The sequence below is a fragment of the Moschus berezovskii genome, chromosome 4 (genome assembly GCF_049115385.1).
Source record: "Moschus berezovskii isolate FMDL1 chromosome 4, NW_MosBer_1.0, whole genome shotgun sequence".
NCBI classification, from domain to species: Eukaryota; Metazoa; Chordata; class Mammalia; order Artiodactyla; family Moschidae; genus Moschus; species Moschus berezovskii.
In genome coordinates, this window is record NC_142463.1 from 106910255 (window position 1) to 106982343 (window position 72089).

General features: G+C 44.4%; 2 protein-coding genes and 1 pseudogene across 2 annotated transcripts; all 3 read left to right on the forward strand.

Annotated features, from left to right (window-relative positions):
- The first annotated feature begins 33107 nt into the window (after positions 1–33107).
- On the forward strand, positions 33108–34188 carry LOC129541277 (protein transport protein Sec23B pseudogene; annotated as a pseudogene).
- Positions 34189–35906: 1718 nt separating this feature from the next.
- LOC148778185 (uncharacterized) lies at positions 35907–36974 on the forward strand. Its single transcript, XM_088835768.1, has 2 exons — positions 35907–35958; positions 36331–36974. Exon 2 carries the CDS (start codon positions 36352–36354, stop codon positions 36679–36681), a length of 330 nt encoding a protein of 109 aa, XP_088691894.1. The 5' UTR covers positions 35907–35958; positions 36331–36351; the 3' UTR covers positions 36682–36974.
- Positions 36975–39638: 2664 nt separating this feature from the next.
- On the forward strand, positions 39639–41460 carry CRCT1 (cysteine rich C-terminal 1). The gene is made up of 2 exons (XM_055403648.2): positions 39639–39753; positions 40819–41460. The coding sequence occupies exon 2, from the start codon at positions 40832–40834 to the stop codon at positions 41141–41143; it is 312 nt and encodes a 103-aa protein (XP_055259623.1). The 5' UTR covers positions 39639–39753; positions 40819–40831; the 3' UTR covers positions 41144–41460.
- Positions 41461–72089: the final 30629 nt, after the last annotated feature.

Sequence of the window (72089 nt, forward strand, 5' to 3'; positions counted from 1 at the left end):
AGCAGGAGGATTCCTAGCCACTGGGTTGAGAATCTGGTTTCTCAGAACACTATGATCCTATTCTTTTTTGGAAACATATAAATAAATAACTTTCCTCTTGCTGGAATTCAGCCTATGATCCAGTTTCCTTGGTTTTTAAGAAAATGCCTCTTTATTTTTTTAAATTTATCTTTAATTTATTTATTTTATATTGGGGTCCAGCCTCGATAAGGCCCAGGGTATCCTCGGGATGAACGGCGTCGGCGTTAGAGAGAGAGAGAGAGAGACAGGGGCTGATGATTCCTTGGTTTACGCTGGAAACCAATAAAACCCCAGCACGGGGCTTGCTCTGTTTACGTAGGGCGCAAGCGCCCTCTCGAATCACTGGAGGCACCCCACCAGGGCACCCCCTCGAGTGGGTCTTAGAAGCCCAGGCAGATAAGTAAACTCAGAGGGCCCAGCGCTCCAAGGACCTCAACCAGAAAAAGGAGAATAGAGAAAAGAATGGAAAAAGAGAAAGAACGACACGGGGAGACCAAGCTTCAGTGAGCAAGGCCCAAAACTTTATTTTCCAGTGCTGCTTTTATACCCTAAGTTGTGCACATAAAAAACAGAGAAAGAGAGGTATAGAGTCACGCCAAAATCACGTGGGGTCAGCAGTCTTGACCCTTATCAGGATCAGGGCTCATTTTTGTATGTCTCGTGATATACAAAAGTTTTGGGTGGTTTACATCATCTTCTGGCCAGGTGGCCTGCTAACAGTTTATGGCCCTCTCTCCTAACAAAGGTTAGTTAGCTAGAAAAAGGCTTATATTCTTTTAAGTTGATTTTCCTAAAGTCAGGTGCTATACACATGACAAGGTTACATTCCTATAAAGTACAGGTGTAGTGAGCTACAAGAAAGGAATTTATTAACTTAAGATCTGATGTGGTTAAATCAAAGGCTACTACTTATATTCTCTATATGTGATTAATATATTTCCAAGGATAAAACAGATACAGGAAACTTTGCAGCAAGCATTGATTCAACAATGAAATCTCTTTTAGTACTATTCTAATGATTTTAACTTCTTCAACAGATTTCTGTATTTTAGAATATCAGACTTTCTGTCCTTGCATGGCTGGGAGGCTATAAACAGTCACACTCATAGTTGTAAGAGCCCGGACAAACTTGTCATGCAAGTTAGAAAGCTATCAGAGGGGCTTGGATTGGAACACTCCTATTAAGCCGAGGAGAACTTTTAAACTACAGCTCTGAATTAATGTTTTCAGAGAAAGGTGGTTGGGGGGAAGCCCCTGTAAGTATTAGAGGACTTGGTAAGAGGCGTAAGATAGTAAAGCAGTCAGACTCCAGTTTTCTTTGGGGTAGATGCTCAGGTAAGTCCAGGGGGTTCCTCAAGCCCTGATTAGCCTTTGCCCGTCAGGCCTCTTCCCCAGTTGACCTTTGCCACGGGTAGGATTTCCCTCGCTGGCTCCCGGCAATTTTAATTGGAGGCTAATTACTTTACATTATTGTATTGGTTTTGACATACATTGACATGAATCTGCTCCGGGTGTACATGTGTTCCCCATCTTGAAACCCCTCCCACCTCCCTCCCCATCCCATCCCTCTGGGTCATCCCAGTGCACCAGCCCTGAGCATCCTGTATCATGCGTCGAACCTGGACTGGCGATTTGTTTCACATATGATAATATACATGTTTCAATGCCATTCTCCCAAATCATCCCACCCTCGCCCTCTCCCACAGAGTCCAAAAGACTGTTCTATACATCTGTGTTTCTTTTGCTGTCTCGTATACAGGGTTATCATTATCATCTTTCTGAATTCCATATATATGCAAAATGCCTGTTTAAACTCATGGGCCAGCTGCAGGCTTTGAGCTGGGGCAGCTTTCATGACGGTTGCTTTGCAAATCCTTATCTTCTGTTTTCTTCTGTGTCTCTGTCTCTGTTTCTCTCCAGTCATCTAATGAACATGGGGGTAGAGGCTAAAGTAGTTTAGGAACTACTGCCTGGACTAATTTACTTGCTGGATATATACTAAAGGATTATTTAAAAACAATGCAGCAAAAGAGACACAGATATATAGAAGAGCCTTTTGGACTCTGTGGGAGAGGGCCAGGGTGGGATGATTTGGGAGAATGGCATTGAAACATGTATATTATCATATGTGAAACGAATCGCCAGTCCAGGTTCGATGCATGATACAGGATGCTCAGGGCTGATGCACTGGGATGACCCAGAGGGATGGGATGGGGAGGGAGGTGGGAGGAGGGTTCAAGATGGGAACACATGTACACCCGGAGCGGATTCATGTCAATGTATGTCAAAACCAATACAATAATGTAAAGTAATTAGCCTCCAATTAAAATTTTAGAAAAGAATAAAAAAATAAGAAAACAATGCTGACTTAATGTGGGCTTTCCTGCTGGCTCAGTGGTAATGAATCAGCCTGCAATGCAGAAGATGCAGGAACGTGAATTTGATCCCTGTGTCAGGAAGATTCCCTGCAGGAGGAAATGGCAACCCATTCCAATATTCTTGCCAGGAAAATCCCATGGAAAGAAGAACCTGGTGGACTACAGTCCATGGGGTTGCAGAGTCAGATGCAACTGAGCAAGCACTCACACTGCCTTAAGGTTGACAATCCATGTTTTCATGTCACTGTGTGTGCTCTTTGCATGCTCAGTCACGCAGTTGTGTTCTGACTCTTGGCGACCCCATGGACTGTAGCCCATGAGGCTCCTCTGTCCATGGAATTTTTCAGGCCAGAATACTGGAGCAGGTTGCCATCTATTCCATCAGATCTCCCCAACTTAGGGATCGAAAATGCATTGGCAAGTGGATTCTTTCATGTCATCACTTTTCTACAGTCCTCACAATAACCAAGGGAGCTGCATCATACACGTTTTATAGATGGTGATGGGGAAGCTCAGGGGGCTAAAGACTGAAAACAAACAGATTCCCCGACTCTGCTTCCACCCCACTGCTCTTTTTCAGTCCACACTACTCACTTCTCCCTGACACACCCTTGAACCCAGATCTCTCTTACCCAGGAAGTAGAATCCAAGTCTGGTCTTTCTGTTAGAATGTCTTATTCCAAAGGGGACCCCTGAGGAGAGGTCAGAGTGAAGCTCTGTTTTGCTTTTCCTCTGCATCCTGTTTCACCTGTAAGGGCTGCACTCATGCTGTATTTTTCCTCTCCAGTTGCACATCAGACCTGCTAGGGCCAGCCCTGGGCAGGGAACTAAAGGCAGCCTCTGGTCTGACTCTGGGCTGACTCTTTGCAACCCAATGGACTGTAGCCTGCCAGACTCTTCTGTCCACAGGGATTTTCCAGGCAAGAATACTGGAGTGGGTTTCCATGCCTTTCTCCAGGGAATCTTCCCAACCCAGGGACTGAACCTAGGTCTCCTGCATTGCAGGCAAATTCTTTACTGTCTGAGCCACCAGGGAAGTCCCTCTTGGGCCCAGCCCGCATGAACTCAGCCCATGATCTTCTGTTGATGAGCTGAACATGGGGATGCTTTGAAATTGGACCAGACACTAAAGAGCACCCACAGGTCTCTCCTTCTCCTCATTGTTATCTGTCCCTCCTGTGGCCATGCAGTCTCCTTTACAGGATTCTCAGCTGCTCCCCACATTCTACCCAAAGCTGACGCATCTGTTCTTTTCTTGAACACATTTCTCACAGCTTCTCTTCATCTGGCCTCTTCATATGAGAACAAAGAGCCTGGGGAAGAAGTAAAAATCTGGGACCTGCTTCTAATATTAGTGTTACTGAGGATCTTGGAGGGTTGATGACCTTGTCTCCCTCTGGGTCTCAGGAAGGGCAAAGAGTAAAGGGAAGAGGAGATGAAAGCGATGGAAGGAAGTCCCTTCTGCACAGGGAAGGGGCATTAAAAGCTCCTCTCATCCAGCAGCGAGTCCTGAGGTCTTGAGGCAAAGGGGTAACCAAGTAGTTAGTTTGGAGATGGGTAACCAAATAGTTAGGTGTCTGCCTTGATCCTCTCACCAATGGGGCAGCAGTCTGGAGGTGAGATCAGTAATGAGGTTGAGAAGAAAGCAGGCAGCAGGCAATCTTTTAACTTAAGTCATACTTAGTGCTGTGGAAGGAGCCGAGACTCCTTCCAAACTTTCCATGGAAGTAAAAGGGATCCTGGGGTTCTCATCTGTCTGGTGGAGAAGGGAGGAAAGTGCTGGTGGAAAGTTCCCTGGAGTGTAGGAACTTGGGAAGTGGGAGGCAGACCCTAGCCAGGATGAAGGGAGGTCTGCACCTCCACAGTTGAAATCGGCTGGGCTACTGGTGACAGGATGTCTGAGAGCCTCAGCTGGGGTTCAGGGAAGTCCTCAGCTCCCATGGTAGCTAGAGTGAACTGGGAGGACACTGGGTCTGTCCAGGCCATGGCGACGGAATAAAAGAGTTCACTGACCACAGATTTCATCCCTGAGCCCCAGCCCGAGAACCCTGTCATTTCAGTCCTCCAACAGTTCAGTTCGGTTCAGTCGCTCAGTTGTGTCTGACTCTTTGCGACCCTGTGGATCACAGCACGCCAGGCTTCCCTGTCCGTCACCAACTCCCGGAGCCTACTCAAACTCATATCCATAGAGTCAGTGATGCCATCCAACCTTCTCATCCTCTGTCGTTGCCCCCTTCTCCTGCCTTCAATCCTTCCCAGCATCACGGTCTTTTTTTTTTTTCTTTTACCTTGAAGGAATATTTTTTTTTAATTGGAGGCTAATTATTTTACAATATTATATTGGTTGGTTTTGCCATACATTGACATGAATCCACACCGGGTGTACATGAGTTCCCCTTCCTGAAACCCCCTCCCACCTCCTTCCTCCCCTTATCCTCCCTCTGGGTCATCCCCATGCACCAGCCCCGAGCATCCTGTATCATGCGTCGAACCTGGACTGGTGATTTGTTTCACATATGATAATACACATGTTTCAGATGAGTCAGTTCGCAACAGGTGGCCAAAGGATTGCAGTTTCAGCTTCAGCATCAGTCCTCCAACAGTAGGGGGCAGCAAAACTCCAAAATCCAACTAGAATTCCAGCTTCCTGGATCTGTGGCTTCCAGGCCATATAAGCATCTCCGCTAATGAAACCCGATGCCAGCATTGGCAGGACAAGGGGAGAGGTGTAAAAAATGTTAATAAGGAAGTAAAGGTTACTTTGACTGGATACTTTCCTAAAATGAGATTTTTCTTAAAAGAGATAGAAATATAGACGGCTAATCAGTAATTTGAAGTGTGTTTTCCCTTTTATCCTCACCCTAAGTGGGCCAATTGCTCAAGAAACATTATATTTGTTGTTTAAATTAAAGAAGCTCCTAATTCTCTACACAGTTTCGTTTAGCGTACAAATCTTGCCACCTTTCCACATTTCATACAGAACTGGTCTCCTTGCATCCCGCTCTCCTTGCATCCCGCTCTCCTGTACACAGCCCACCACGTGGACAGCCATCTCCATCTGTGGCTGCCTCCTGCTATCTTTGCTGTCTCCTATGTCCCACCCACTTTAGGTCTCAGAGGCAGGCATGGAAGGAAGTGTGGTTGTGTCTCATCACTTGGCCCTACATGACTCCCTCTCACCTGCCCCTTGATCCACTGACCCATCCGACAGGATCTAGCTCAGCCCCACCCCTCCCAGAAGGCTTCCTGACTCCTGCCCCAAGTCACTCCATCTCATGCCCCAGCCAGTCCCCACTGCACTCTCTTCCTAAGCTGCTAGAACATAATCTGCCACATTCACACTGGCATTGTCCTCTTCTTCTCATGTGATTTACTAGGACTAATGCAATAGTTATTCTTTGATGCAGTAGTGCGTATAACCAAAACGGAATGTTAATGCCATTCTTTATCTGAGTCAGCAGCAGGAAGACTTTGGAGCTAAACCTTCCAAAGCCTCACTAAGACCCCAGCAGTTCCTTGAAATCTGAGATATAAGTTCATAAACCATAAAACTCACCCTTTTAAAGTGTGCAAATCAATGATGTTTAGTATGTTCATAAGGCTTTGCAACTATCACAACTATCTGATTCCAGAACATTTTTATCACTCTAGAAAGAAAGTTATTGGCAATTACTCATCCCTCTTATTTCTGTTCCTGCCCTCTGACTCCTCACCCCTGTCGCCTGGCAACCACTCATACACTTTCTGTCTGGATTTGCCTATTTAGAAATTTGTATAAATTGCATCATACAATATGTAGTCTTTCCTGTCTGGATTCTCTTACCTAATGTAATGTTTTCAAGGTTCACTGAAGTTATAACACATGCCAATACTTATTTCTCTTTATGGCTGAAAAATACTTCATTTTGTGAATGTACCACATTTTGTTTATTCATGAATAGCCACTTTTTGGCTATGAATATTCATTTATAGGAAAAGTCTTTATACATAACACACATGCCCAGAAATAGTGTGGATGACCTTTTCAGAAAAATAACTCACTAACTTCTCCCTGGGTGGAGAAGGTCACCATGTAAGAAGAGCAATAATCATGTATGTATCAGCAGTAACTTATGATGGTGGGGAAAAGGCTCTTGGAACTTATTGCAAGGTTGAACTCAGTATTTCATAGATAGAAAATGAGTTATTTATCAATTTATCAGATCAGATACTTTAAAATTGCTATATTCAATCTCTTTTGGGGCTTCCTTGGTGGTCTGGTGGTTAAGACTCTGAACTTCCACTGCAGGGGGTGTGGGTTCCATCCCTGGTTGGGGAACTAAGATCCCACAGTTGAGCCAAAAAAAAAAAAAAAACACAACTTCTTGTCCCTTAATAATATCTCTGGCAAATCTTATAGCTTTTTGATTACTTTCAGGGATTAAAGACTTCTGTTTGGCATAGTTTAAAGGTTTTCTCCTTGCCTTGTGAGCTCAAACCTAACCCATGGCCCAGGAGCCTACAGTATGTAGGGCGAAACTGATGGCCTGAACTTCCGCTTTCCCACATATTCTCTCCTTCTCCCTCTGTCACTGTTCTTCTTTTGGGCATCTTTTCTTCTTCTGTGTGTTGAGATACCAGTATATGGATTAGGCTGATGCTGTTGTAACCTAGCCTTTATAACCAGGAATGTTCCCCAGGCTCCAGGGGAACATGGTAAGCTCTTCAAAACATTCCCTCACTGGTCCAGTTCTAGGATCTGAATTTCTGCAGCACATCAAACATCCACAGGATTGGATATATCCATTTCACTTTCCCTCAGGTGTTACTGATCTCTGAGTGGTGTCTTTGTCCTTTGGCTTGAGAGATGGGGAAAACTAACCCTTCACACTCATGGTGGAAGAAAAGGGCAGTAAGCCACAGCTATTTCCCCAGAGATATCAATTCCTTACTTTAAGCAACTTTCCCACTTCAGGGAATGCTTCTGAAATGTCTCATCCAGTCTTTAGAGGCTGGTGGGAGGGGTCAGTGGTGCTCTCAGGACGTCTCTCCTCATTCACAGTGAGCCTGGAGGAAAACCGGCAAATTCCCTGGTGCTTCAGTAGAATGCTGAGGTGCTTTACAGAGGAGGTGTGCTGGGGATTATAGCTTCCTGGTGCCCAAGAGGCAAAAGCTTTTGAAGCTCATTCTCTAGAAATTGCCTCCTCTTGCTGGTCCCAGAGCCTCAGCATAATCTCCATCCGTTTTCTAAAGTTTGCTGAACCCTGCTCAGGGTAGGCGTGGGTCTTAGTTTGTTTCTGCTTCATCTGCATCCTTGTCTCCCTTTCCATGTATATCTGTGATGGTACAGGAGTCACTTTTGGTACTCAGGGGAGGTCAGTCCTTTGTTGTTATGGGCTGAGTTGTGACCCGACAAAGTCAAATGTTGAGGTCCTAACCCCTGAGACCTCAGAATGTGACTATTTGGAGATGGAGCCTTTAAAGAGGTGATTAAGGGAAAACCACGCCATTGAAGTGGGCCCTAATATAGGAATGGTGTCCTTATAAGAAGAGATCAGGACCCAAATCCACACAGGGGGAAGACCACGTGAAGACATAGGAGAAGGTGGCTATCTCCAAGTAAAGGAGAGAGGTTGCAAAAGAAACTAACCCCGTGGACAACATGATCTTGGACTTCTAGCCTCCAGAATTGTGAGACAATAAATGTCTGGGGTTAAACCACCTAGTCAGTGGTACTTTGTTATAGCAGTCCTAGCAAGTGGATATATCTGTTTTCCAAGGTTTCTAGACTTCCCTTCGACTCAGCTTTTCCTCTCTCTACCATTCTTGCTTGTTCTACAGCTATGTCACATACTTGCCCAAGTCTCTGGAATCAACCTGCATGCCCCCCAAACAGGGTTTTAACACTTCACTCTAGTGACATCCAGATTGACATTCCAACTTGCTTTTCTAACACATTGGACAGTAGGGGAAGACAGAATCAAAGGCATGAGTCCAGAACTGGTGGTATATTTTGGCGATGTTGCTAGATTCTGGTGACAGGACCTAAAGAACAGAAACTGCCCAAACATTACTACAAACGTCCTTCTTCAAGGCCTAATGTCATGCTACCAATCCCAAACAATTGGAATTAACTATACTTTCCTCTACAAAGCATGCAAATATGGTCTGTCTTCTATTTATTAAACCTGGTTATAATATCAAACTCCTATATGATGCTTACACTTTGTATAAGACACTATTTAAAGTGCTTTAAAAATTAGTTTGGCTCATAATTAATAATTAACATGACCCAAAAGAATACATGTGCCCCAATGTTCACTGAAGCTATTTATTTACAATAGCTAAGACATGGACGGAGAAGGCAATGGCAAGCCACTCCAGTACTCTTGCCTAGAACATCCCATGGATGGAGGAGCCTGGTGGGCTGCAGTCTGTGGGGTCGCTAAGGGTCGGACACGACTGAGTGACTCCACTTTCACTTTTCACTTTCACACATTGGAGAAGGAAATGGCAACCCACTCCAGTGTTCTTGCCTGGAGAATCCCAGGGACGGGGGAGCCTGGTGGGCTTCCGTCTATGGGGTCACACAGAGTCGGACACGACTGAAGTGACTTAGCAGCAGCAGTAGCAGCAACAAGACATGAAAGCAACCTATATGTCCATCGACAGAGGAATGGATAAAGAAGATGTGTTGCATGTATACAATGGAATATTTCTCAGTCATTAAAAAGAGTGAGATAATGCCATTTGCAGCAACATGAATGGGCCTCGAGGTTGTTATACTGAGTGAAGTGTGTCAGACAGAGAAAGAGAAGTGTTATATGACATCCCTTGCATGTGGAGTCCAAAAGGAAATGACACAAATAGACTTATTTATAAAACAGAAACAAACTTACAGATTTGGAGAACAAACTTAGGGCTGTCAAGGGGGGAGAATGGGAAGAATGGATAGGGAGTTTCCAACTGACATGTACACACTGCTGTATTTAAGGTGGATGACCTGCTGCAAGGAGGTCCACCCAGTCCATTCTGGAGGAGATCAGTCCTGGGTGTTCATTGGAGGGACTGATGCTAAAGCTGAAACTGCAATACTCTGGCCACCTCATGCGACTAGTTGCCTCACTGGAAAAGACTCTGATGCTGGGAAAGGTTGGGGGCGGGAGGAGAAGGGGACGACGGAGAATGAGATGGCTGGATGGCATCACCAACTCTGTGGACATGAGTTTGAGTGAACTCCGGGAGTTGGTGATGGACAGGGAGGCCTGGCGTGCTGTGATTCATGGGGTCGCGGAGAGTCGGACACGACTGAGCGACTGAACTGAACTGAACCTGCACAGATCATGAACTCCTTATTGCGAAATTCAGACTTAAATTGAAGAAAGTAGGGAAAACCACTAGACCATTCAGATATGACCTCAATCAAATCCCTTATGATTATACAGTGGAAGTGAGAAATAGATTTAAGGGACTAGATCTGATTGATAGAGTGCCTGATGAACTCTGGACGGAGGTTCGTGACATTGTACAGGAGACAGGGACCAAGACCATCCCCATGGAAAAGAAATGCAAAAGAGCGAAATGGCTGTCTGAGGAGGCCTTACAAATAGCTGTGAAAAGAAGAGAGGCGAAAAGGAAAGATATAAGCATCTGAATGCAGAGTTCCAAAGAATAGCAAGGAGAGATAAGAAAGCCTTCCTCAGTGATCAATGCAAAGAAATAGAGAAAAACAACATAATAGGAAAAACAAGAGACCTCTTCAAGAAAATTAGAGATTCCAAGGGAACATTTCATGCAAAGATGGGCTCGATAAAGGACAGAAATGGTATGGACCTAACAGAAGCAGAAGATATTAAGAAGAGGTGGCAGGAATACACAGAAGAACTGTACAAAAAAGATCTTCACGACCAAGATAGTCACGATAACGTGATCACTGACCTAGAGCCAGACATCTTGGAATGTGAAGTCAAGTGGGCCTTAGAAAGCATCACTACTAACAAAGCTAGTGGAGGTGATGGAATTCCACTTGAGCTATTTCAAGTCTTAAAAGATGATGCTGTGAAAGTGCTGCACTCAATATGCCAGCAGATTTGGAAAACTCAGCAGTGGCCACAGGACTGGAAGAGGTCAGTCTTCATTCCAATCCCGAAGAAAGGCAATGCCAAAGAATGCTCAAACTACCGCACAATTGCACTCATCTCACACGCTAGTAAAGTCATGCTCAAAATTCTCCAAGCCAGGCTTCAGCAGTATGTAAACCGTGAACTCCCAGATGTTCAAGCAGGTTTTAGAAAAGGCAGAGGCACCAAAGATCAAATTGCCAACATCCGCTGGATCATGGAGAAAGCAAGAGAGTTTCAGAAAAACATCTATTTCTGCTTCATTGACTATGCCAAAGCCTTTGACTGTGTGGATCACAATAAATTGTGGAACATTCTGAAAGAGATGGGAGTCCCAGACCACCTGACCTGCCTCTTGAGAAACCTGTATGCAGGTCAGGAAGCAACAGTTAGAACTGGACATGGAACAACAGACTGGTTCCAAATAGGAAAAGGAGTACATCAAGGTTGTATATTGTCACCTTGCTTATTTAACTTATATGCAGAGTACATCATGAGGGACGCTGGGCTGGAAGAAGCACAAGCTAGAATCAAGATTGCCGGGAGAAATATCAATAACCTCAGATATGCAGATGATACTACCCTTATGGCAGAAAGTGAAGAGGAACTCAAAAGCCTCTTGATGAAAGTGAAAGAGGAGAGTGAAAAGGTTGGTTTGAAGCTCAACATTCAGAAAACAAAGATCATGGCATCTGGTCCCATCACTTCATGGGAAATAGATGGAAAAACAGTGGAAACAGTGTCAGACTTTGTTTTTTTGGGCTCCAAAATCACTGCAGATGCTGATTGCAGCCATGAAATTAAAAGACGCTTGCTCCTTGGAAGGAAAGTTATGACCAACCTTGATAGTATATTAAAAAGCAGAGACATTACTTTGCCAACCAAGGTCCGTCTAGTCAAGGCAATGGTTTTTCCCGTGGTCATGTATGGTTGTGAGAGTTGGACTGTGAAGAAAGCTGATCGCCGAAGAATCGATGCTTTTGAACTGTGGTGCTGGAGAAGACTCTTGAGAGTCCCTTATACTGCAAGGAGATCCAACCAGTCCATTCTAAAGGAGATCAATCCTGGATGTTCTTTGGAGGGACTGATGCTAAAGCTGAAACTGCAATACTCTGGCCACCTCATGCGGCAAGTTGACTCACTGGAAAAGACTCTGATGCTGGGAAAGGTTGGGGGCGGGAGGAGAAGGGGACGACGGAGAATGAGATGGCTGGATGGCATCACCGACTCTGTGGACATGAGTTTGAGTGTACTCCGGGAGTTGGTGATGGACAGGGAGGCCTGGCGTGCTGTGATTCATGGGGTCGCGGAGAGTCGGACACGACTGAGCGACTGAACTGAACTGAACTGAACTGAACCAGCAAGGACCTATTGGGAACTCTGATCGATGTTACCTGGCAGCCTGGGTGTGAGGGGAGTTTGGGGGAGAATGGATACCTGCATGTGTATAGCTGAGTCAGTTTGCTGTGCACCGGAAACTATCACAGCATTGCTCACCAGCTACAGTTCAATATAAAATTTAAAAAATAAGTGCTTTTGTAACTAGTATATTATATGTAATATATTTTAACATTCATCATATTGTATAAATTATATATAATTTATCTAATAGATACTATAAATTATGCAATATGCATTTATATTGTTAACATATGCAATATATAATTAATATTTATATCACAAATACATAGTATATGATAATATGCTGCTACTGCTACTGCTGCTAAGTCACTTCAGTCGTGTCCGACTCTGTGTGACCCCATAGACAGCAGCCCACCAGGCTCCCCCGTCCCTGGGATTCTCCAGGCAAGAACACTGGAGTGGGTTGCCATTTCCTTCTCCAATGTGTGAAAGTGAAGTCACTCAGTCGTGTCCGACCCTTAGCGACCCCACGGACTGCAGCCTACCAGGCTCCTCCGTCCATGGGATTTTCTAGGCAAGAATACTGGAGTGGCTTGCCATTGCCTTCTCCGATATGATAATATAGGTATATAATATAAATATTATATTACAAATAAATTATATATTCCATTACTATAAATATTTTAAATAATATATTAATAAGGTATTTAATAGATTTATAGGAACCATTTTATAACATCCAAGTCCCAGAGAAATAAAGTATTTTCTTTACTGGAATATAATCATTTAATATATTTAGCACAACGTGTTGTGTTAGTTTCTGCTGAACAATGAAGTGAATGAGCTATATGTCTCCATACAGAATCTATAGAAGCTATAATGTGTACATATACGGAATCTTTCTAGATTCCATACATAGAAGCTATAATGTGTACATATACGGAATCTTTCTAGATTCCATACATAGAAGCTATAATGTGTACATATACGGAATCTTTCTAGTTTCCATATATATGCATTAATATATGTCATTTGTTTTTCTCTTCCTAACTCACTTCAGAGTGACAGACTCTAAGTCCATCCACATCACTGCAAATGAGCCAGCTTCGTTTGAAGTATCTTGTCCAAGGTGGAGCTGCATTCAAATCCAGCACACTGGCTCCCAAGTCTATGCTTTTAAGCACCTGCTGTGACAGCTTGCTCATGAGTTTCTTGGCTTCTACCATCAGGTTTTACTTCCCTATATGGAAGAGATCACATCTACCCATCTTCATGTCCAGCCACCTGTTTAGTCTTTCTTTCCTCACTCAGCCTGTGTTTGGTGCTTGGAAGACATTCCGTTCCGTTCCGTTCCGTCGCTCAGTCGTGTCCGACTCTTTGCGACCCCGTGGACTGTAGCCTACCAGGCTTCTCCGTCCATGGGATTCTCCTGGCAAGAATACTGGAGTGGGTTACCATTTCCTTCTCCAGGGGATCTTCCCGACCCAGGGATCAAACCCGGGTCTCCCACATTGGAGGCAGACGCTTTAAAATCTGAGCCACCAGGGAAGCCCTTGGAAGACATTAGAAGCTCAATAAATGTTTGCTGAATTATTGACCTCTCTTCTCATTTCATAGACAAGGAAACTAAGACCCAGGAGTAAAGCCCTCAAATCCAAGGCCAGAACCCAATCATCTTGACCCCTGCTTTCTCAAGGGCTGGGTGGGTCAAGTTCTGAAGTATATCTCAGTCCCATAGAAGTAGTAGGAGTAGGTATTAACAGAAATAGCCTGAGCGTTCCCTTTAGATTCCACCTTCAGTATGTCTTGTCTAGATGACATCACTGACTTTCTCTAAATTAACTCCATGAAATACTCTGATGACTGTAACAAGGAAGGGGTTGCACAGGGGAAAGAAACTCATTGGTTGAGCACCTTCCATGTGTTAGGCACCATACAGTGAGCATTCAGATTTGTCACCTCATTTATTCTCAGACCAGCTCCCAAAGTTAGGGAGTATTTCTCCCATCATTATTGACTTGGAAACCAAGGCCCAGAGGGGTGAGATAACTTCCCCAAGACCACAGACAGACATGAGATTCAGATAGGAGTATGATTTCAAAGGTTGGGTTTTCCTGCCCGCCCCCCTCCCCACCAGGGAGCATCTCAGCAATAGGATGACACCTTCAGAGGACTTCCCTGGTGGCTCAGCAGCTGAAGAACTGGCCTACAATGCAGAATACCTGGGTTCGATCCCTGCGTTGAGAATATCCCTTGGTGAAGGAAACAGCTACCCACTCCAGTATACTGGTCTGGAGAATTCCATGGATTCTATAATCCATGGGGTCACAAAGAGTCAGACACGACTGAGCGGCTTTCACTTCAGAGAGCACAATGGGAGCTGTGGAGGAAGCTGGGCTTGTGTTTGCACTGTGGCTGTCAGGGAAGGAACCCAGGGCAAAAATCCTAGAGAGCCCCTGATAGGCACCGCAATTCCTTCCCAGCCCTCTGGAGGTTGGGAAGGCAGGTTTACACCCTTCATCTCTAGTTTTCCCCCACCGCCTGCCTTGTGTGGGAGCGGAACTGCTGTCTCTTGAGGAAACTTTCCAGCTGAGAAAGCTCCCTGAGGTCTACACCAGCTATAGTTTTCTTGGAGAGGCTGAAGTTCAGAAAACCTGGGTTCTAGGCCTGGCCTTGCCACTTACTAGCTGCGTGAGCCACGGTCAGCTACTTTCCGCTCTGGCTCTGGGCCTCTGTTTCCACATCTGGGGAGAAATCTTTAGCTACCACCACATAGCACTGCCTGGGGCTCCTCCTAGGGCTTAGACATGAAGCCCCATGACTGCAGCGGCTTTCATTTATCTTGGAATCAGTACCTGCTTCAATACACAAGCCTTCCCCAGGAAGGGGCCATACTGACTGTGAGTTAAGGTTCAGATGGTTTTCAGATGGCAGACACTGAACAGACAGGAGACAGCCAGAAGGCGTCGGCTGAGGGAGAGGAGCGGGATGTGAGCAAACCGCCAGGGCAAGGTTGACAGCACCAGCCCGCCTTCACAGTGTAGGGGGCCCAGCAGACTGAGTGGCAGGCCACCGGCACTCACCAGTTTGTTGCCTTGGCCACCCCGTTATCCTCTCCGGACCTCAGGTTTCACATCTGTCCACTCACTGTATTCCATAACCGGACAGGAGTCTGTTCGGGGGTTGGCAGACTTTCCTTCCCACCAGGGCCAGGTTTTCAGAACTACTCAAGTTCATCAGATGGGCGATGCTGGGGCTCCCTGCCAGGCTGCCATTTCTTGCCCTTCTCTTCTCTCCTGGGCCCACCTGTCCCTTCCCTCAGCAGCTCGGCGGTCTGCTCTTTCCTTTCCTACTAACCAGAAGCCAAGGAGCCGAGCTGGAGTTGGAAATGCTAAGGAAGCGGGGGGTTGCTCTTCTGTCTACTATGGAGCAGTTGAGAGAAACCTGGCTGAACTCTGCTTCTGTGCCCCGAGCCATGCTACCCTCTACATGGCCTTCTGAGCATCCCTTTCTGCCACATAATAAGATCTCAACTGATATTTGTTTTCCGTTTTACCTTTCTCACCTTCTGATCCCTCCAGCTTTGAGTGAGGAAGGGAAAACATACAGAAGGGGCCAGCACCGATTTACATAGAACTTCACAGTGTCAAGAAAACTTCCATATGCACTGTTTATGCACTGTTTAACTGACTCCTATAACATTGCTGAGAGAATAACCACCGTGGCTGGGTGACAGTCTCTGCAAACTTGTACGTGTGTGCTCAGTCGCTTTAGTCCTGTCCGACTTTGTGCTTCTTTTACAGCACTAATGTAATGTCCTGCTTTAATGTCTGTTTTCCCCACTGAACCTTAAACTTCATGAGGGGCCATGAATTTGCTCCCTGCTGTGTTCCCAAAGCCTAGCGCACAGTACTGCTCAAAAAAAAAAAAAAATTGTTGTGCTTTGAATAGATGAAGAGCCATTTCATGGTTTCCATTTTACAGATGAGGAAACTGAGGCTCCAAGAAGCCAAGTGACTTTCCCAAGGTCAACTAGCTGCTGCTGCTAAGTCACTTCAGTCATGTCCAACTCTGTGCAACCCCATAGATGGCAGCCTACCAGGCTCCCCCGTCCCTGGGATTCTCCAGGCAAGAACGCTGGAGTGGGTTGCCATTTCCTTCTCCAACGCATGAAAGTGAAAAGTGAAAGTGAAGGCGCTCAGTCGTGTCCTACTCTTCGCGACCCCATGGACTGAAGCCTACCAGGCTCCTCTGCCCATGGGATTTTCCAGGCAAGAGTACTGGAGTGGGGTGCCATTGCCTTCTCCAAGGTCAACTAGCTAGTCAATTGCAAATATGGGATTCTTTCTGGCTCCTAGCTTAGGAGGTTGAAGGAATGGGCAAGGGTCATTCATCTCCCGTCAGGCATGGCAGAGTAGCACTGTGACTCCCAAGACAGAACTTTGAGTGTTACCTCTCCTGCCTCTCCTCACCCCACTTATTTCTGCTGAGATGTCTTGGGAAGATCTGTGCACATATCGTACTGTCTCATATGTACATTCATGTCCACCCAACCCTCCCCTGACCCAAAATGGGAGCCGCCTAAGCACAGTGCCTGGGCCTTCTCATCTGTATCTTTAGTATCCAGCACAACAGCTGGGACATTATATGTACTCCACTTGTTTTCAAGGACAGAGTGATTGACTTATAGATGAACCTTCCTGTGGCAGCTCCAAGTGTCTTTTGCATGTGACATGCTTGGTACGAGGTCAGAGTGAAGCTCCTCTAAGCCAGGTGTGGCCCAGAGTGGAAGCTGTGCAAGGGTGGTGTCGACAGTGTTGGGTGTTGGGTGCCGTTCCGAGGACTGGGAGCCCCTGAGGACAGAGCCTGTGCACAACCTGCAGGTCTGGACTGTGGGGTCCTCCTGGGCAGGAGGGGCTTGCAATGGTCTTCTCATCCAGCCTCTTGCTGTCTTACACAGGACACGCTGCTCCAAAGGCAAAGCGACTGCCTGATCCCAGGCTCCACCCCCAGCCCAACCTGGTTCCCAAGGGCTTGCAGAACCAGCTGGGGAATTAGAGAGCTTATTTCCCAGTCATCAAAGGACTCCCACATGGGTCAGAGCCAGGTCACAAAGATAGCCATCAAGCTCATTCCTTCTTCCTCACACTCTCTGGGCCAGGGAGGTGTCTGCCCTTAGGACTGTCTTCCGGACAGGCACCAGCAATTCCCTGGCAGAGTATTGACACTCAGCTGTCACCTGGGGTCCTTCCTTCCCTTCCTCTGGGCTCACTGATATCATATAAGCCTGCAGGGTTATGTGAGGGACAGAGCTACTCAAAGGTTGGCCTTATCAGCATCATCATTATTTGATTATGTTTACATTATTCTTCTTAGCTTCTATTTCTGTAGTACTTTATGGCTCACTAAGTACTTTGCTACATGTGATCTCATTGGACTGAATTGCATATAAGTGACCTTGATTTCAGAGATGAGAGAATTCAGATTCAGAAGAGGACTGTGACAAATCCAAAGTTAATATGGCAGAATGGAGACTCAAGAGCAGATGTCCTTGTTTTATATTCAATTTTATTCCACTGTCCTCACTCAGCTCAACTGATTCTTTTTCCACTTTAGGGTTAATAATGGAGCACCACTGGTCCTCAAGTCTTCCACTTCCAATAGAATACACTCCCATCACCCCTGTCTCCTGGATCCCAGAGAGAAACACGGCACCTCCGTGGCTGAGGCCCATGGTGCCTCCGAGATGAGTTCCTTCCAGGGTGCTGGGGTGGGGGAGCTTGTGGGAAAGATACACTGAAAACCCCAGGAAGTGACAGAGCTTGGATGACCTAAGGTGAAGGATTATAAGCCCTCATCATGTGCCACAAGGGCGCTTCATTAACTGTCAAGTTTTCTGTCTCAGGAGACTTTCTGCTCCGGGAAATGAAAACTTGTGTCCCAAAGCCTCGGGATTAGTGGGAGATGGCCGCTGTTGTGGGAAGCCGGCTTCAGCCTCTCACACAGGGCATCCAGGTGCTGACAGAGGCTCACACTGTTCTCAGCCAGCTCAGTGGTGGCTGATGCCAACAGTGGCACGTGGCTCCCCTCCCACCCTTCCTTCTCTCCTTCCTCCCTTTCTTCCTACTTCCGTTCCTCCCTCCCTGCCTCCTTCTCTTCCTTCCTTCCTTCTTCTTCCCACAAACATTTAATGAGCCTCTACTATGTAGCACTTAGTGAACTTAGCACTTAGCACTTAGAAGAACCCATCTGCCAATGCAGGAGACATAAGAGACTCAGGTTCAATCCCTGTATGGAAGATCCCCTGGAATAGGAAAGGCAACCCACTCCAGTATTCTTGCCTCTTCAATCCCATGGACAGAGGAACCTGGCAGGCTTCAGTCCATATGATTGCAAAACAGTCAGACATGACTGAAGTAACTGAGCCTTAGCACTATCTTCAGAGCATCTTCTGGGTCCTGGGGATTCGGCAGTGAACTGGGAACCTTAAGAAATCAGCTACCTGGTAGATGAAGAGTTTGGTGTGGGGTCTGAGCTCTCTCTGCAACAGAGAAGCTCTGAGCACTTGGGATATTGTGATACCTGCCAGGAACTGAGCGGAGTTCAGAGAGCTGGCCCAGAACAATTTCCACAGGAGGGCAGTCACTGAACCCACCACATCAGAGTCCCAGCTCTGGTTCAGGCCACAGTCCAGTGGGAGGTCAGTCACGGGCACCAGGAGTGACTTTCTCAAAGTCTGTGGGGTTTCTGCCCCTCAGCTGGGCAGCTGGCAGCGGCGTGGCCACTCTGTCAGGCACTGCCAGACTGTGTTCTCATGTTACAGCTCCCCTGGTCCTCCTTCAGTCCAGCTGTGGCCAGCGAATCAAGCGTTTCCATCTCTTTCCAGAGATGGGAAGGATGTAGGGCTGGAATGCCGGTCCTGACTTCTGGAGCCAGTTTCAGCCTCTGAATGAGGAAGAATGAGCCAGATCTTGGACAGATTCCTAGGTGACCCAGATTGTCTAAGAATCATGCCAGCAGGACCTGACATCCCCTTATTTATCTAGAAGGGATCCATGATTTCCAGGGTGTAAAGTCTCCTCATTTGCCCGGCATCCCGAGGAGACCAAGGCAAACGTGCTGCAGATGAGTGACTTCAGTCACAGTTTCCAGTGAATCAGGCTGAGTCAAGGTCAGAACATGCTCTGCAGGGACTACGACGGCCCCATGGGCCTCCTCCCTCCCTGACAGAGATGATGCGTTCATTCCTTCCTTCCTTCTTCACACAGCAAGTATTTTCTGAATGCTGTGTGCTCTGCACTAAATCCCTGAGGACACAGTGGCGGACGGCGTGAGGCATCTGCCCCCGAGGAACTCTTTCAGGAAGTCTGAGCATCTGTTAGGTGCCAGCCTCTGTGATATCCCCCAGGCTCACAGGGTGAACACTCAGATCCTAACATGAAGGGTCTCAGAATCCAAAAGGGAAGGCCAGTTGTGAGCACAGGGCACAGAAGATGCCCTGTAAGAGAGGCCCTTCATTACGGGGAGCTGGTGATGGGGTCCCACTGGGGCAGGTGTTTCACAGGATGGTCCTTGGGACCATGTAGGAGTGGGGGGGGGCAAAGTGCTTTCTAACTGAGGGTGCATGTAGGCATGTTCAGGGGTAGTGATAACATAATGTAGCTATAGTGTCCCTACAGTACCGGGGAGACCTGCACCAAGCTCTTCATGCACCAGATAGTTGATCTCTTTAGGTTCCCAGCTCACTGTTGAATCCTCAGGACCCAGAAGATGCTCTGAACATAGTAGAGATTCATTAAAACTTTATGGGAGGCAAAGGGAGCCTGGGGAGGTAGAAGTTGCCAAAGTATGAAGAACTCAGGCACCATTTGGAGGGACTTGGATTGTTTTCCCTTTGGGGGAAATATGTTTAGTCTCTTAGTTATGTCTGACTCTTTGCCACCCCTGGACTGTAGCCCGCCAGGCTCCTCTGTCCATGTGATTTCCCAGGCAAGAATACTGGAGTGGGTAGCCATTCTCTTCTCCAGGGGATGTTTCCAACCTGAACCCTGGTCTCCTGCATTGCAGGAGGAGTCTTCACCATTTGAACCAGCATGGGAGCCGTACAGATTGAAAACTTCAAATAGGCTCAGATTTACATAGTAGACAGATGGCAAGGGTCTGAGGAAAGAAAGAGGTAGAACCAGGAGAAGGAAACCTGGGTGTGTTGCTGGATGTGGGATTAGGATGAAAGAGAGGCTGGGATGGCTCTCAGTCTTGGGTCTTGGGGCCATTTACTAAGGGAACTGAGGGGGCTGGTGGGGAGGGGTCGCGATGGTGGGTTCTATGCATTGGTTGCTGTCAGTGGTGGAACATCACTTTTGCCCTTGAGGGCTAGAATAAAGAACAGGGAGCAAGAGGAGGGAGCGAGGCCCTCACCTGGCAGTGATGGGGGGCCCTGGATGGGGATACTTAAGGACTGAGAGGGTCTGTGGATATTGAGGCAGAGGTGAGGAGACCAGAAGATGAGTCAGTTCAGTTCAGTCACTCAGTCATGTCCGACTCTTTGCCACTGACTGCAGCACCCCAGGCCTCCCTGTCCATCACCAACTCTTGGAGCTTGCTCAAATTCATGTCCATCGAGTTGGTGATGCCATCCAACCATCTCATCTTCTGTCATCCCCTTCACCTCCTGTTTTCAATCTTTCCCAGCATCAGGGTCTTTTCCAATGAGTCAGTTCTTTGCATTAGGTGGCCAAAGTATTGGAGCTTCAGTTTCAGCATCAGTCCTTCCAATGAATATTCAGGACTGATTTCCTTTAGGATGGACTGGTTGGATCTCCTTGCAATCCAAGGGACTCTCAAGAGTCTTCTCCAGCACCACAGTTCAAAAGCATTAAATCTTTGGTGCTTAGCCTTCTTTATGGTCCAACTCTCACATCCATACATGACTGCTGAGAAAAAAAAAACCATAGCTTTTACTAGACCAGCCTTTGTAGGTTAAGTAGTATCTCTGCTTTTAAATGTGCTGTCTAAGTTGGTCATAGCTTTTCTTCTAGGGGATGAGTAGAGAGGAGTAAAAAGACATTCTAGAGACTGAATTCTCTGGATGAAACAACCTTCAGTCCTAGGATAGAGCCAGACATTTCCACAGATCACTCATTGCATTTGAGTGGAAAAGACTGGCATAAGGGTAGCAGGAAATTTTGGTCATTTCATCATTGAGCTAGAGACTTCAAGCCTCTGGTAAATTGCTCAGACTCCTATTGCATGACTCAGGCATGTTCCACGTGCCTGCCAGAGCCAGAGCAGGGATGGAGAAGATGTGAAAAAGTGTTGACCTTGTAAGATCTGGGGGAGTCTGGGGAGAGTTGGCTGTGGTGCCCGTGATGGAGGAGGAGAGAGGATGAGGGGCAGCTCCAACCTACAGTTGCGAACTCTAGTTTCTCAGATGTGTGGATGTCTTTTCTTTTTGTTACAAGTAAGATACACTTCTTGCTTTATGATTTCTTTATTTGTCAACAGAGTCACCGCTACTTAAAGTTGAATGACACGGAGTGATGAAGAGAGGACTATATATATATATATATGTATGTATGTATATATGAAAAGTGGTCACTTTTCATTTCAATAAACCCTGGTTCCTTCTGAGTGCAAAGCATGGTGCAAGGCAGCCCCTCCTCAGTCACCAGCTGGGCTCAAGAGTTGGGAACCATGAGGCTCCTGGGCCTCTGGCACTGAGATTTGTCTGGGCCACAATGTCCCCTTCCTTCCAGTTGGCTCTGTTCAGTACTCCAGCCAGGACACCCATGTTCTCCCAACTTTGGGAATTCAATAAAAAAGATAACGTAGAGTTCTGACTTCCACGGAGTTTATGATCTTGGGGGTAAATGACATCCACATATGCGGCTGTGCAGGGTGTGATGAAGCATCTGAGAGAGTGAGGCTGGCAAGGAGGGCGCCTGGAGACCAGATGAGAAGGGAGGTTGCAGCTGAGCTGCAGATGGAGGGGGAGAGGGTACAGTGTTCTGAGTCCCAGGAGCAAGGAATGTGCATAACTCTCTCCCTGTGCCTCCAGCACCAAGGATGGTGCCTGGTGCTGAGCAGAAACTCGGAACATCTGCAACACTGAACAGACGCATCAGACACCTTTTTTGGTGAAGCCTTCTCTGATACTTTCAGTGAGTTTAGTATCTCTGCACTAAGTGAGATATTTTATTATCCAAGGAACGTGACAATAAAATCCACATTTTTCCTCATTTCAGGAAAATTAGAAAATAGTGGTAAGCAAAAGGAAAAAGAAATGCTCAGGATTCCCCACACAGAAGCATGTGCTATTGGCATTCTAATATAGATCCATCCAGACATTTTTTTCTGTTTATTTACATGTATTATTTATGAATACACAAACATATTTGGAAAGACTTACATAAACATGGCCTTTATCGTTTATGTTGTTGTAACTGGAAATAGATGGGGAAACAGTGGAAACAGTGTCAGACTTCTATTTTTTGGGCTCCAAAATCACTGTGGATGCTGATTGCAGCCATGAAATTAAAAGATGCTTACTCCTTGGAAGGAAAGTTATGACCAACCTAGATAGCTTATTAAAAAGGAGAGACATTACTTTGACAAGAAAGGTCCATCTAGTCAAAGCTACGGTTTTTCCAGTGGTCATGTATGGATGTGAGAGTTGGACTGTGAAGAAAGCTGATCGCCGAAGAATTGATGCTTTTGAACTGTGGTGCTGGAGAAGACTCTTGAGAGTCCCTTGGACTGCAAGGAGATCCAACCAGTCCATCCTAAAGGAGATCAGTCCTCGGTGTTCATTGGAAGGACTGATGCTAAAGCTGAAACTGCAATACTTTGGCCACCTCATGCGACAAATTGGCTCACTGGAAAAGAGTCTGATGCTGGGAGGGATTGGGGGCGGGAGCAGAAGGGGACGGCAGAGAATGAGATGGCTGGATGGCATCACCGACTCGATGGACATGAGTTTGAGTGAACTCCGGGAGTTGGTGATGGACAGGGAGGCCTGGTGTGCTGTGATTCATGGGGTCACAAAGACTCGGACACGACTGAGCAACTGAACTGAACTGAACTTGCTGTAAACTTTAGAAAAAACTCTCAAATCTACTTTGCTGAAATTTTAGTCCATAGTCACCATGCATGCTTGCTAAGTCACTTCAGTCGTGTCTGACTTTTTGCAACCTTATGGGCCATAGCCTCCCAGGCTCCTCTGTCCATGGTATTCTCCAGGCAAGAATACTGGAGTGGGGTGCCATGCCCTTCTCCAGGAGATCTTCCTGACCGAGCGATCAAACCCCACATCTCTTGCATCTCCAACACTGGCAGGCGGGTTCTTTACCACTAATGCCACCTTGGAAGCCCCCATAGTCACCAGTCTGCTCCTATTAGAGCTCACCAGGACCACTCTCAGTGGGCAGGGATGGTGGCCTCCTCATCTCTTTTTCTCCTATGCCTAGCACTGGCCTGGTTCCCTATAGGGCCTCACTGTAAGTGGGGAACTAAAACAATTCCCTGTTGAAGACATTCCACTGATCATGGCCAACATCAGGGCAGACTAAGCTGCCGAGAGGGACAACCCGGCCTCCAGGGAGTTGCAGGTCACACATCCCTACTGGACACACATTTTGCCTCTGTGTGACTGTTGTCTGCTGCTCTGCAGCCAGCCTCTCCCCACTGCCTGGTCTCAGCTCCCAGCCTCTCCAGCTGGGAAAACAAGGTTCCTCTGTGCATGTGGCTCCCAGGAGCCTCCTGGGCTATTTTTACTCCTCGGGGTCTCCACCCTGGAAATTTACTTCCTCTCCCAGAGAGGAATCCTCCTTTCTCTGGTTATTTGCTCTGGAGGCTCCCACGGCATGCCCGCCTCCAGGCTCCAGCTATGGGAATGCTCCCCACAGAGGAGGAGATAACACCACTGCTGGCCCAGGGCCCCAGGAGCCGTGCGCTTCGGGACAGGAACCCACAAGCAGGTGGAGCTAAGCTGGCTCAGAACCAAGCGGGAGGTGAAGCTCTTTCAGGAAGTGCTGTGTGCACCTGAGGGACCCAGGCAGCTCTGTGAGTCAGGCGCTGGTGTCCCTGCTGCACTCACGTCATTGACATGCATTTCTTGGAGGTGGTGGTGCCCAGGCGGGCAAGATGATAGCTCTGTGCTTTGAGGCCAGAACTGCTGGAGCACTCTTCTGTCCAACAATCCAGTCACTTGGGGCAAGAAGAAAGCCCTATTTAAAGGCCATGTTTACACTGTCTTTCGGAAGAGGAGTATTTATGGTTTGCTTTTTTTAAATTGTAATACAGTTAGCATTAACATTATGTATATTTAAGATGTACAAAGTGTTGATCTGAAACATGTATATATTGCAATATGATGACCACTGTAGCTTTGACTAACACCGCTACCACATCACATAGTTTACTGCCACTATTTATTTTTTTGTGGTGAGAACATTTAAGATCTAGTCTCTTAGCAACCTCAAAGTATATTATAGTATAGTTGACAATATCACTATGCTGTGCATTACCTCCAGAACTTACTCATCTTCTAGCTGCAAGTTTGTACTCTTTAACATCTCCCAGATCCCCACTTCCACCCCCGCCCCCAAGTTCCTAGTAACCACTGTTCTACTCTGTGTTTCTATGACTTAAGCTTTTTCAGATTCCACATGTTTAAGTGACATTTTTACGGTATTTGTCTTTGTGTTTCTGACATCTCAATATAATCCCCTCAGGTTTATTCATGTTGTCACAAATAGAAGGATTTCCTTCTTCTTTGTGGCTGAATAATAAATATTTCACTGCACATATGCACCACGTTTTCTTGATCCATTCATCTGCTGATGGGCACTTGGGTTGCTTCCATATCTTGGCTATTGTGAGTAACGCTGTAAGAAACATGGGAGTGCAGATAACTTTTCTTAGTGGATTTGTTTATTCATTTATTTTTGGATGTGCTAGGTTTTTGTTGCTGTGTGTGGGCTTTCTCCAGTTGTGGCGAGTGGTAGCCACTTTCTTCGTTGTCATGTGTGGATTCAATAGTTGCAGCTCCCTTGCTCTAGAGCATGGGCTTTGTTGATGTGGTGCACAGGCTTAGTTGCCCTGTGGCACGTAGGATCCTTCTAAACCAGGGATAAAAGCCATGTCCCCTGCATTGGCAGGTGGATTTTTAATCACTGTACCCCCAGGGAAGTCTCAGATATCTTTTTGATATCCTGCTTTCCTTTCCTTTGGCTATAAGCCCAGAAGTGAGATTGCTGGATCATATGGGTGTTTTATTTTTAATTTTTTGAGGAACCTCTATACTGTTTTCCATAATGACAGAACCAATTTACATTCACACCAATAGTGCACAAGTTCTTTTTTTTTTTCCACATCCTTGCCAACACTTGCTAGTTCTTGTTTTTCTTTTTTTATTATAGCCTCTCTAACATGTGTGAAGTAATATCTCGCTATGGTTTTGATGATTATTTCCCTGATGATTACTGATGTTGAATATCTTTTCAATATCATGAACTTGTTGGCTATTTAGAGGCTTTCTTTGGAAAAATGTTTATTCCTTATTCTTTGGAAATATGTCTGTCAGATTTTGTTCTGTCACTGCGTTGGATGAGTTTTTAAAATATATTTTGAATATTAACCCCTTATCCAATAAAAGGTTTGCAAGTATTTTCTTCCATTTCATAGGTTGCCTTTCAATTTTGTTGGTTATTTCTTGTGCTGTGCGGAAGCAGCTTTTTAGTCTGATGTAGTCCCACTAGTTCTGTTGCTTGTGCTTTTGGTATCATATTCAAAAAGCTACTGCCAAAACCAATGTCAAAGAGCTTCTTCTCTATGTTTTCTTTTAGGAGTTTTATGGTATCAGGTCCTGCGTCTAAGTCTTTAATACATTTTGAGATAACTTTTGTGAGTGATATAAGACAGAAGCCCAATTTCACTTTTCTGCATGCTATTGACTAGTTTTCAAACACCATTTTTATGATCTAATCCCCTAAGGATTCTTGGCCTGTCCACCGCTTCTCTGACATGACACACAGAGAGTGAGCCAAAGAGCACTGTGATCTGAGGAGGAAGCATGAGATCTAAAGCTCGACCTTCTCTGATCTGTGTGACCTTAGTCAAGTTGTTTGGGCTCCCTGAGCACTGATTTGTTTCTTTGAATAACAGGAGTAATAACCATCTGTTTTGCCCAATGGGGTCATTCAGTTCAGTTCAGCCGCTCAGTCGTGTCCGACTCTCTGCGACCCCATGAATCACAGCACGCCAGGCCTCCCTGTCCAACACCAACTCCCGGAGTTCACTCAAACTCATGTCCATCGAGTCAGTGATGCCATCCAGCCATCTCATTCTCTGTCGTCCCCTTCTCCTCCCGCCCCCAATCCCTCCCAGCATCAGAGTCTTTTCCAGTGAGTCAACTCTTTGCATGAATTGGCCAAAGTACTGGAGTTTCAGCTTTAACATCAGTCCTTCCAATGAACACCCAGGACTGATCTCCTTTAGAATGGACTGATTGGATCTCCTTGCAGTCCAAGGGACTCTCAAGAGTCTTCTCCAACACCACAGAAGACTCAAATAAAATCACGAATGAAGAAACACCTTATAAATAGTAAAATACTCTCTGTAGGGAAAAGTATAAGTACTTTTTTTTTTTTTTCTTGAGGAGAGGTACAAGTCGTGACTTGACAATTCAGACAGACCCAAAGTAGTGGCAACCTGTCCACCTTACTCTATGGAATTTGTCAAGCCCTGATCTAAGAATCAGATAGCCTGAAGTTATAAGGCTAGAATAGGGGCCTGGAAATGCCCTGGCAACAATCCTGACATCTCTGTGCTTCCACTGGTCACTGATTACTATTAATAAAGGCAATAGCAATAATGACTAGAGTAAGACTGGCTAAATATTACTGAGCGCTTCCTGCAAGCCAGATCCGGGGTTAAGGGCTTTGTAGACATTATCTCAAGCGATCCTCATACAACTCTATGAAATGGACACTGTTATTGCCCCATTTTATGGATGAGGAAATGGGTTCAGAGAGGCCACATAGCTAGTAAGTGGCAGAACTGGGACATAAGCCCAGGCTGCATCTTTGTTTACCTTTGAGCCTTTTCTCTGTCGTCTTTTATCATCTCTTGTCATCTCTTAACCAAAGACATCCTGTCAGTATCAGACATGTTAGCCTTCAGTTCCAAATATCAATGAAAACAATTTAAATAAATTTGATCTCATTTTAGGTAATTAAACCATGTTCTGAAACTTTTTAAATATAGGTGTGTGTATTAGTTTCCCATTGATACTGTAATAAATTACCATAAACTTAGTGGCTTAAGACAAGTTTAATAGGTCAGAAGTACAACAGGGGTCTTACTGGGCTAACACCAAGGCAGCTGTGTTCCTGGAGGTGCTAGGGAGAACCCACTTCCTTGCTGTTCCCAGCTTCCAGAGACTGATCACAGTCCTTAGCTCAGGGCTATTTTCAAAGTGCCTCGCTGCAACCTCTGCTTCTCTTGTCACATATCTTCTTCTAAGATCGACCCTCTTGCCTCCATAAAAAAGATTCATTGGGCCCACTTGGATAACCCAAGACAATTTTACCATGTCCATACCCTTAAGCCAATCATATCTGCAGAGTCCTCTTTGCTATATATTTAAGGTAACTTATTGCAGACTGGTTCCAAATAGGAAAAGGTGTACGTCAAGGTTGTATATTGTCACCTTGCTTATTTAACTTATATGCAGAGTACATCATGAGGAACGCTGGGCTGGAAGAAGCACAAGCTGGAATCAAGATTGCCGGGAGAAATATCAATAACCTCAGATATGCAGATGACACTACCCTTATGGCAGAAAGTGAAGAGGAACTCAAAAGCCTCTTGATGAAAGTGAAAGAGGAGAGTGAAAAGGTTGGCTTGAAGCTCAACATTCAGAAAACAAAGATCATGGCATCTGGTCCCATCACTTCATGGGAAATAGATGGAAAAACAGTGGAAACAGTGTCAGACTTTGTTTTTTTGGGCTCCAAAATCACTGCAGATGCTGATTGCAGCCATGAAATTAAAAGACGCTTGCTCCTTGGATGGAAAGTTATGACCAACCTTGATAGTATATTAAAAAGCAGAGACATTACTTTGCCAACCAAGGTCCGTCTAGTCAAGGCAATGGTTTTTCCCGTGGTCATGTATGGATGTGAGAGTTGGACTGTGAAGAAGGCTGACCGCCGAAGAATCGATGCTTTTGAACTGTGGTGTTGGAGAAGACTCTTGAGAGTCCCTTATACTGCAAGGAGATCCAACCAGTCCATTCTAGAGGAGATCAATCCTGGATGTTCATTGGAGGGACTGATGCTAAAGCTGAAACTGCATTACTTTGGCCACCTCATGCGACGAGTTGACTCACTGGAAAAGACTCTGATGCTGGGAAAGGTTGGGGGCGGGAGGAGAAGGGGACGACGGAGAATGAGATGGCTGGATGGCATCACCGACTCTGTAGACATGAGTTTGAGTGAACTCTGGGAGTTGGTGATGGACAGGGAGGCCTGGCGTGCTGTGATTCATGGGGTCGCGGAGAGTCGGACACGACTGAGCGACTGAACTGAACTGAACTGAACTGATTGGCAGATTCTGGGGATGGGGCTGTGGCCATATTTGTGGGGAGAAGCAACTGTCTACAACAGCATGTATCAGGGCTGTCGTGAGTAGTGAAGATAAGACAAATAAATAAGAAAATTATGGACAAGAGCAGCACTCAGTGAAGAATGCCTCCTGAGATACTTCCCTGGTTAGTGTCTAGCAGAGGGAGGACTGATCTACAAAAGAGAGCAGGGGAAAGACAGTCGGGCAGCAGATGCTTTCAACATGACCCTAACCTATCTAGGGCTGTAGTTCAGATGACCTGATGGGACCATCTAGTTTTGCTCACCATCAAAACCTGAGGTCATTTTGTAATCCCGCTCCCATCAAGCATCTACAGGTTATGACTCAATGTCTTTGAGAATTTTCCTGCTGGAAGAGAATGCACCACCTGGCCAACATTTGATACTCACGGACCTCTTGTAAACTACCATCATCGGTCTCTTGTGAGTCAGATGCAGTGACTCAGCACTGTCAGGACTGATAAGCTCAAAGGCATGGATGAGGAGAGGTAACCAGGAAGTGCCACCCTTGGGAGGGCTCTTGGGGCCCGTCAGCTGGCCCAACCCTGGTGATGCCAGACACTGCCTTCTAGAGATAGGTACCTGATTCCTGGTTACTTAGAGCAACTAGCAGTGAGGATTATGTCCAACTTTTCTAAACATGAGATTTAGACAATGATTCACCATGTTTACTACTATTTTCACCCCAGGTTCAATAGCCACTTTTAACAAGGAAATTGTATAAAATAAAGCTTGCTAGAAAAAAATCTCAAGAAGAAATAAAATATTCAAGCAGCAAGGTGCTATGATGGAGAGAGGGCTGGTGACACGATTTGAATTCCAAACTTTAAGTCCCTGTGTGATCTGGGACAAGCGTCTTTCCATCTCTGAGCCTCGGTTTCTTCATCTGCATAGTAAGGACCATGGTCTGAATCAGCGATTCTCAACTGGATGGGACATTAGAGCCACTCAGGGAACTTTCGGAGGCTGTCAATGTCCAGGCCTTACTGGAGCTGGGAATCACTCTTTCTGAATGAGCCAAGGTCTTTTCCACATCTTCTATCACTCTGTGAAAAGTTTGGAATTTTTCAATGAAAATCTGGGTCCTGGGATTTCCCTGGCAGTCCATTGGTTAAGACTGTACTACCAATAAATGGGACAGGGGTTCAGTCCCTGGTTGGGGAACTAAGATCCCACATGCCATGTGGTGCATCAAAATTTTTTTAAAAATCGGGGTTCAGATTTATTGGAGGCACCCATCCTCCTTGCTGGATAGAAAATTCAACTGAACAAGGAAATTAAAATTGAGTGCATACTATCTACAAGGCACTAAACTAGATCCATTGTGATGTCTGCAATCAAAGATTTTACTGGGTGTCAGCTAGGTGGCCATGTACTCAAATAATTATAGGTAAAGGGGAGTAGACATTGTTTCTTTTAAAATTCATCATACCCATGTATTAAATGAATAATTCCTTTTAGCTCTATTGGACTTCTTTTTCCAGGAATTCAGAGTCTGAGTTTTATATATCTCTGCAAGGTGGTGGAAGGGTGGAGGTGTTGGTGAGCTGGATCCCCTGTTTCACAGAGCTCTGGCAGGCAAAGCAAGCTCCTTGGCTCCCACCTGGTGGTCTTTATTGAATATTTAGAAGTGACACAGCATCAGGTTCCACTTTTAATATTGACTGTTTACAATGTGTTAGATACTAGTCCAAGAGTTTTATGGATACTAACTCATGTAATCTGCAAGGGATCCTCTGCAGATAAACACTATTACCTTCCCCATATCTCAGATGGGACAGTGAGGCAGAGAGGTCATGTCACTTGCCCAAGGTGACTTGCTGGTCATTGGAGGGCTGGGACTGGACATTGGTCCTAGGACTCATGTTCCCAACCAACCACTTATAAATGTATTCTGTGCCCTCCATGGAATGTTCCCTGTCTTCCCATAATAATGCCCTCAAAGAATGAATAACATGAGAAATACTTATGTTAAAACGCTAGATAAAAAGTATGATAAACTCTTATAAAAGTATTTTATCATTGACTGGGTAAAGTCAAAACAAAACACAAATCCTAAAAAAACTATACACAGGGAAAAAGATTGTAATAAAATAATAAAAAGAGACTGGAAGGAAAATAGCAAAATATTAAGAATAATCAGAGGATGGGATTACAAGTGAATTAAAAATTCTTCCTGTTTGTATTTTTTCATAATGACTAAGCTTTCCCATAATCTCATTCCTCAGTGACAAGTAAAATGTTACTGTTTGAAATATAAACAGTACTATATAGAAAATAGATAACTAACAAGAACCTACTGTTTAGCCAGGGAATTCTACTCAGTTATTGGCAACTGCCTATATGGGATAAGAATCTAAAAAAAGAGTGGATATATGTCTATGTGTAACTGATTGACTTTGCTATACACCTGAAACTAACACAACGTTGTAAATCAACTCTACTCCAATAAAAATTAAAGAAGAAGGCAAAAGCTCTCAAACAAACACAGTAGAGCTAAGTTCTGATACTGTAAAAAACGTGTTGGTTTTAAAAATTGGCAGATCAGTAATTTGAAATTTAGAAGAACTTTTCTCATGGGTATAAGAGTATTCATAATGATAAAATTATTTTAAAACTAGCATCTTGAACTAACAGTCCCAGGTATTGCTCTAAGAATGTTATGTTCCCTCATTGAATGGGTTAAGAATTGTTTCAGCCCCTTTTTATCAGTTCAGTTCAGTCACTCAGTCGTGTCCAACTCTTTGCGACCCCATGGACTACAGCATACCAGGCTTCCCAGTCCATCATCAACTCCCGGAGCTTGCTCAAACTCATGTCCATCAAGTCAGTGATACCATCCAACCATCTCATCCTCTGTCATCCCCTCCTCCTCCCGCCTTCAATCTTTCCCCAGCATCAGGGTCTTTTCCAATGAGTCAGTTCTTTGCATCAAGTGGCCAAAGTATTGGAGTTTCAGTTTCAGCATCAGTCCTTCCAATGAATAGTCAGGACTGATTTCCTTTAGGATGGACTGGTTTGATCTCCTTGCTGTCCAAGGGACTCTCAAGAGTCTTCTCTTAGTTTGCATAGTTCAAACCTGTGTTATTCAGGGCTAACTGTATTTACCCCTTTGCTTTTGAAAGACCAAGTCTTTAACATTTTCAGCTCTCAGTCCTGCTAGCCACACTAAGCAAGAGTCTTCTTCAGCACTATAGTTCAAAAGCATCAATTCTTTGGCACTCAGCTTTCTTTCTGGAGTGGGTAGCCTTTCACTTCTTCAGGGGATCTTCCCAACCCAGCGATGGAACCCAGGTCTCCCACAATGCAGGTGGATTTTTTACCAGCTGAGCCATAAGGGAAGCCCAAGAATACTGGAATGGGTAGCCTATCCCTTCTCCAGGGGATCTTCCTGACCCAGGAATTGAACCAGGGTCTCCTGCATTGTAGGTGGAATCTTTACCAACTGAGCTATCAAGGAAGACCATTATCTTTATTGGGCTTCCCTTGTGGCTCAGCTGGTAAAGAATTCACCTGCAATGTGGGAGACCTGGGTTCGCGCCCTGGGTTGGGAAGATCCCCTGGAGAAGGGAAAGGCTATCCACTCTAGTATTCTGGCCTGGAGAATTCCATGGACTGTACAGTCCATGGGGCGCAAATGAGTGACTTTCACTTTTACTTCACCATAGTTTGGCCACAGGCCAAACAACATGGAGGGAACACAGCCCCACCCATGAACAGAAAATTGGATTAAAGATTTACTGAGCATGGCATCACCCATCAGAACAAGACCAGTTTCCCCCAAAGTCAGTCACTCCCATCAGGAAGCCTCTTAACCTCATTCATCAGAGAGCAGATAGAATGAAAACCACAATCACAGAAAACTAACCAAACTGATCACATGGACCACAGCCTTGTCTCACTCAATGAAACTATGAGCCGTGCTCTATGTAGGACCACCCAAAACAGATGGGTCACGGTGGAGAGCTATGACAAAATGTGCTCCCCTGGAGAACAGAAAGGCAAACCACTTCAGTATTCTTGCCTTGAGAACACCATGAACAGTATGAAAAGGCAAAAAGATATGACACTGAAAGATGAACTCCCCAGGTCAGTAGGTGCCCACTATGCTACTGGAGATCAGTGGAGAAATAACTACATAAAGAATGAAGACATGGAGCCAAAACGAACACAATGCTTAGTTGTGGATGTGACTGGTGACGAAAGTAAAGTCCTATGCTGTAAAGTACGATATTGCATAGGAACCTGGAATGTTAGGTCCATGAATCAAGATAAATTAGAAGTGGTCAAACAGGAGATGGCAAGAGTGAACATCAACATTTTAGGAATCAGTGAACTAAAATGGGCAAATTTAATTCAGATGACCATTATATTTACTACTGTGGGCAAAAATCCCTTAGAAGAAATGGAGTAGCCCTCATACTGAACAAGAGTCTAAAATGCAGTACTTGGATGAAATCTCAAAAATGACAGAATGATCTCTGTTCATTTTCAAGGTAAACCATTCAATATCACAGTAATCCTAGTCTATGTCCCAATCACTAATGCCAAAGCTGAACAATTCTATGAAGACTTAAAAGACCTTCTAGAACTAACACCCAATGGCATTTGGTGCTACTTGGGAAGTAAGGACCTCAGGGGAGCTGAAGTTTGCGGGAGCCATGGGACCCCGTGTGTCTCTGAATGTGAAAGGACCGTGTGTGTCAGAAAACGAGCTTGGTGTCGGTGGCGCGAGTCAGTAGAAAATCTGTGGCCTGGATCCCACAATGACTCTTGGCATCTACTTTGAAGTAGTCAACCAGCACAACGCCCCATCCCGCAAGGAGGCCGAGGCGCCATCCAGTTCGTCACGCACTACCAGCAGTCCAGCACCCAGCGGCGCATCTGTGTGACCACCGTTGCCCGCAATCGGGCAGATGTGCAGAGCCAGCTGAAGCACATCAAAGCAGCGTTTGACCCGGAGGCAGCTGCGATGCTGATGGCGCGGCTGGGGGTGTTCCCAGCCGAGTCGGAGGAGGGGCCGGACATGCTCCGGTGGCTGGACCGACAGCTCATCCGGCTGTGTCAGAAGTTTGGACAGTATAACAAAGAAGGCCCCATTTCATTTAGGTTATCAGATTTCTTCTCTCTATACCCTCAGTTCATGTTCCATCTTAGAAGGTCTCCATTCCTCCAAGTCTTCAACAACAGCCCTGACAAGTCGTGTATCATCGGCACCACTTTGCCAGGCAGGATCTCAGCCCTTCCTGTATTTTCCTACTCCTTCCACGGGCCCCCAGAACCTGTGCTCCTGGACAGTGGCAACATTCTTGCTGACAGAATTCTGCTCATGGATACTTTCTTCCAAACTGTCATTTATCTTAGTGAGACTATAGCCCAGTGGCGGAAAGCAGGCTACCAGGACACGCCTGAGTAGGAAAACGTCAAGCACTTCCTGCAGGCCTCCCTGAACAACGCACACAGCAGATCCTGCAGGCGCGGTTCCGGGTGCTGCGGTACATCCACAGGGAGCACAGGGGCAGCCAGGCTCGATTTCTTTTGTCCAAAGTGAATCCATCTCAGACACACAATAACCTGTATGCCTGGGCACAGGAAACGGGAGCACCCATCCTCACTGATGATGTTAGCCCGCAGGTGTTCATGGACCATCTGAAGAAGCTGGCTGTCTCCAGCACTTGTTGAGCTAAGGATATGGGCAGGAAATGGAAGAAAACACTGTCACTTTGTGTTCACAATTGTTTATAAAGGCTTAACATTCCTTTTACTTTGTCAGTGGATTTTAATAAATAATCAAAGGAAGTGTTAGTCTTTAGATTTTAATTTATTTGTATTCCTTATCTGTGCCCTTTTCTTACTCCATATAATTATAAGGTCATAAACATTTTGGTATTGGTAGATGTTTATATGCTTTTTGTATCCTAACTTTTAGAGTCTATATAAAATCAAAGCTAATGTATTTTGGCAACTTGCTTACATGAAAATCATAATGATCAGAAAGGCAATAAATCTGGATGAAGAAAAGAAAAAAGATGTCTTTTTCATCATAGGCTAGTGGAATGCAAAAGCAGGAAGCCCCCTTTTAGAGTGATGCTTAAATAACCTGCCTGAGTTTGCAGATCTGAGAACTGGTGCCAGGCAGTCTGTCCAACTTAGAGCTGAGGTATTTCTCTTGTCTTACTTCCTCTCACTGCAGTTTTCATTGTGAATATGCCATATTTTGACTATCTTAGCAGCTAACTAAACTTTGATGACTTTAGTGGGGACCTAACGCCCTCAGGACATTGTTTGTAGGGTTCCATCGCAGGCTTGCAAAACCTATGTCTTCCCAACCCCTTCCCCTCCATCAGGTTTTTTTTATACAAAAAGGATTTTCTCATGCTGGATGCTCTTTTCTTGGAGTCGACCAGAACTCAGGCCTCACTTCTGGCATCTTCCATTGAAGTCTATTTCTCCAACTTCACCTTCAGCATATACCTGGTCCCTGCCATCTCACCTTGGGCAGACCACGGATGCCTTCTTTAGGACCACATGTGGGAAGAGAAGCCATTCCGAGACTTTTGCTCTTCCAAAGGGATTATTATTGCTGAGTCAGTGCTCTTTGTGAGTTCTTTTGGTCACTCAAGTTCAGGTAAGGAGAGAAGCCAACCGCCCACACCATCTGCATGGGGCCTGCCTAAAAAAGCATCACTGAGATAGCAAGCATTTCTAGTCCAGACTATGGCATCAACTGGGCTTCCCTGGTGGCTCAGTGGTAAAGAATCTGCCTGCCAGTGCAGGGATGCAAGGTCAGTCTCCGGGTTGGGAAGATCCCCTAGAGAAGCAAACAGCAACTCACTCCAGTATTCTTGTCTGGGAAATCCCATGGACAGAGGAGCCTGGTGGGCTACAGTCCACGGGGATGCAAGGGGTTGGACACAACTTAGTGATTAAACAGCAGCAACGACATGGCATCATCTAAGAATGAAAAAGACATTAGATAGTTGTCCTGGGCTTGGCACTTTATTTTGCATCTGTATCTTTATTCCAAAAGGTCCATTTAATTTCCATGTTGGGAATTTCCCCTCCATTTCCTATACCAAAGAGAAGAGAGTACTTCCCTTCACAGAGGTCTAGAACCCTATTGACTGAGCTTGGGAAATCAAGAACATAGCAGAGCTGCTTGTGAGACTGACAAGCATTGTGTGCATCGTTATCTTAGTTAGAGGCCAGCTATTCTCAAGGGATCTTCCTGTGGGTTAATATTTGACATACTTATGGAGGGAGGAATTGGGTCCTTGGGATGTGAGGGGAGGGTAGTCACCTGTGCCCCTTGGGAAAGATGCTATCAGCATACTGCCCTTAGTTGGCATTGCGTGATGCCAGGTCAGAGCTGGACCTGTATAAAAGGCAGAAGCTCCTGACAGCACCTCAGTCCACCTGGCTCCAGGGTAATCTGCACCAGTGTTGAACCAGGTAAAGGACCAGGAGGGACTCTTGGTGCTCATGCTTTGGGCAGAGACAAGCCCGGGGGTGCAGGCTGAAGACAGTCTTGAAGGAAGACAAGGAGAAAAGTGGATTGGGCAGGGACGTTTCTGCTGGGAAGTGGAGGAAGGATTAGGAGAAGGGCAAGGATTGGCATCTTTCTGAAGTTGCAAAAGGTTCACTTGAAATTATGGAGTTCCTAGGTTGAAACTCTTTGCATGTCTCTTGTAACTCATTTGGGGAGATTGGGTTTTAAAATCTGATCATCATAAAGAAGAAATCTTGTGAAATTATAGCTCAGTTTTAAATGTAAGGAAGTTATTTTGGGTTAGTTAAACTTAAAATTTTGCTATTTTCTTCCAGCTCTATTCAGTTCCTGCCAAGATGTCCTTCCAGCAAAACCAGCAGCAGTGCCAGCCCCCACCCAAGTGTCCCCCCAAATGCCCACCCAAGTGTACTCCTAAGTGTCCTCCCAAGTGCCCAGCCCCATGTCCCCCTCCAGTGTCTTCCTGCTGTGCCCCCAGCTCTGGAGGCTGCTGCAGCTCTGGGGGTGGAGGCTGCTGCCTGAGCCACCACAAGCTTCGCAGATCTCTTCGACGCCGACACCAGAGCTCTAGCTGCTGTGGCAGTGGTGGTGGCCAGCACTCTAGGGGCTCCAGCTGCTGCTCTGGGGGCTGCTGCTCTGGGGGCTGCTCCTCTGGGGGCTGCTGCTGAACTGGGTCATGAAGACCACTGAAGAGCAACACTGCAGGATTCAAAGAGCTGATGACCTGCCCAGCCTGAGTCTTCTCCTTTTCTGGCTTGGAAGGTTGGAAGAAGAGAATGGAAGGGCTTCCGAAACACTCAGAACTTCCCTCTTTTTCCTGCCATGTTCTTTCCATGGTGAGGTCTAGAGGTTTAACCTCTGATACTCACTGGCCTGATTTCCCACTAGATATAGTTCTTTGGAGGACTCAGTATTGGGATTTGGGTTATCACTATAACCATAAAGCTTTTTATTCCTGGTGTCACTGCCTCCTGACTGTTTTGTTCACCTCTCCCACTCCCCACCCACTGCCTCAAGCCAGCTTCCCTCCCCTTCTTCTAAATACAAGTCAACACTTTAAAAATCAGTTTGGGAAAGAGATTTTGGGCCAAAACTACTTAGACCTCTGGGAAACAATATTTCCTTTTATGATCTGAAGGAGGGGACTTTAAGCTTGAAGGAAAGAATCATGTTGGAGACCATTACTCTGACACAAGCTTCCCATGAGAAGGGTTGGGAACATGATTTTCCAAAAGGAGATGGTGGGACCCAGAAAGGTCACAGTGAGATGACTCTGAGAGGGTTTCCTTCCAGCATTGGTGATTATTAAAAACAAAAACAAACACAACTTTGTTTCCTAGTCACAGGCAAAAAGATCACATAAAGTGGGCTCCAGTGAATAAACACCTTTACTTTACTGATTATTATAATCCTGGGTGCTTCTGTTAATTGACTAGAGAGGAGAGCTGATGTAGGTTAGTTTCTGGGGGATGAGTTTAGGAGGCAGGTGTGGAATTTCTGAGCCCATTTCCTCTGGCTCCTGAAAGCCAGAGTTTGAGTCTGAGTAGGGAACCAAGAGGTGGTTTTCAGGTGGCTCATTGGTAAAGAATCCACCTACTAGTGTAGGAGATGTAGGAGACTTGGGTTCAATCCCTGGGTCAGGAAGATCCCTTGGAGAAGGAAATGGCAACCCACTCCAGTATTTTTGTCTGGGAAATCCTATCGACACAGGAGCCAGGCGGATTATAATCCATGGGGTTGCAAAGAGTCAGACATGACTAAATGTCTGAGCACAGGGAACCAACAAGGATTCCTTCCTCTGCACCCCTTTGGTTGGGGTGGGGGGGTGATGTGTGTGAGAAGGGGATGGAGGCGAGAGCCTGGGGAGATTCTATCACTGGGTTGGATTTTTCCTTTAGGAATAGACTGATTCCTTCAGGAAAGACTCAGAAAGTTAGTGATAGAAATAATTCTGAATCAGCCTTTTATGTTCAAGATGAACAATTAGCCCTTCCTTTGATAAGAGTTAGCAGTGATGGGTAATGAACGTTAGTATATGAGGCTATAGCAAGTCCATACAATGAGCATGTACTTGCCCAAATCGTCTCCCAGGGGAGGTCCTGTCTCCATCTTGTTACTTCATTACTTCCTTCTCTTTTCTACTATTGACCTCACCTCTCTAATATCTCATCTGTACTCACTAACAGGTGGCCCTAGGTACATGCAACCTGTTAATCAGGCTCTAAAGCCATGTTAAACAAAATTGGTATCTTTTTCTGACTTACCTTTCCTTGTCTGCGCCCTCATGCCACACCTAGATCACTCATTCCCAAACCTGTCTCACCATCAATTCTTGAATTCTTAGTCTTGGATTTCTCTTTTACCTTACATTCATGGTTGTGGGCAGCTGCACTGATTAAGAAGCAGTTCTGATACCAGTTAACCTCCAAAGTCTCTCCCAGTTCTTAAAAGTTAGTTATTCTGTATGTGTGTGTTAGTTGCTCAGTTGTGTCTGACTCTTTGCATCACATAGACTGTAGTCTGCCAGGCTCTTCTGTCCATGAAGTTCTCCAGGTAGAATACTGGAGAAGATCCCCTGGAGTGGGTAGCATTCCATTCTCCAGAGGATCTTCCCAACCCAGGGATTGAATCTGTATCTCTTGCATTGCAGATGGATTCTTTACCTCCTGAGCCACCAGGAAGCCCGAGTTATTCTAAAGGCACCGTTTTTGACACTTTGGACCTTGGGACAGGTCTCCTAGCCTCCCTCCACCCTCTTTCTCCACACTTCCTTCCTTCTTTCTCTTTCTTTCCTTCCTTCCTCCTTCTCTTTTTCTTCCTCCCTTCCTTTTTCTTTCTTCTTCCTTTCTTTCTCTTCACATGGGGCAGTGGCCCCAGGGAGAACCTATCTTCAAAGGGAGTTTGAGATGAGGTCAGGAGCAGAGAGTCTCACAATTTGACTCAGCATTTGTCACCTGGACCAGCATCCTGCATGAGTTTTTATTTTAGGTCCATCAGGGCTATATGGAAGTACGATAGATAACCGGACTGCATTCACAGCTTTCCTGGTCTTAACTGTTCTATAACTTTGCTTGGGTTTTTCTTCCTGTCTTCAGCGACAGACAGAAATTGTCACTGAGATTCCCATAGGCACACCTCCACCATCATCCTCACTCAGTCCCACCTGGAAGGATCTGGATGAAACCCACTAGGCTTTTCCCATAAACTGTGGTCTTCCTTGAGGGGCTAAGGACCAAGATCCTGAGAGATGTGAACCAAGACAGCAACTAGACTGCAAACGACCATCTAGATAACTACCATGGGATGAGTGTGTGAACAGGGGAACAGCGTGTGTGTGTGTGTGTTTATGTGTATGACTGCACACTGTAGAAAAGGGCAGAGAGAATAGGTCCCAAGAGAGGGCCAGACCTTCCTCACTTGGGCCCCCAGGCCCTGTCTTAGCACACACACAGCCCTCCCAGCTGAACAGAGTCCTATTCGGAAAGTAAACACGCTACAGCAATCCCGGCACCTCTGTGAGGTGACTCGAACACACACGTGCACCACCTACCTGAGTGATGAATGTCTCTGGGATGTGTCAGCTGACCATGTCTGTTGGGAAATGGGCCCCTCCCAAGAGCCAGTGCCTAGCTGGGTTCCTATAAAAGGTTCTCTGGCTGGACACTGCTCAATCCACTGCCTAGCAGGTGGCCCACTCCAGTTGGAAAACTGAGTGAGTCTTCCAGTGAAGCCAGGGTCTGGTAAGTTTCCAAGTGGAACTTGGGGGAGGAGGATGGGAAGAGTTGAAGACAGAGGGGAGGAGAAGACAGAACATAGCTAACAGGGAGATGTAGAAGGAAGGTCCTGCAGAGTGCCCTAAGCTTCAGGTGAGCTGACCTTGCCTGGTGTCAGTGAGCACTTGGAAACTGGATTGGGGGTCGGGGACTGCACAGTTACACAGCAAGTCTACAGCAGAGATGTGACTCTGCTAGAACCCAGATCTTTGGCTCCCTGGACTGGGATATATTTCCATCCTTTGCCCCACTCTCCTTTTCCTTATGGTCATGGGGGATGACAGGCATAGGCCAGGGACATGCTTCTGGTGTTTGTGGATCCTTTAGACCCAAATGACTGGGACAGACAGATGCATGTGTGACTTGAGTATTTTCTAACTGTTGTCGTCTTTTAGTCACTTTGCCATATCTGGCTTTTTGTGACCCTGTGGACTATAGCCCACCATTGACTATTCCCATTCTGTCTATGGGAATACGCAGGCACAAATACTGGAGTGGGTTGCCATTCCTTTTCCAGGGGATCTTCCCCGACCCAGGGATCTAACCTGAGTCTCCCACTTGGCAGGTGGACTCTTTACCACTGAGCCACTGTGGAAACCCCATTAGTGTTCATGCAATGCTGATGGCTAGGTGAGCAACACTTGAAGGCCTATGGCCACAGAGAAATAGGAGAAGGGGAAAAGAGACGGGAGAAGATTTTGGACTGAACCAGACAGAAAAATTGTCACAATACCCTTTCTTTTCCACTGTAAAGAACTTGGGTGGTCCTTACTCTAGTCGGAGAAAATGGGAAACCGCTGATTTCTTTTCATAGGCTGTGGCTACTCTAGGTAGGTTTTAACTCAGGGGAACTCACTCACTGAAATACCTGTTTGTGGGTTTTCCTTTTCTTCCCCTTTTTCTTGCCGTGTGTGCGTGTGTGTGTGTGTGTGTGTGGCATTAGGCCAGGCTCACAGGCTCACAAAGTCACATCTCAAAAGCCCTGTTTGGAAAGAGACAGAACTCGCATATGAAAAGCTGCTTCTCTTTCAGGTTCTCGGTGACGATGTCCTCCCAGCAGAGCGCCAAAGGCTCTCCCAAGGGCTCTTCGCAGGGCCCCACCCCTTGTCCCGCCCCGACGCCTGCCCCGGCGCCCGACACCTCCTCCTGCAGCTCTGGGTGCTGCGGGAACGGCTGCTGCGGCTCCAGCGGGGACTCCGGCTGCTGCGGGGACTGTGGCTGCGGCGGCTCCAGCTCCGCCGGTTGCTGCTGCTTCCCCAGGAGGCGCCGCCGGCAGGGTAGACGCGGCTGCGGCTGCTGCGCAGGCAGCAACCAGAGGTCCCAATACTCCAGCTCCTCCGGCTGCTGCGGATGCTGAGGCCACTCCCGTACCCTCGCGCAAGCTGCTCCCACCCCGCGCCTATGCCCCTTCGTACCGCGCTCCCCTGCGAGGCGGGGCCTCAGAGTTTGCCTCCCCGCAAAGCTAACTGCTCTTGGATGTTCGGACACCCACTCTGTATTCAGCCTCACAAAGCTCCCTGACCCACGTGTGCTTTTTCTCCTTGGGAACCTGAAAGCCGTGGGTGGACTTTACTGTCTGCAAGGGCTTGCACACAGTTGGCGCTCAATAAATGCTTCCTGATTTGATTGTTGTTTGAAGACATGTCATAATAAAGCTTCTACCTCCTGAGAACACTCCCTTTGTTATTTGTTCTTTCCTTTGTGTATTTATCATCGTGTTCTGTTACTCCATCCTCTCCGCTCAGCTCTGGCTTGGCAGATTTGTAAATGGCGGGAAATGGAAACTCATGCCTGCATAAGAGTGACTTTCTGGTACTTAATCTTGATAGCAGGAGTCACATATGGAGCCGGGCAGTGTTCTGAGGGCTTTATGGGACATGCATCATCTCATGGTGACTCAAAGAGGTAGGTGCTGTTAGCCCCATTTTACAGAAGAGAAACTGAGGTCAAGGAGCTGGCTGAAAGTCACTCAGCCAATGCATGATGGACAAGCCAGGATTTAGGCTCCTAACTGCTCTGCTTGGTCCTGGGAAGTCTTCCAGAGCCTTGCTCCATGGAGGTGCTAACTCTCCTATCCACCAGGCACAGGCAAAGGTGTGGCAAATGTTTGGATCTGCAGTTCTTAAGGGGCTTTGGAATCAGGTGAGCTGAGATTTAACTTTTGGTTCAGAGGATCACTAGCCAACTGCTTTGTCAGTTGGCTATTCCAGGAGACTGCGAACCTCCTTCTCCAAACCTCAGTCATGCAGCTGATGGCCAATAGGGAGCCATGGATTTTCGGGACCCTGCAGGATGAGAAGTGCCGGGCATGGAAATGTGGGAATGTTGTTCTCTAGAGGTGATGGTTGTGATGGAGCCATCCTGAGTAGCTCCAATACCCCATCCTGCAGGCACAGACCTCATTCAGTCATTTCAGGAAGAGGAAACACAGCAATGTCCTCTGTAGCAGTGTCTGCTGGGCTTACAAAGGATGGGGCAATAATAATGGTGTTAATAATAGTGACAATAGTTACCATTGGTTGGGCATTCACTCTTCTCCTGCTTCCTTTACATATGTTATCTCATTTAAATCCTCACAATAATCTCAACATATAGACATGAAGTTCCCTATTTTTTAGGTGATGATGAAACTGGGGATCAGTTTCAGTGACTTGGCCAGAACTGCTCAGCTAGTGAAAGTCCCAGGACCCCAGAGGGTGAGTGAGGGTGATGAGATTTGAACTGGGGTCTCTCTGACTCCAAAGTACATCTTCTCAGACTCAAAGTGTCATATTCTCATGCTTTAAAAATCACCATCACACTCTGGCCTCTGCAGACACACCCAGGCTCTTAGAAAATTGAAGCTTGGCTTCTTGGCTGCTGCTCCATCCATGACCCAGTGACTGGTAAACTCTGTCACAGCATCCACCCAGCCCAGGTTATTTGCTTAGAGGCAAAGTCAGAAATGCTTCATTGATTCATCCAGGATATTTAAAGTTGAGACTCAGTGACCCCTGTCAGGGAGGCTCTGAAAGACAGTCTCACTCTGGATGGGAGGGGCCCTTGTTTCCATCTCTTAGACTCTGTAGTTTCCAGTGGGAGGTGATTTGTGGAAATTGTTTACAAACAAATGGCATCACCCATGGACCGGACACTCACACACCAGTGATGTGTATTGAGGCAACAATCCCTGGAACTTGGTGGAGAGGTGAGGTGGGAAGGGAGAACTGCCTGACTCAGATCAGACAGATTGGAAAACCAACCTCAGGGTGGGAGGTGACCCTTAATCGGGAAGCTGAGGCATGAGTTTTGGGAAAGAAAGATGGTGATTCACTGAGAGACATGTGAACCCAGTGGGAGTACATGCCCTTGAACATGAGGCTCAAAGATATGAATTAAATGGCTGACTGTGAGATGGTGGTACTGCCAGGTTCAAGTGTCCCTGAACCCCAACAGGCCACTGCAGGGAGACTCTGATGAGAGAGGTTTGGGCATTCTAAGAATAGTTCTATTACAGAAACCCAAAGAACTACTTTGGATGGGCTAGAACTCTCTGCTCATGGCCGCGTAACTTTTTCTGATTTCCAACAGCAGGTAAAGCTATATTAGTGGCACAGGCACTCCCTTGGAGGTGGTGGCAGTTATCCCTGGGAATGCTGGACCTGAAGGGAGTTGGCAACATGAAATCCTACTCAAAGGTTGTCACCCAAGTACACTGTGACAGGCAGAATCAGGTTTCTTATCACCTTTGGAGAATAAGGCTGAAAATTATCAGTAAGACAGTGACAGCACTGCTCAGAGTATTTTATTCATGATGGATCCAGTTCCTGCTTCATTTATGTTATTAAAGTAATAAAAATAGCAACTTGTATTTATATAGAACTTAGCAGTTTTTAAGGTGTTTTCACACATCTCTTCCACAGTCTGTAATACGTATTATGTTCTCTGTTTAACAGATTGGGGGAGGCTCTGAGAGTTTACCGGATACACCTGAGGTTATTCAGCCAAGAAGTGGCAGTCTCTGGACAAGGGTTTGTACTGCTCTCCAAGAGAGCCAAAGGCCACTTCTTTTTAAAAAACAAAACAAAACATTATTGGAGTATAATTTACAATGTCATGTTAGTCTTAGATGTACAGCAAAGTTAATCAGTTACAAATACACATGAGTGTGTGCTAAGTTGCTTCAGTCACGTCCTACTCTTTGGAACAACACAGATTGTAACCCATCAGGCTCCTCTGTCCAGGGGATTTTCCAGGCAAGAATACTGGAGTGGGTTGCCCTAGCCTTCTCCAGGGGATCGTCCTGACTGAGGGATTGAATCCACATCTCTTTAAGTCTTGGCAGTTGGGTTCATTACCACTAGTGCCACTTGGGAAGCCCATTCATATATCTTCTCTTTTTTGGATTCTTTTCACATATAGGCCGTTACAGAGTCTTGAGTAGAGTTCCCTGTGCTTTACAAGAGGTCCTTCAGTTCAGTTCAGTTCAGTTCAGTCGCTCAGTCGTGTCCAACTCTTTGCGACCCCATGAATCACAGCACGCCAGGCCTCCCTGTCCATCACCAACTCCCAGAGTTCACTCAAACTCATGTCCATTGAGTCGGTGATGCCATCCAGCCATCTCATTCTCTGTCGTCCCCGTCTCCTCCCACCCCCAATCCCTCCCAGCATCAGAGTCTTTTCCAGTGAGTCAACTCGTCGCATGAGGTAGCCAAAGTATTGGAGTTTCAGCTTTAGCATCAGTCCTTCCAATGATCACCCAGGATTGATCTCCTTTAGAATGGACTGATTGGATCTCCTTGCAGTCCAAGGGACTCTCAAGAGTCTTCTCCAGCACCACAGTTCAAAAGCATCAATTCTTCGGTGATCAACTTTCTTCACAGTCCAACTCTCACATCCATACCTGACCACTGGAAAAACCATAGCCTTGACTAGATGGACCTTAGTTGGCAAAGTAATGTCTCTGCTTTTTAATATGCTATCTAGGTTTGTCATAACTTTTCTTCCAAGGAGTAAGCATCTTTTAATAGAGGTACTTACTAGTTATCTATTTTATATACAGTAGCGTGCATATGTCTTTCCTAGTTTCCCAATTTATTCCTACCAGCTGCTTAGCCCCTGGTAACCATAGTTTGCTTTATGCATCTGAAGAGACACATCTTAAACTGCACACCAGGATAGTTTAATGTTATTGTTGTTTAGTCGCTAAGTTGTGTCCAACTCTTTTTCAACCCCATGGAATAGAGCCTGCCACCCTACTCTGTCCATGGGATTTCCCAGTCAAGAAGACTGAAGTGGGTTGCCATTTCCTTCTCCAGGGGATCTTCCTGACTGAGGGATTGAACCTATGTCTTCTACGTTGACAAGTGAGTTCTTTGCCACTGAGCCACCAGGGAATAATGGCATCCAAGTAATTATTTAGAGACAATGTTTATTTATTGCTTATTTGTCATTGCATTCCTAGCATTTAAACTGTTCCAGGTACATATTAAAACTTAATAAGTAAATGGATGTTAATTAGTGTTATCATGTGTAAAATATTGAATGAAACAATTCTAGGAGATGCACAAATGTATGTCTTGACCACAAGGAGATTATAGTTTGATTTGAGAAACATGGTAAATAAGCATACAAGATATGAATGATAATATCACATACAAGAAATAATGTCACAAACGGATACATATATTATATACAAATACAGGAAAAATAAAAAGAACAGGACATAGATAAACACTGCTGCTGCTGCTAAGTCGTTTCAGTCATGTCTGACTCTGTGCGACCCCATGGACTGTAGCCCACCAGACTCCTCTATTCATGGAATTATATAGGCAAGAATACTTGAGTGGGTTGCCATTTCCTTTTCCAGGGGATCTTCCTGACCCAAGGATTGACTCTGGCTATCCATCTCCTGCATTGACAGGTGGATTCTTTACCTGCAAGCCAGGGAAGCCTGTATGCACATTACTGTATATATATATATATGTATAAAATAGACAAATACAAGGACCTATTAACTAGTACAGGAACTCGACTCAATATTTTGAAATAACCTGTAAGGGACAGGAATCTGAAAAAGAATAGATAGATATGTAAAAAAAAAAAATAACTAAGTTGTATAATGTCTCTCAAGCCTCAGTTTCTTCATTTGTAAAAGTTAGCCTACTCTATACGGTTGCAAAAGAAATTAAATGAGATAATGTATGTAAGTCCACATAGCACAATGAGTACCCAATAAACTATAGCTGTTATTATTGTACTTGGATGCAATCACCAAAACAACAGAATGATCTCTATTGGTTTCCAAGGCAAACCATTCAATATCATGGTAATCCAAGTCTGTGCCCTGACCAGTAATGCAAAAGAAGCTGAAGTTGAACAGTTCAATGAAGACTTACAAGACCTTTTAGAACTAACACCCAAAAAAGATGTCCTTTTTATTATAGGGGACAGGAATCCAAAAGTAGGAAGTCAAGAAACACCTGGAGTAACAGGAAAATTTGGCCTTGGAGTACAGAATGCAGCAGGGCAAAGGCTAATAGAGTTTTGTCAAGAGAACACACTGGTCATAGCCAACACCCTCTTCCAACAACACAAGAGAAGTCTCTACACATGGACATCACCAGATGGCCAACACTGAAATCGTATTGATTATATTCTTTGTAGCAAAAGATGGAGAAGCTCTATACAGTCAGCAAAAACAAGACCAGGAGCTGACTGTGGCTCAGATCATGAACTCCTTATTGCCAAATTCAGACTGAAATTGAAGAAAGTAAGGAAAACCACTAGACCATTCAGATATGACCTAAATCAAACCCCTCATGATTATACAGTGGAAGTGAGAAATAGATTTAAGGGACTAGATCTGATAGAGTGCCTGATAAAATATGGATGGAGGTTCATGACATTGTACAGGAGAAAGGAATCAATACCATCCCCAAGAAAAAGAAATGCAAAAAAGCAAAATAGCTGTCTGAGGAGGCCTTACAAATAGCTGTGAAAAGAAGAGAAGTTAAAAGCAAAGGAGAAAAGGAAAGATATACCCATTTGAATTCAGGGTTCCAAAGAATAGCAAGGAGAGATAAGAAAACCTTCTTTAGCAATCAGTGCAAAGAAATAGAGGAAAATAATAGAATGGGAAAGACTATAGATCTCTTAAAGAAAATTAGAGATACCAAGGGAACATTTCATGCAAAATAGGCTCAATAAAGGACAGAAATGGTATGAACCTAACAGAAGCAGAAGATATTAAGAAGAGGTGGCAAGAATACACAGAAGAACTATACAAAAAAGATCTTCATGACCCAGATAATCACAATGGCGTATCACTCACGTAGAGCCAGGCATCCTGGAATGTGAAGTCAAGTGGGCCTTATGAAGCATCACTACAAACAAAGCTAGTGGAGGTGATGGAATTCCAGTTGAGCTATTTCAAATTCTAAAAGATGATGCTGTGAATGTGCTGCACTCAATATACCAGCAAATTTGGAAAACTCAGCAGTGGCCACAGGACTGGAAAAGGTCAGTTTTCATTCCAATCCCAAAGAAAGGCAATGCCAAAGAATGCTCAAACTACCTCACAATTGCACTCATCTCACATGCTAATAAAGTCATGCTCAAAATTCTCCAAGCCAGGCTTCAGCAATATGTGAACCGTGAACTTCCAGATGTTCAAGCTGGATTTAGAAAAGTAGGAGGAACCAGAGGTCAAATTGCCACCATCCGCTGGATCATTGAAAAAGCAAGAGAGTTCCAGAAAAACATCTATTTCTGCTTTATTGACTATGCCAAAGCCTTTGACTGTGTGGATCACAATAAACTGGAAAATTCTGAAAGAGATGGGAATACCAGACCACCTGACCTGCCTCTTTTTTTTTTTTTATTTTCAAATTTTTTTTATAGAAAACTGAAATTTACAATGTGTTTATATCACTCACTGAGTACATGGCATTTAAAAACAACATCATTATAGAAAGATAACAAAAATACAAAGTCTTAAAACCTACGGGATATGCCTCTTGAGAAACCTGTATGCAGGTCAGGAAGCAACAGTTAGCACTGGACATGGAACAACAGACTGGTTCCACATAGGGAAAGGGGTACATCAAAGCTGTGTATTGTCTCCCTGCTTATTTAACTTATATGCAGAGTACATCATCGGAGAAGGCAATGGCAAGCCACTCCAGTACTCTTGCCTGGAAAATCCCATGGATGGAGGAGCCTGGTAGGCTGCAGTCCATGGGGTCACTCATTTGGACATGACTGAGTGACCTCACTTTCACTTTTCACTTTCACGCATTGGAGAAGGAAATGGCAACCCACTCCAATGTTCTTGCCTGGAGAATCCCAGGGACGGGGGAGCCTGGTGGGCTGCCGTCTATGGGGTCGCACAGAGTCAGAAACAACTGAAGCGACTTAGCAGCAACAGCAGCAGAGTACATCATGAGAAATGCTGGGCTGGAGGAAGCACAAGCTGGAATCAAGATTGCAGGGAGAAATATCAATAATCTCAGATACACAGATGGCACCACCCTTATTACAGAAAGCGAAGAAGAACTAAAGAGCCTCTTGATGAAAGTGAAAGAGGAGAGTGAAAAAGTTGGCTTACAGCTCAACATTCAGAAAACTAAAATCATGGCATCTGTCCCATCACTTCATGGGAAATAGATGGGGAAACAGTGGAATCAGTGGCTGACTATTTTGGGGGGGCTCCAAAATCACTGCTGATGGTGATCACAGTCATGAAATTAAAAGATGCTTACTCCTTGGAAGGAAAGTTATAACTAACCTAGATAGCACATTAAAAAGCAGAGACATTACTTTGCCAACAAACGTTCGTCTAGTCAAGGCTATGGTTTTTCCATTAATCGTGTATGGATGTGAGAGTTGGACCATAAAGAAAGCTGAGCACTGAAGAATTGATGCTTTTTAACTGTGGTGTTGGAGAAGACTCTTGAGAGTCCCTTGGACTGCAAGGAGATCCACCCAGTCCATCCTAAAGGAGATCAGTCCTGGGTGTTCATTGGAAGGACTGATGTTGAAGATGAAACTCCAATTCTTTGGCCACCTGATGCGAAGAGCTGACTCATTTGAAAAGACCCTGATGCTGGGAAAGATTGAGGGCAGGAAGAGAAGGGGACACAGATGATGAGGTGGTTGGATGGCACCACCAACTCAATGGACATGAGTCTGGGTAAACTCTGGGAGTTGGTGATGATCAGGGAGAACTGGCGTGCTGCGATTCATGGAGTTGCAGAGTCAGACAAGACTGAGCGATTGAACTGAACTGAACCACTTATTAATATGAAAATTAGTTAAGTGAAACCCAACTACAATTTGTTACAGGACTTCCAATGAAGGTAAGTGACTGTGGACTGAGTTGTTCACAAAACTTCATGGAGAAGGGATCTATGTTGGGTCTGAAGGATGAAGACACTTTGGGAGGCAGAAACTCACTTGTTTATGCAGTTACTCAACTCTATCAGAAGCCTTTTGTGGTGCTGGTACAGGATGAAGAGTGAGACCTGCCTGCATGGACCTTACCTTTTAGGACAAAGACAGACAACAAAGTGAGCAGGAAAGTCAGATTACTCCACATAGTTAAAAAGTGTTGTGATGCAAATAAAGAAGATAGATGTATAGAAGTGAACTGAAGGTTTATGGAGATTTTAGATGGGGACCAGGGAAGGCCTGGCTGAGAAAACACTATTTGAGCAGAAAAGGTGGGAATCATTTCACAGAGCAGGAAGGCATATGATTATGGTGTTCCTACCTTCCTGGCAGCCTGAGGCTACGATGCTTGAGGAGTGCTCACAGTGATGCTGGCCCCTTTAGAACTTTTTACTACTAGGAGTGAATGAGTGAAAGTTGCTCAGTCGTGTCTGATTCTTTGTGACCCTATGAACTATATAGTCCGGGGGCAGTCTTTCCCTTCTCCAGGGGATCTTCCCAACCCAGGGATCAAACCCAGGTCTCCTGCATTGCAGGCAGATTCTTTACCAGCTGAGCCACATATAGCTTGGAATTCCAGTTGCTTGGCATACAGGTTTGATGGTGACATAAGTTAGATACTATGAGCTGGGCATTATTTCACTTAATCCTCACAACTCTTCCATAAGCTAAGTTGGTTTTTTTTTTTTCTCTCTCACATTTTTGGAATAAGAAAACTAAGATGTTATTATATTAGGTAGCCATCTCAAAGTTGTACAACTTGTAATTGGTAGAACATGATTTTGAACTATGTATGTCTGACTCCAAAATCAATGTTCTGAACACTGAGCTCTAACATGCTTTTTTAGAGGAAAGGTGACCAAAGAAGGGGAGTAGTTTTTATGCTTGAAGAGGGAGGAGAAAGAAGATCCAAGGTGGAGGTGGTGGTGTGTAGAAACACCATAAGGACACACCCTTAGAGAAGAGAAATGAGACCAAATGATTGCTAAATCAAGGAGTTGAAACTGCATATAACTGTGGCATATGATGATAGGAAAATAGTTTTGAAAGAAATACTTTAGAAAGATAGCATGCATGCGAGCTAAGTTGCTTCTGACTGTTTGCCACCCTATGGACTGTAGCCCACCAGGCTCCTCTGTCCATGAGATTCTCCAGGCAAGAATACTGGAGTGGGTTGCCATACTCTCCTCTTAGAAAGATAGAAGTTTATCTACATAACACTGACAGTACTCTCTGACATGACCCTAAGATTAACTAGGGAGTGGTAACTAGGATTCTCTGGAGGAGGCAGTCAATGAAAGAAATTCGGCATACCATTGTGAGAAGGCGTGAAGTGAGGATCCTAACTTCGTACATGGCAGTGGGTGAGAAAAGGAAGTGACAGATGTCAGAAGAATAGGGAGAGCAGGCGATGCATTGGGACTACAGAAGAGGAGGCAACTGGGGTTCTCTCAGACTTTGTGGCTGATGACTGGAAAATGGTGATACCGTCGACAAAACAGAGAAGTCAGGAGAAAACAGATGTGGAGGAGATGTTGAGTTTGAGGTGATAGCAGCAGATGACCATGAAGCAGGATGTGGGGCTGGAACTCCAGAAACAGAATCCCTAAAACACATAGAAATAAGTCATGTGGAGATGAATGTCAGTTCCTTGGGAACGAATGTGTTCATCTCTTCAGTGAAAGTTGTTGAGAGAACAGACCTGGTCTGCACTGCAACAACCTCAGTATAAAGAATAGAGACGGGTCACTGAAGGCACCCAGTCAAAATGTGTTGGGTGAATGAATGAACTGGTGAACAGAAAACCATGAGTTGTGTAGAGGGAGAAACTAAACTCTTAGTGGGGAAGGTGTGTTCCAAATGAAGAGGGCAAAGAAGAATCAGAGAAACTATTCAGAGATTTTGACTAGACAATTTATAGGACTATATTGAGGCCTTAGAGTCTAGAATTCCAAGGAAAGGAGAACCAGGACAGTGCAGAAATTCAGAAGCTAAAGTATTTCATCTAAATCAGGTTAATTACACAAGACCTTTCCTCCTATTGCATGATCCATCCTGGACTCTTTAAACCATAGAACAGTTATAGTAAGAGATTCCATCTGGAGGGATAGCAGTTTCATCTTAATTAAGAGGAACTGGTTGAACAGGAAAACTGGCATTCATACTAAGTGAGGAAAACATCCTCCCTAATGACACCGCAGAAGTCCAGAATGATTTGGCCCTGATAAATCTGAAATATGTCGGTGTGCCTCAGGACGTGTGATAGTCCACCCTAGAAAAGCAAATATCTCCTCTTCTCCTCAGACGTTACATCAGAAGAGCTATGGCTCCCGGTGTATCTCATTTAATGATGTATCTCATTCTTAAGAATGCATTAGATCTATTGCCAATAATGTAGCTATATCAGCTCTGCATGCTTGGAAACTTAGCTTGCAGTGCTTAAAAGTCCATTCTTCTGTGGGTATGACATGTGATTACATGTACTGAAAGTCTGGGATTAACTTCTCCCTCTATTCCTTTCCTCCATCCAGAGATTTTCTGTTCATTCATAACTTCAATCGTTCATTCATTGAAGCCTTATTAATCACTTACTATATGCTAGGTGTTAGTCACCCAGTCACATTTAACTCTTTGAGACTCCATGGACAGCAGCCTGCCAGGCTTCTCTGTCCATGGCGTTCTCCAGGCAAGAATACTGGAGTGGGTAGACATTCCCTTCTCCAGAGAATCTTCCTGACCCCGGGATCCAACCCAGTTCTCCTGCACTGCAGGCAGATTCTTTACCAGGTGCTGTTAGTGGTAAAGAACCCACCTGCCAATGCAGAACACAAGAGGGATGCAGGTTTGAACACTGGGTCGAGAAGATCTCCTGGAAGAGGGCATGGCAACTAATTGAGGATAGTTGCCTAGAGAATCTCGTGGACAGAGGAGCCTTGGGGGCTACAGTCCATGGTGTCCCAAACAGTCGGACATGACTGAAAAGACTTAGCATGCACGCATATGCTAGGTACTGTCTGATACAAACAAGTAACTCTTCTCCAGTGGTGCGGTGGTTCACACAGAAAGGGGACCACTTATCTTGCTGAGGGGTTAGCAGAGCCTTCTGGTTAAACTTAGTCCTGAAGGAGGTATAGGAGTTGGCCAGGCTGAGAAGACAGAAAAAAAGGTTTAAGTTAAAGTAAACAGCTTTCAGTGCAAAGGCTGGCAAGGTGAGTACATGCTTTGTAGCCAACAGTTTTGTAGCTCAGGGAAGCCAGGGCAGGTGTGATTATACACCTGGTCACGGAATAGATAAGGCCTGGCCTTATGAAACAACCCATAGCTCCTGAAACTTTATCCTGGAGGCCTAGTGAACCATGATATTTTGGGACTCAGCGTGTCTCTCTTCCATGTTTTCAATCATGCTAAATTTATCTTAGCTTAAAAAATGAGAACATTAACTTAATCTCCATCTACCATGCCCGTCCATCTTTTTTTCCTCTTAGTGTCTTCTTCCAGTTTCAAAGAGTGCCATTCATTGTTTTATCTTTTATCAAATCTTCCTTAATCCCATTGAATAGTGTTTATTCCACCAATCATGCTAGATGATTTCACTCCAGGGTCACCAAGTCATCATTCAAACTCTACGTCCAATAGTCTTCTCTCAGTCCCTAGGATCTTAACACTTTGTGCCCAATTGACCACTGTTGACCAGCTTCCATACCTCCCTATGTGATACTGCCATTTCCTCAGTGTTGGGGCTTTTTAATAATTTCCACCCTGCTATTCTCTCTCTTAGCTCCACCTCCAAATCTGCACATTATATTCGGAACCTAACACCTAAGGTTTAGCCCATGGCCATCTGATTTCTATTTTTATAGAGAAATTTCATTCTTTTACTCATTCTCAACTTTCAGTTCAATTCTGAACTTTTCAGTTCAGTTGAATTCAGTTCAGTCACTCGGTCATGTCCAACTCTTTGCAACCCCATGGACTACAGCAGGCCAGGCTTTCACATCCATCACCAACACCCGGGGCTTGCTCAGACTCATGTCATTGAGTCAATGGTGCCATCCAACCATCTCATCCTCTGTCGTCCCCTTCTCCTCATGCCTTCAATCTTTCCCAGTATCAAGGTCTCTCCTAATGAGTCAGCTCTTCGCATCAGGTGGCCAAAGTATTGGAGCTTCAGCTTCAGTATCAGCCCTTCCAATGAATATTCAGGACTGACTTCCTTTAGGATTAACTGATTTGATGTCCTTGCTTTCCAAGGAACTCTCAAGAGTCTTCTCCAACACCACAGTTCAAAAGCATCAATTCTTTGGTGCTCAGATTTCTTTTTGGTCCAGCTTTCACATCCGTACATGACTACTGGAAAAATCATGGCTTTGTCTAACTGGACCTTTGTTGGTAAAGCAATGTCTCTGCTTTTTAATATGCTTCCTAGGTTTGTCATACTTTTGTTGAGGGTCTAATAAGTACTAGGCTCTTGGTCAGTATTTCAGACAGAAAGACACAATTTGGGTGATTCCCTTATGTGAATGTCTCCAAAATCTGCATTTCCAGCTATGACATTTCCTGCAAATTACAGGTTGAAAGCTTCTGATTCTCATGTAATACTTTCATTTGGATTATGTCAGGCTCATGCATGTTTGCTAAGTCACTTCAATAGTGTCTGATTCTTTGTGACCCTCCTGGACTGCCAGTAGCCTGCCAGGCTCCTCTGTCTATGGAATTCTCCAGGCAAGAATACTTTAGTGGGTTGACATGCCCTTCTCCAGGGGATCTTCCCAACCCAGGGATCAAACCCACGTCTCTTAGGTCTTCTACATTGACAGGCAGGTTCTTTACCAGCGCCACCTGGGATGACCATACTAAATATAACTACCTCTCAAATTATGTTGTTGTTGTTTCTGATTTTTCTACTTCAGATGGTGGGGCTGCTGTTACCATCCACAAGGATCGAACCCATGTCTCTTAGGTCTTCTGTACTGACAGGCAGGTTCTTTACCAGCGCCACCTGGGATGCCCATACTAAATATAACTACCTCTCAAATTACACTGTTGTTGTTTCTGATTTTCCTACTTCAGATGGTGGGGCCACTGTTACCATCCAGACTGAAAACTGCAGTGACAGCTTTGAGTCTTCCCTTTTTATTTTTGTCCTGCTGCACAGCATGTGAGCTCTAGTTCCCTGACCAGGGATCAAATCTATGTCCCCGGCATTGGGAGCATGGAGTCTTAACCACTAGACCATCAGGGAAGTCCCCCCTTTTCCTTGCTTTTGTATCTGACCAGTTAAAAAGCAGAGACATTACTTTGCCAACCAAGGTCCGTCTAGTCAAGGCTATGGCTTTTCCCGTGGTCATGTATGGATGTGAGAGTTGGACTGTGAAGAAAGCTGATCACCGAAGAATTGATGCTTTTGAACTGTGGTGCTGGAGAAGACTCTTGAGAGTCCCTTGGACTGCAAGGAGATCCAACCAGTCCATTCTACAGGAGATCAATCCTGGGTGTTCATTGGAAGGACTGATGCTAAAGCTGAAACTCCAATACTTTGGCCACCTCATGTGACGAGTTGACTCACTGGAAAAGATTCTGATGCTAGGAAAGGTTTGGGGTGGGAGGAGAAGGGGATGACAGAGAATGAGATGGCTGGATGGCATCACCGACTCTGTGGACATGAGTTTGAGTGAACTCTGGGAGTTGGTGATGGACAGGGAGGCCTGGCGTGCTGCGATTCATGGGGTCACAGAGAGTCGGACATGACTGAGCGACTGAACTGAACTGAACTGAACTGAGTCACCAAGCCAGGTGGTTTCTTCCTCCCAAGTATCTCTCACTTTTGCCCTTTTTACTGTATCACTATCATCTTTTAATCCTTAACAAGAAATTGGGCAGGGGGTTAGGAAGTAAAGGATTTAGGAAAGGCACCTGCCATGTGGTGCCAGAGGGGGCTGAAGTTAGAAATCTTAATCCTCGCTTACAGGGGAAAACATGGAAATGACTAGCTGTAAAGGGGTTATCATAAGTCGATACCATATCTGCTAGATAGCTCTTTATGCTGACACACCCGAGAGCACAGTAACCCTAACTGTCCTCTTCCTGCCTTACATTTTATTGTTGGCCAATACTATATCTTCATCTTCACACCCTCAAGTTAACCATCATCACTTCTAGTATTTTATACTGTCAATGCTTGTTTATTTTAATCCTCATTTTCACCTCAACCCCACCCAATTGCTACGTCAAGTCATTCTTTCTTTCTGGATTCCATTTCCTTCTTCCTGAAGTAACTGCTTTGCTAGTTGTTTTAGCTACTATCTGTGAGTGTCAAAACCAATCTTTATCTAAAGATATTTTAATTTGTTCTTCATCCTTTAGTGATGTTTTAGCTGGATATAGAATTCCAGCTTGGCAAATATTGTCTCAGTTTACTTTCAAGATATTTTCCCCACTGTTTTCTGACACTAATATTTGAGAAGAGTGCTGTCAGACAAAATTTTGGTTTTTTGGAGGTGATCTGTTTCATCTCTCTGGTGCTCTTCACAACTTCCCCTTGTGATTTGTGTTTCTGAGGATTCATGACTTTCATTAATTCTCAAAAAATTTAAGCCATCTCTTCAAATTTTCCCCTCACTCATTCTTTCTTTTATGGAACTCTTATTAGGAATATGTAGGGCATTTTTATACCCTATTCCAGATAACACTGTACTCTATATCATTTCAACATATCTATTCCAGTTCATGATTTCTCTGTAGCTCTTCTTAATATATCATTTGCCACTTGTTAGTTTACTCCAATATTTATTCTCCCTTTCTTTCACATTAATTAAACTCCTATTTTTTAGTCAGGTTCGTGGCTGTGCAGAGTAAATATCCCAGGCTCTCTTGCAGCTAAACATGACCATGTGACTCAGTTCTGGGCAACAAGGTGCCAGTGGAAGTATTATCAGGATACTTTGTTAAAGGATAGACCCATGCCTTTTGCTCCTTTTCTACTTTATCTCCTCTTTCCTCTCTCTGCCTGGACTGTATATTAATGGCTGGAATTACATGCTGAATCAAAAGCACAAGTGTCATCTCCTATGAGCTGTAAACAGGAAGATGGAAGATGCATCAGTCCCAGATGGCTATGGGACCATAATGCCAGTGCTGGTGGCCACACTCTGGAATTTTATGTGAGAAACAAAACTAATTTTAGGTGAGAAACTCATAACTTGCTAAATCACCGTCTTTTTTATCTTCTGCATGCGTGTGAGCTAAGCTGCTTCAATTGTGTCTGACTCTTTGTGACCCTATGGGCTATACCCTGCCAGCTTCCTTTGTCCATGGGATTCTCCAAGCAAGAATACTGGAGTGAGTTGCCATGCCCTCCTCCAGAGGATTTTCCCAACACAGGGATTGAACTCAACTCTTTTATGTCTTCTGCATGGCAGGCTAGTTCTTTACCACTAGCACCACCTGATTAGTCCTTTTTATCTTTTATTCTTAGCCAAATCTAATCACTGATTTTGAAAAATTATTTTTTAAAATCAAAGTATATTTGATTTAGAATGTTGTGTTAGTTTCTGGTGTACAACAAAATGATTCAGCTATACGTATATACATATATATGTGTATATATATATATATTCTTTTTTCATATTCTTTTCTATTTTGGTTTATTGCAAGATATTGAATACAGTTCCCTTGTGCTATACAGTAGGACATTTTGTTTATTTATTGTTGTTCAGTTGCTCAGTTGTGTTTGACTGTTTGTGATCCCATGGACTGCAGCTTGCCAGGCTTCCCTGTCCTTCACTATCTCCCAGAGTTTGCTCATGTCCATTGAGTCAAGCTGGTTTTAGAAAAGGCAGAGGAACCAGAGGTCAAATTGCCAACATTCACTGAACCATCAAAAAAGCAAGAGAGTTCCAGAAAAACATCTATTTCTGCTTTATTGACTATGCCAAAGACTTTGACTGTGTGGATCTCAATAAACTGTGGAAAATTCTGAAAGAGATGGGAATACCAGACCACCTGACCTGCCTCTTGAAAAACCTGTATGCAGGTCAGGAAGCAACAGTTAGAACTGGACATGGAACAACAGATTGGTTCCAAATAAGAAAAAGATTACATCAAGGCTGTATATTGTCACCCTGCTTATTTAACTTATATGCAGAGTACATCATGAGGAACGCTGGGCTGGAAGAAGCACAAGATGGAATCAAGATTGCCGGAAAAATATCAATAACCTTAGATATGCAGATGATACCACCCTTATGGCAGAAAGTGAAGAGGAACTAAAAAGCCTCTTGATGAAAGTGAAAGAGGAGAGTGAAAAAGTTGGCTTAAAGCTCAACATTCAGAAAACTAAGATCACGGCATCTGGTCCCATCACATCATGGCAAATAGATGGGGAAACAGTGGAAACAATGGCTGACTTTATTTGGGGGGGGGGGGCTCCAAAATCGCTGCAGATGGTGATTGCAGCCATGAAATTAAAAGATGCTTGTTTCTTGGAAGGAAAGTTATGATCAACCTAGACAGCATATTAAAAAGCAGAGACATTACTTTGTCAACAAAGGTAGATAGTCAAGACTATGTTTTTTCCAGTAGTCATGTGTGGATGTGAGAGTTGAACTATAAGGAAATCTGAGCACCAAAGAATTGGTGCCTTTGAACTGTGGTGTTGGAGAAGACTCTTGAGAGTCCCTTGGACTGCAAAGAGATCCAACCAGTCCATCCTAAAGGAGATCAGTCCTGGGTGTTCATGGGAAGGACTGATGTTGAAGCTGAAACTCCGGTGTTTTGGCCACCTCATGCGAAGAGTTGACTCATTTGAAAAGACCCTGATATCGGGAAAGATTGAAGGCAGGCGGAGAAGGGATTGACAGAGGATGAGATGGTTGGATGGCATCACCGACTCAATGGACATGAGTTTGGGTGGACTCTGTGAGTTGGTGATGGACAGGGAGGCCTCGCGTGCTGTGGTTCATGGGGTCACAAAGAGTCAGACACGACTGAGTGACTGAACTGATTATGTCAATGATGCCATCCAACTATCTCATCTCCTGTTGCCCACTTTTTCTGCCTTCAATCTTTTCCAGCATCAAGATCTTTTCCAATGAGTTGGCTCTTTGCATTAGGTGGCCAAAGTATTGGAGCTTCAGCTTTAGCATCTTTCCAGTGAATATTCAGGGTTGATTTTCTTTGGGATTGAGTGGTTTGATCTCCTTGCTGTCCAAGAGACTCTCAAGAGTCTTCTCCAGCACCACAGTTCAAAAGCATCAATTCTTTAGCACTCAGCCTTATTTATGGCCCTACTCTCACATCCATACATGACTACTGGAAAAACCATAGCTTTGACTATTTGTAGTAGTTCATATCTGCTAATCCCCAAATCTTAATTTATCCCTCTCCTACTCCCTTTTTTCTTCGTTTTAAATTTCTTATTTACTGTTTTAAATAATTAGAAACATATTCATTTTTATAATATTTATCAGATAATTCTTTAATTTGAATTTTTTGGACGTCTAATTCTATTGTTTATAGAATTAGAATATAATGACTTTCACTGAAGGTGAACTCATAATTCAAAAATAAAAAACACATAAGAAAACAATTCAGTGTGACTTTATCTTCAGCAAGACTTTATTTGTGGGTATCTTATATAGTTTTTTTTTGAAGACAAGTCCCTCTAGAATAATTTTGGGTTGGTTTCTGTCAAACAACCCAGGTCATCTTCTTGGGACCAATTTTTATTTTAATTCCTTAAATAAGGGATTTTTTCAGGCCACATGTGTGTTATACTATGGAAGAACAGCAAACCAATATGAAACACAGACCTATAGTTATAAATTATAACCATAATCACAGACTAAGGTGGGGCTTCCTTGATGGCTTCATGATAAAGAATCTGCCTGCAATGCAGGAGATTCAGGAGAGAGTTGGATTTCATCCCTGGGTCCGGAAGATCCACGGGACAAGGGCACGGCAACCCACTCCAATATTCTTGCTTGGAGTATCCCATGCCCAGAGCAGCCTGGCAGGTTACAGCCGATAGGGTCACACAGAGTCTGATATGACTGATGTGATTGAGTACTCACTCAGGTTAAGGTGGACTAGCTTCCTTGTGTCTGCGGTATCCTCTCTTCTAGTCCACTTTTTTTTTAAAACTGAGGATGCTCTTTGTTTGGTTCCCAACAATGTCTCTTTCTCTTCATGACCTTAAATCTCAACCCCCTAGAGAATGAATCTCCTTGCCCTCAGGCAGCTTCCATATCCACTGATGGATTTCCTATATTGGTTTGGTTTTAAATTCTCCCTTGAATTATGAAATTTGAGATGGTTTTAACAAAAGATTTTAGAGTTTTCTAATAAGAAATATTAGCACCATCAGTAGTTGGCTTTTTGAAAATTCCAGGTTATCTCAGCTATGTTACAGGAAATTAAGGTAAAGAGTTTCTGCTCTTCTTAGGAGCAAGTATGCCTTGGGGACTGCTGTGGAGGGATCGGTAGTATTTGGCACAAGAGAAACTCAAAGTGCGGCCAAGACCCAAGGACCAGCTGTTGATTCTCATTCCATTGTTAAACAAGGCAGATATCATATACAGCTACTAGACTCGAGGCTTCTTGAGGACAGTGGTTGCATCTTACATGTCTTGGTGATTTCCTGTCTGCTTAGTGCTATGATTTGTGTATAGAAGATGCTCAAAAACAACTGTTGATTGATAGTTGACAGGATGAGCTCTATAATTTAATCCTCACTTTGTGCTTTGTATTCATCATAAAATTACAGCAAGGTGTGGTACATTCTTAATACAAAGCAGCACATTAACCCTGCACTCCACCCAGGCCAGAAACATACAAAAAATGCCTGGGCTCATTTTTGACATTACATCCATTCCATAACTAAGAAGGGGGCGAAGATGACAAGATGGTTGGATAACATCATTGACTCAATGGACATGAGTTTGAGCAAATTCTGGGAGATAGTGAAGGACAGGGAAGCTAGACATGGGGTCCACGGGGTCGCAAAGAGTTGGACACAAATGAGCGGCTGAGCGACAAGAAAGTAGAAATTATTACTTCATTACCTGTAGTTGAAAATGTCTTTTTTTATTTAAGGATTAAGAATCCAAAGTTCACTACATCTTTAAAGTTTTAAATTATTATTAGAGAATCACTCATTTAGTGCAGAAAAAAAATCCCTCTATAGTAACCTGGTTAATGCTTAAACGTACTAGTGATAGCATGTTAACTCACTGCCCCACAAGATAGCTTGTTTCATTTTGAAAATTTTAATATGTTAGATAATCTTTGTATTAAGTTTTCTGTAATATTGCTTTTTTCTTATTATTTAAAAACTCTCTTCATTGTAGAAAATACAAGCATATGCATGATACAGGATGCTCAGGACTGGCGTAGTGGGATGAACCAGAGGGATGGGATGGCGAGGGGGGTGGGAGGGGGCTTCAAGATGGGGACACATGTACACCTGGGGCAAATGCATGTCAATGTATGGCAAAACCAATACAATAATGTAAAGTAATTAGCCTCCAATTAAAATAAATAAATAAATGAAGTACTGAGGCATGGGAAAAAATAAAAGCATAAACTCTAAAAAAAATTAAATAAAATAACTTATAATTCTATCATCCACAGAAAGTCATTTCTACACCTGGTTCTGTATTTCCCCAGATCTTTATCTATGCAAACGTTTTTCCTTTTACCAAAACATATTCAGGTTGTAAGTGCTATTTTTCCATTTGAACTTTTCACTCAATAATATATTACAGCACATTTTCATGAGCACACACACACAATGCAATGCAATAAGCACACACATGTGCCATGTTCTGTTTAGTTGCTCAGTTGTGTCTGACTCTTTGCGACCCCATGGACTGCAGCCTGCCAGGCTCCTCTGTCCATGGGGATTGATTGTCCAAGCAAGAACAGTGGAGTGGGTTGCCATGCCCTCCTCCAGGGGATCTTCCCAACCCAGGGATCGAACTCAGGTCTCCTGCATTGCAGGTGGATTCTTTACCAGCTGAGCTACCAGGGAAACCCACATGCGAAAGAACACTCATTCATAGCATACTTTTGATGTCAGAATAATTTTTCATTTTATACATTTTCCCTCCTTTATTTAACCAATTCCTATTGCCAATATCCATTGTCTTGCCTCCAGTTTGTTGCTGTAGTTAAATATGTTGTAATGTAGATAATTTATTTATACAACAAATATTAAGACACACCTTAACTGTGTCTTGCACTATGCCAAGCACGGGGGATTCAGAAGAGAGGATAAGTTCCTGTTCTCCACTATAATCTTTGAAGGAGGGAGACAAAGATTTCAAGTAAACAGACCACAAATAAGACAGTCACAAATAGTAATAATTAATATGGAGACAATAAAACAAGGTAATGGAATACAAAGTGATGGAGTTGAATCTGTGATTTAGGCATAGAAGATACACTGTGTCACATAACCACTGCATAGCCTCAGGTGAATCTGTGGAAGTGGAATGACTGTATTTGGCACTAAAATATTCTCCTACCGTGGTGTAGAGGGCCTGCTTTTTGGCATCCTTACTGATGCTGGGTTCTCTGCTGAGTCTCACTCCTGCTCCTTGGCCATTATGGGTCAGCTCAGGAGCAGCCATCAGCTCTCTATTTGCCTCAGCAATATTGTCCCTCAAAAACACAGAGCTTCATGCTTTATGAAGAACTTTCACATGCAAATCTAATGTATTCATTATTTTGTTTTCTTTTTATTATGGACAATTTCAAAACCTGCATAATACGAGACAGAATAGAATAACGAGCCCCTAATTACCCAGCTTTCAGATTTTAAGAAAAACAACATGCCAATAAGGTTTCAACTACTATGCCCACTCCCCATAAACATTTTTCTGGATTATTTTAGGCAAAGGTAAGGCATCACATTCTTTCCTACCCATAAATACTGCAGTATGTATCTCAAAACATAAGGGCATTTTCTTTTCTTATACAACTTCAAGGTCATCACTATTCATAATAGAATTAACAGTACTTTAATGCCATGCAACACCTAGCTCCCATTCACTTTTCCCATGCCTAGTCGCTCAGTCATGTCTGACTCTGAGGCTCCATGAATAGTAGCCTGCTGGTTCCTTTGTCCATGGGATTTTTCAGGCAAGAATACTGGAGTGGGTTGTCATTTCCCCCTCCCAGGGATCTTCCAGACCTAGGGGTCAAACCGGTGTCTCCTGCATTGCAGGCAGATGCTTTACCAGATGAGCCATTGGGGAAGTCCTCACATTTCCACAATTATCTAATAAAATGTAGATTTTAAAGTTGATTTTTTAAATCAGGTTGCAAACAAGGTCCACATGTTTTGTTGATACGTCTCTTAACTTTCTTCTCATCTGTAATAGTCCTGCTCCTCTTTCACATCATTCACTTTTAGAAGAAACATTACTTATCTTGAAGAATTTCTCATATCTTAATTTCAGCTGATTGCTCTTTGCTGGTGTCATTTAACTTTTTTTGTGATGTCCCTCCTGGTATTTCTTGTAAACTGACAATTAGATCTAGAAGCTTAAAGTTTGTTTAGTTTGCGTATTTATTTATGGCACACATACATCAAAGGTGATGTTATATACTTCTCTTTTTTTGTTATGTACTTCTTATTGCACAGTACAAAAGACACACACTGTCTAGATGTTCTACTTTAGTGATACTGAGATTGAGCTGTAGGTTCAGGTAATCTGTAGGATGTTAGCACCATCCATTCATTCATTTTAAACTTCTCCATAAACCTTTCACCTAATGCTATAAGCACATATTGATATTTCTTGCTAGACCCATCATTTCTTTAGAGGTTAATAAATGGTCATTTTCTAATTCTATCATTCATTCTTCACTTATTAACTACAATTATTTATCAAGAAGAACTTTTCTCATCAACTATATGATAACCTGAAATACAGTTTAGATAAGAAAGACAGAATCAATGCTAAATTCTTTTTTCTTGATATTTTCAGAATAATGAGTTGGTGGCCTAGCAATTTCCAAAGATGGTCATTTTTTTAAAAAGTATTATTATGGGCTAAAAGATTTCTCTATTTTTGATGTGCTTTGATCAACTGCAATGATTTTTTTTGTTCCATTTTTTAGTTTCTTGTATCATTTTGATACAACCCCAATTTCTACCACCGCTTCCTTGCTTTCTGGTACTTTAAGATGTCCTGAAATCATATTGAGCCTCAACTGCCTCAGATCTAGTCTCAGACATTTCTCCAAGGAGTCCCACCTCCTTTTAGTGAGCAATGGTATTTAGAGACCTTAATATGTGCAGTATGGATGAAAAGTGCTACTAAGTTTTATTGTCACTAGATCTTTTTGGGAGCAACACTAGGAAATTTTTTTTCAAGAAAAGTCATGAATAATGATATTTCTATTCAAAATAGCAGTTTAGAATAATATTTCTTTCATATTATTCTTGTAGCTTTTTCCTCATGCTGAAAATTTTGATCTTTTTTGTTTTATTCTAGAATATAGCTATACTATTACTTAATGATAATCCCAACATTACTACTAAAGATAAGATCATTCAATGCTATGTAAGGTTTTTTTGAGATACATTTCATCCTTGGAATAGAAGTGTAGAGTCAAAATATTGTGTTTTAAAGTTACTTGAAATAATTCTTTTGTCAGGGTACTGCATAACTATATTCATACAGATTTAGACACATTTCTCATAGCTTGTTTTCACTGTTTAGATATTTCTGATTTAAAAATATTGTTTTTTAAATTATTTTTATTTTATTTTATTTTAATTGGAGGCTAATTATATTATTGTATGGGTTTTGCCATACATTGACATGAATCCGCCCCGGGTGTACATGTGTTCCCCATCCCAAACCCCCTCCCACCTCCCTCCTCCCCATATCCTCCCTCTGGGTCATCCCTGTGCACCAGCCCTGAGCATCCTGCATCATTCATCAAACCTGGGCTGGCGATTCATTTCACATATGATAATATACATGTTTCAATGCCATTCTCCCAAATCATCCCACCCTCACCCTTTCCCACAGAGTCCAAAAGACTGTTCTATACATCTGTGTCTTTTGCTGTCTCGAAATATTGCTTTTAATCATGAATTAAACATTTACATTGTTCTGAATTCAAAATTACAAAACAATGTACATTCATCAAAGCCATTCATCGCAGCACTGTTTATAATAGCCAGGACATGGAAGCAACCTAGATGTCCATCTGCAGGCGAATGGATAAGAAAGCTGTAGTACATATACACAATGGAGTATTACACAGCAACTAAAAAGAATATATCTGAATCAGTTCTAATGAGGTGGATGAAACCAGAGCCTATTATACAGAGGGAAGTAAGCCAGAAAGAAAAACACCAATACAGTATACTAACGTATATATATGGAATTTAGAAAGATGGTACGATAACCCTGTATAGGAGACAGGAAAAGAGACACAGATGTATAGAACAGTCTTTCAGACTCTGTGGGAGAGGGTGAGGGTGGGATGATTTGGAAGAATGACATTGAAACATGTTTATTAACATATGTGAAACGAATCGCCAGTCCAGGTTCGATGAATGATGCAGAATGCTCGGGGCTGGTGCACTGGGATGACCCAGAGGGATGGGATGGGGAGGGAAGTGGGAGGGAGGTTCAGGATGGGGAACACATGTACACCCGGGGCTGATTCATGTCAATGTATGGCAAAACCAATACGATATTGTAAAGTAATTAGCCTCCTATTAAAATAAATAAAAAATTTTAAAAAGCCCCATTTCCTTCCTTGACCCATTTATCTTCCCTATACATAATCATTTATATCCATTCCAGGTTTAACCCACAGTTTCTTTAACTCTTAATCTTATTTTGACACGTGTCAGGCAGGAAACTGATCATTACCTCCATCATAGAGGAAGTACTAATAGCACTGCCCACTTCCAAAATCTGGATACTGTACACCTTCCCCATGCCCCATACTCCCCCTACAGGCACCCTCAGGAGTTGCATGATGGAGATACAGCCATCTGGCCACTGGTAGGTTAGACATCCAAATTAAACAGATTGCTTGTTTCAGTATTTCTCCTCCTACTCTAGAATTATGCAAAATAAGTATGCCAGCTATTTTTGGACTCCAGATGTTCCTTGGTATCTGGAGATAGAGAAACACGTGGGTAAATATGTGTGAATAAGCGTCTATTTATTTGTGTGTGTTGTTAGGGAAACAAATCACCCCCTGAAGCTGTCATTCTCTGTTAGTAACTATGGTGACGTGGCATTGAAGTGCAGCAATGGAATTATCCTTGAGATCACCTTTCAGGAAAGTGTGGGGACCATTTTACAAGAGGCAAGTAGTTTTGAAATCAATGAGGATGGCCATTCAGAAAACATGACGGAGCCTGTAATGTCCCAGATTGTCCCAAAATGTAGTTTGGGTACATTTAACAATAAAAACTCATAAAAATGTTTCATGAATTAAAAAATGACTGCCGGTTTATTATTACTTTTTCTTTCTAATTCAGTTTAATTTTAAATTGTATTGACAACTAGAAAAACAACAGGGATATAACTTCCTGAGAGTGGTGAGTGCTTAACTATGACAGAGTAAAAATACTACTGTGTTGTTTTTCGCTGAAGCGTTCCCCTCCGCCTCCATCCAGTCGCACTAGAGACCCGGGGAAGCCAGAGGACCGGATGTAGCGCTGGGTAAGAGATGCGTGCAACTCTTTTTAAAGATGAACGTTCAAAGCCCACGAAAACTTCTCCCCTGCTCTGTTCTGCCTCTCAAGGTAAGATTTTGTAGAAGGGGGCTTGACGGAGGCTCAGAATAGAGCCCCAAAAATGAAGTGGCTCTCCCAGCATCGCTTTTCTGCTTAGAAAAGATCCAAGGAAGAGTCCCTATAACGTTTGAATTTTTGTTAGTTTGAAATAAGGTTTCAATGGCAGAGCGTTTTGGTGTCATTGGTAGTTCACACGTATACAGTAGAGTTAAGGAGCTTATTTTGTAAACAAGGACAAAAGTGATTAAGTGTCAGCACCCGGATTCGATCCCTGGGTCGGGAAGATCCCCTGGAGAAGGAAATGGTAACCCACTCCAGTATTCTCGCCTGGAGAATCCCATGGATGGAGAAGCCTGGTAGGGTGCAGTCCACGGGGTCGCAAAGAGTCGGACACGACTGAGCGACTGAACAGAACAGAACAGGGAGTAGTGAGGTGGTACAGTGGTTAAGAATCTGCCTGCCATCTCGGGCAAGGCGGGTTCGATCTCTGGGTCAGGAAGAGCCCCTGGAGGAGGGCATGGCAAACCACTCCAGTATTCTTGCCTGGGAAATCGCCATGGACAGAGGAGCCTGGAGGGCTACAGACCATGGAGTAAAGAGTCGAACACACCTGAGCAACGAAGCACATGCATAGGAAGCAGCGAGAAGCAGCGCCGCAGGTGGGGCGGGAAAAGGAACTTAGAGGTCAGGGACAGCGCCAGAGTCTTCACTTGTTGGAGTGGAATAGGTCTGCAAGGAGATCCAGCCAGTCCGTTCTAAAGGAGATCAGTCCTGGGTGTTCATTGGAAGGACTGATGTTGAAGCTGAAACTCCAACACTTTGGCCACCTCATGCGACGAGTTGACTCACTGGAAAAGACTCTGATGTTGGGAAGGATTGGGGGCGGGAGGAGAAGGGGACGACAGAGAACAAGATGGCTGAATGGCATCACCGACTCGATGGACATGAGTTTGAGTGAACTCCGGGAGTTGGTGAGGGACAGGGAGGCCTGGCGTGCTGTGATTCGTGGGGTCGCAAAGAGTCGGACACGACTGAGCGACTGAACTGAACTGAACTGACAGCCACCAAGGATTTGGGGGCGAGTTGAGGACTGGGGTCCTCCCAGGGCTCAAGTCAATACGCAGGGAGGTTGCTCCCAGGGAGACAGTCCCCCTTCTCTTTCCTTCTAATTAAGAGGCTGCCCTTTTCTGCACAGCAGCAGTCTGGAGAGGTGGTCATTGACTCCAGGTGACCAGAGACAAGCAGTGACATCTTGTTTTTTCACTGATAAAACGAGGGGGATGACTCTTCCAGTGCTGACACCTTAAGCCCTTTCTTCCTCTGGGCCAGGCAGCATCAGGACTCCTAATTCTTAGGCGTTTCACCCTGCCTAATTACTTTCTTTTTAAAATAAAGCTATCTTATTATAATTAAAGTAATATATATTTGCTAGACTTTTGAAAACTTTGAAAATGTGAAAAATTTCACAAATGTGAATGCAGGTTTGACAACATGTACATACCTTATATGCTACATTTTCATACTATATCATGATAATGTCTCCATCTTTGAAGGTGGTTTGAATGATGGAGAAACAGTTCATCCATCTTGTGATGCAGAATATTTTCATTAACTATTCCTCTGTGGTTGAATGTTGAAGCAAGTTCTACTTTATTGCTCCTCTAAAGAATGGCACACATTAACAACAGCAACAACAAAATCCACTGATTTAAATAGCACACACAGCATATAGCATTTTTCTAGAAATAGTTACTATTTTGTTAAATCCAATGACTTTAAGTTTTGGGGGACACACAGTTAAAATGGCCACTACCACTGCCATGTGTATGTCCATTTTTCACAACCTCAAGTGTCTAGAAACTGGTAATTACAAAAAGACAGGTGGAAAGTACTTTTTTGTTTATCAAAGCAAGTTGAACATATTGGCCATTTACAATTCTCTTGTTAATTGCCTTTGTTCTTTCTCAATTTTTCAAAATTGAGAAATAATTTTTATCCTTTAATATGTTATTGCTTGCATGCTAAGTTGCTTCAGTCGTGTCCAACTCTTTGCAACTTTATGGACTGTAGCCCACCAACCTCCTATGTCCATGATATTCTCCAGGCAAGAATACTGGTGTGGGTTTCTATGCTCTCCTCCAGGGGGTCTTCCCAATCCAGGGATCGAACCCGAGTCCTGTATGTCTCCTGCATTGGCAGTGGGTTCTTTACCACTGGCTCCACATGAGAACCCCACGTATGTTACTACTTTTTGCATTTGTGCGTATCTGGGAATGATGTAGGACTAATAGTATATAATAATATTAATGTGATTGACCAAATACCATAAACACTTTTGTTCTGTTGCTTTCTTTTTAAAACTTTGTTAGAATATTTTTTTTTCAACCCGAGTACTTTATTACTATTATTTTTTGCTTTACAATATTTGTTTTGCATTCATTATATTCATTATATTGAGCATTCATTATATTGACATGAATCCGCCACGGGTGTAATTTTGTCGGCTGGGGCTACAAATTGCACGATCAGTTAGGGCAGCTCCCCACTGATTTGGAAGCTGATTTAGGGGAGGGACTGAGGAGCACTCACCTCAGGTGGCCACTAGGTGGCTCTATCGCTCTTGCAGCTTTCTATCAGCGACCTTGAGGTCAGCTCACATGTGTCTGTGTGTTGATTATTTGCTTAGTCCTGTACCCCATGGACTGTAGCCTGCCAGGCTCCTCAGTCCATGGAATTCTCCAGGCAAGAATACTGAAGTGGGTTGCCATTTCCTTCTCCAGGGAATCTTCCTGACCCAGAAATTGAACCCAGGTCTTGTGCATTACAGGCAGATTCTTTACCATCTGAGCTATAGGGAAGTCCCCGATTCCCTTTCCATGTGCTCAGTGACCCTCCTCATTACTGTCTTTGACCCAGTTTGCCTTTTCCTGAAACTCTGTGCTTCTGAACAGACCCCACCCTGTGCTTTGGGGCTGGTGTGGATCCCTGTGGATGGCTCTGGGAGAGTATGTGGCACTGAGATTTCTGGGGTCTCAAAGCATAGATGCATTGCAGTCAACACACAGGGCTTCAGTCAGCCTGCTGCTGGCCCCGCACCTGGCCCGTGCCACTCTGGTCCTGTTAGAACAAGCAGCTCAGCATCCTAAGCTCAAGTGAGTGTAAGGGGAAAGGAGGGCTGGGATGGACATTGTAGAAATATAAGTAGAGGGAGGTGAATAAGTCCTCAGAGCTCACTTTCTAGTGAAGGAGAGAGGTCGATGAGCGGTCACAGATGCTATGGTAGGACCACTAATTCTGACTGAACGTGGGGGTTGTGGAGGGGTGGAGGGTCAGAAAAGAATTGATTTCATGAGAGAATCGACGTTTGGGCTGGGTCCAGCAGGATGGGCAAAATTCCTCCAGGCCAAAGGGCACTCCAGACTAAGCTCTGTGTCGCACAAGCCAATACAAACTGTGGGACAGCCTCCAAGAACCACAGATACTCCCAGGTAGCCTGAGCACAGGCGGGATTGGGCGTAGCCACAAATGGAGCTAGAGGTAGGTAAGGCCAGAAAGGCTGGGCCTTGGATAGAGCACTGTGGGCCTTGGTCTTATTATATGGGAGGTACACATCCTTCGGAGGATTCAGGCCTTTTCCCCCGCTGGGACTGGTACAGGCTGTTTTATTGGTTGGCCAAAAATTTTGTTTCTGTAACATCTTACAGAAAAATCTGAAGGAACTTTTTGATCAAATATATAGGCAGAGGACTCTTCTTTCCCCTATCCCTGCCCTGCAACTTTCCAGATTATCGAAAAAGGTAGTCAGAACAGCACTTGGCTTTGAATCACAATGGGGTGGTTGCTGCAAAAGTGAGGGCCTCCAGGAGGAAGACCACCAGCCCCCCAGAGCACTTGCCACTTAGGACTTAGAAAAGGGAGAGGATCCACCCTCCACTGTTCTCCTCTCCTAGTTGCCCTCCCTTCCCAACCCAAACCACCCACAGTTCCTGTCTTGTCCACTTCCTAAATCCTTCTGTTGTAGTCACGAGGTCCGGGAAACAAACTCACTCAGAAGGACAATGCAGATAGTGGAGTGCAGTTTATTACGCTGGCGGGTCCAAGGCAGAGTCTCCTCTTAGCCAAGGACCCCCACCACCGTTTGTGAAAATCTTTTATACCTTATGTGTACGTCGAACCCACCACCCCAATTTCCTTGAGACTTGCATAAAACAAAGGAAGGATAAATACAATCACAATAACCCCATCATTCATGGGTTAGGTGTTCAAACAGTTAATAATCAATAAGCCTGTGATTACATTCCGATAGACACGGAAAGAATCTAAGACCTGTCCGGAGGCAGGGGTGATTAGAGTATGTTTTCTCTTAGGCGATGAGTAACCTGGATGTGCTCTTCAAGACTCCCCTGTCCAGAGGGGGTCTATCCTTCTATTGTAGTTTCCGTAGGCACTAAGCACAGAGTTCAGAGTCCATTGGAGAGGTGGCCCAGCATGATCAGCATGAACAGGCCTAAGATGGAGTCCAGGCCTTGTGAACTCCTTCTTCAGTTCCCGAATTTGCTTGCATCTCTCCCTCTCTGCTTTCCACTACCTTACTTGGTCACAAGCATCTCCTCCGAGCTGCATTGTGGAAACCTTCTAATGCCCTGCTCCTTCTGTTCTTGTCTCTACCCTCCTTCCCAAGGAAGCCAATTATTGAGCAATAAAGAAAAGTGCAGATAAGATTAGAGTGTTTTAAAATACTCCAATGGCTTTTGGAATAAAGCCCAAGCACCCCAACCTTGGCCTCCAGGTCCTCAGTGATTGGTGCCCTGTCAGCCTTGCTCCCTAGCCTTGCTCTCCCCATTCCTCCCCGTGCTCTCCACACTAACCCCCTTTCTCTTCCTGCAACATGATGATGAATCTGTTTTTATTTCATGGAGTCTCATTGATGGTTTTGATGAGAGATCTAACCTGAGCCATGAAAAGTCTTATCTGCCATTATGTCAATGGGAAAGAGGAGAGGAGGGAAAGCGATGGACGGGGGCATTGCCTGGCAAAACATGAGAAGGACTCAAGTGAGGCTCCTGGTTCTGGGGATGAGGAGGAGGGAGAAGTTGTGTGAGTTCTCTTGGAGGCTGACTCACTGATTCCCTAGGGCTTAGGGGTTGGCTGGATGTGAGGGATGGGGAACCCCAAAATATCTTTGGAACTTCCAGGACTGGAAACTGAGACTTGGTGTCAACGCAGAAATTTAGAAATCAGGAGGAAGAGCTGGTATGTCGGGAGAAGATGAGATCTGAATTCCATTTACTGACCAATTGCTGATGCTTTAATAAAAGCAATAACAACAATAGTGATGATGATGATAACTACTATTTGCACGCTTGCATGCTAAGTCGCTTCAGTGGTGTCCAACTCTTTGTGAATGGACTGTAGCCCACTAGGCTCTTCTGTCCGTGGGATTCTCTAGGCAAGAATATTGGAGTGGGTTGCCATGCCCCTCCTTCAGGGGATCTTCTTGACCCAGGGATCAGACCCGCTTCGAACCTGCATCTCTTACGTCCCCTGCATTGGCAGGTGGGTTCTTTACCACTAGCGCCACCTGGGAAGCCCAACTACTCTTTACTAAACACTATTTCTGTGTTAGACACTGTGCTTTTTTTTTTTTTTTGCTGTACCATGTGGCGTGTGGGATCTTAATTCCTGGACCGGAAATCAAACCCACGCCTTCTGCATTAGAAGATGGAGTCTTAACCACAGGCCCACCAGGGATGTCTGACACTGTGTTTTTTGACACACTTATCTCACTTATTTTTTGCAGGCCTCACTCACTGTGAAGGGAATACTAAAAGTATCATTCACTCAGAGATAAAGGATTGGAAGCTCAGAGAAAATAAACAATTTGTCCGGCTCATACTTAAACAATAGCAGAATTGGGGAATAAAATCTGGGTATATTTGACTCTATATATATGGGTTTCCCTGGTGTCTCAGACGGTAAAGAATCTACCTGCAACACAGGGGACCTGGGTTTGAGCCCTGGGTTGGGAAGATCCCCTGGAGGAGGGTATGGCAAAGCACTCCAGTGTTCCTGCCTGGAGAATCCCCATGGACATAAG

Coding starts and splice junctions, on each gene's coding strand:
- CRCT1 (XM_055403648.2), top strand. CDS start 40,832: ATGTCCTCCCAGCAGAGCGCCAAAGGCTCTCCCAAGGGCTCTTCGCAG.
- LOC148778185 (XM_088835768.1), top strand. CDS start 36,352: ATGTCCTTCCAGCAAAACCAGCAGCAGTGCCAGCCCCCACCCAAGTGT.